The sequence below is a fragment of the Anastrepha obliqua genome, chromosome 3 (genome assembly GCF_027943255.1).
Source record: "Anastrepha obliqua isolate idAnaObli1 chromosome 3, idAnaObli1_1.0, whole genome shotgun sequence".
In the NCBI taxonomy this organism is placed as follows: Eukaryota; Metazoa; Arthropoda; class Insecta; order Diptera; family Tephritidae; genus Anastrepha; species Anastrepha obliqua.
The window spans coordinates 44,178,689-44,250,777 of NC_072894.1; the positions used below are offsets into that span (position 1 = coordinate 44,178,689).

At 37.0% G+C, this 72,089-nt stretch overlaps 1 protein-coding gene across 1 annotated transcript; it reads right to left on the minus strand.

Annotated features, from left to right (window-relative positions):
* Positions 1 to 21,483: 21,483 nt before the first annotated feature.
* Positions 21,484 to 22,724, minus strand: LOC129242382 (odorant receptor 59a-like). The gene is made up of 2 exons (XM_054878990.1): positions 21,979 to 22,724; positions 21,484 to 21,902 (listed from the first exon to the last, which is right to left on the minus strand). Exons 1-2 carry the CDS (start codon positions 22,722 to 22,724, stop codon positions 21,491 to 21,493), a joined length of 1,158 nt encoding a protein of 385 aa, XP_054734965.1. The 3' UTR covers positions 21,484 to 21,490.
* Between the last annotated feature and the right edge of the window lie 49,365 nt (positions 22,725 to 72,089).

Sequence of the window (72,089 nt, forward strand, 5' to 3'; positions counted from 1 at the left end):
CTTTTTGGGCCATTTTGCAGAGCAAGGTTTGAACTAAAAGATTCCCCAGTCTCGAGGCGCTGGAAAAAGCCATTGTCCGCGAGTGGGCAAAAATATCTGCAAGCCACATTCGGGCGATTCGTTTCTGGACTTTATCAAGGCTATGGTCAAGGCAAAAGGAGATGAATCTTGATTTTTTATTATTTTTACACATTTTTTACTGTGAATTAAATAAAAGTAATATTCTAAAATAAATTTATGGTGTTTGTAATTGGTTACACTTCGAGTGCCGTACCCTGTATATGAATGAATTTTTCAAAATTTATTAGCTGATTTCTAAGTTACTTAGTACTAAACTAAGAACTAAAGGGGATTGTTTGTACAATGCTAACCTTTAGGGTTTAGTACGACTGTAAATTATATATGTATATAAATGGATTAATACAATACTGACACAGTCCGAACGTGATGAGCTGCTTTATGGAAAATTAAATGAAATAAAATGCGTCGTTTTTAGGTCATTTACTCAAACAGCCATCACAAAGTGAATTGCGAGATTAAAAAAACCAACAAAAAACTACACACCCAGAATTCTGTTTATTGCAATACATCTCAAAAAATGGAATTTCTTTGCAGCGAATGTACAAAACCACTTCGTTTGTAATAAAATGTGCTCCAATTTTAACCGACTAACACGGCAAGGACGCCAAGTTAGAAATTAGTCAAATTACAGCATCATTTAAACAAATTGCAAAACCACAAAATTTCGGTTCATACTGGTATATAAGACCAACATCATCAGTTGCTGCAACAAATGTTGCAATAAATAATTTGGTAGAAAAGTGAACTTAGAACGACACTTTGATATTCTTGCAGCTGGTCCAGTTTATTTTAATAGCAACGGGATGTCCTTGCCAAAATATTATATGAAAGATGGTGTTGGGGGTCAAGAGAGGGCTTGGTTGCGCACTAATTAGAAGAAATAGTTTAGATGCACTGCTAATTGTCAGCTCACTTTTGCTGATGCAACAAAACTGATTTGCAAATGTGATGGAATTGTATGCTACCGTTGAAAGATTTTTTGCGCACAACTGCAGATTTGAAGAGCAATAAATTTTAATTATGATTTTGCGATATTTGAAACTTTGTACAAGGAAGTTTAAAGATTTCACTAAATTGGCATATTTGCGAATTGGGCAATAAAGTAAAAAATATGTATTGTACTATTAATTAAAATGTATTGCATAATCTTCTAAGTAAGCTACTGCCGAATTAAAACGCCAATATGGTGAGGAATAATTCAAGCATAATTTTTCTAACGAATTTTCCGCAATAGCCTTGAATATTTTTATGCCTTCTATTGACTAAATCTGAGTGTTTTGAAGTGGCAATTTGAATTTTCGCAAGAGAAAAATATAGTCAAAACCACAAAAGGTGGTGTTTTGATGACGTACAAGGTGAAGTCCAAAATAAACAAGACTGGCGTCATAAAAATATTTTTGATGGTGCCATTTTTTTAATGAGTTACTGCGTTGGAAGTTACATCCCTAACTGACTTCCAGTGAAAGCTTGGTGACATTCGGTTCAGTGCAAGCGAAGTTATTGCGTCTAAAGTGTCAGTATGTTTGTATCATCGGTTCAAAAATGAGTTTCGAAAAAAGAGCTAATAAAAATTTTGTTTTAAAGTCGGTAAAACGTTTACCGAAACATTTGAATTGATGAGAAAAGTTAATGGCGATCATTGTCTATCTCGTGCCAATGTTCATGAGTGGTTTACACGTTTCAGAGATGGTTGTGAGGACATAAATGACAATGAACAAACCGTCAAAAATGAACCGAAATTATCTTTGAAACTCATGAATTCGGAGTTGAATATCGCCAAAGCGTCAACTTATCGCATTTAATCTGATCATTTGAGCTTACGAAAGGTCTGTGCACGTTTCATTCCACACAAGTTAACGGAGGACCAAAAATTGCTCAGGATTCCACTTACAAAAGACATCATTAAAAAGGCGAGAGAATACGAGAACTTCCTTTACAGCATTGTAACTGGTGATGAAACGTGGTGTTTCCAACATGAACCTGAAAGTAAGCGTGAAAGTGCCGAAGGGAAGGCCCCAGAAGAGCAATCACCCAAACAATCGCGTTTGGAGAAGTAAAAATCAAGTCGATGCTCATTTGTTCTTACGATTCCAAGAGAATTGTCCACAAGGCTTTCGTGCCAATGGGCCAAACCGTCAATGCAATTTGACGCTTATTGTTTGATAATGCACCATCTCATTGATCCACTTTTTTGACTGATTTTTTGACTAGAAATCGCATTTTAACCATCAATCACTCATCGTATTCGTCTGATATGGCTCCCAGCGACTTTTATCTATTCGGAAATTTGCATTTGGCCATGAAAAGAAAATATACCGAATTCAAAAGGTTTCTATCGACATTCTGAATGACATTCCGGTCAATCACCTGAAGCACTCTTTCGAATAGCTCTTAGTGTATCGATGCCAGAAGAGACTATTTTGAATAAATAAACTCGAAGTTATCAGAACAAAGCTCCCGTCGTTTCTATTTCAGCTCAGTCTTGTTTATTTTGGACTTCACCTTGTATATCGAGTTCCAGCTGAAAATTCCTTCACAGTGACTGTCTTGAAGACTAGTACTATACTGTTTTCTGCGCAGAAGCAAGAGGTGCTTAATTTAATTAAGGAGAAAGGTGTGAAACAGCTGGGAAATATTGTCATTTGCACCTTTATAGCTACACCTGGTATATATGGGTACATTAATATGGTCCATTTGCGGAACAACAGCAAAACACATACCGTAAATTAGAGGAAAGGCTCGCCCAAATATCCAACAAAGGATGCACGAGCCATATATATCGGTTAACTTTTGCAAAGGTCTCATGATCCAAAAGCCAGAATACAATATTAAGAAAAATTGCTTCAAAGTTTTTAATATACTCTGCCGCAGCAAGTAAAAGTAAAAAAAATTTCATTGACGAGACGTTCTCAACTGATGTCGCTTGAAATTTGTTTACACGTGATAAAATAATAGGTTATGATAATTTCTGCATACTGATACTTTTTGAGTGTATGACAATCTTGCAGCCAATGAGCGATATAATGAGGTTTTTAATTGCATGCTATATTTCTAAACTTACTTCGTTGCTTTCGAAGTATGACGCAACCTCTCTCCAGTACGAGGTCGATCCCAAATATATTCACCATTAACTATATTAGGTTGTTCAATAAGAGAGGTTCGGTTCGATAAGAGAGGATGTTGCTACTAGCTTAAAGGACAAAGTGGTTTTTGGTGCATTCATTCATCACTATAAAAGAGGTGTGTGCCTTTTTCTTTCGCTCCGAAAAGCATAAACTGGAGAATAAACTGTTAAGCCTGACTCTGTCTTGGACGCTCTCTCTAGTGTCGTGTGAACTCTCTGTCTTCTCAGTATTTGGAAATCTATTTTTGTGTGCTTAGGTGGCCCCTTGGAGTTTTGAATTAGTGATCCGCATATTCGTTGACAGTCCGCATATTCGTTGCCATTATAAACTTCAATCCATGGTAATTTGCTCACATCGTATCGAGGGTAGTGAAGCATTCATCAACGAATCTGGATGTCACTGTGTGAGAACCAAGTGCAAATAAAGCTGCCTAGTCAGGCAAATTTGACAAAACACTGATGCGCTCCGAAGTTGTGCCTCTTTGAAGGCATTCTCTGAGACAGATTTCTATAACACGACTATCGATCATTTTAAGTAAGGCTCGACAACGCAGACTAGTTTTAACATCTGCAAGCTTCGACCCATCCGTATATCAGATTTAGGAGTCAGATTCAATATTCTTGCTACCTGTCTCCCAGAGTGTTCTATGTGTACAAAATAGTTAGTTCCTAGAGGTCTTTAGCACGGGAGTTATTGCATTCTTCAACTGCATTAAAGGATGGTTTATGAATTTCTTTGCAATTTCCATATGCGTTGTGAAACTTCCGACCCTTTCGTCGAAAAGATTATTAAATCTTAGGCTCCGAAAATAGCCTCCTTCACTATCTATTCCTAGAGGTGCCTGAGTGTATCATGCGACCTCTGATGTGGTATATTCTGCTGGACGGCAAGCATATAATTGAATGCTTCTAGTGAACTTGAGCTCATCTGATTTCAAAACCTAAAAGCCTACTAAGCTACGTGCGGGTTCGGACCGAATTTAACTCTTCCTTACTAGTCGTTGTATGGATATGTAGATAAGTATTTATGAGTTTAAAAACTTTCATGTGATTGGAGGTATCACATCTGCTTGCAAGAGCCTGTGCATACATTCATATGCATGTTCAAGGGTTCATGTTTGTGTGTATTGAGCTATCCTCTCAATGCAACTCGAACAGAGTATTCAAGTGTTGACAAGGCAAATAGTGCAAACTATCTGCATACCTATGTCCGTATATATGCACGGAAAATATGTACACTGCATGGAATTTGAGCGCACTCATGTGCATATAATATACTATATACAGACATGGGATATTGAAGGAGAAGATTTAAAAATTTAAATCGGAATAAGGCAGCTTAAGAAAAAATAATTTTTGACACACTGATAAAAAAATAAAATGGGTACAGATGTTCTTTTGTACTAAGAACCCGATTGGATTGAGGAAATAAGTATGTAAAAACAACTTTTACATCTGGTTACTGGATATTGTCTAATGGAACGAATGCCATTAGAATTGGTTTTTTCGGTAAATGGCTTCTGCCGAAGCTGTTGATACGAAGTTGAGAGCGTTAAACATTGGCTTACTCTAGCAAGGGCCGGGAGGATAATCTTGCATCACTACTTATTTGATTGTTTAGTGGACTTGAAATAAATGCTAAAAAACTAACAAACTGACTTTATTTCTGGAAAGATGCAATGGCATAGGGCGAGTGGAAACGAAGTTATCTTATAAATGGATTTTCAAGCTACAGGCCGTGCTGTAGATGTACAACGTAGTGATTCTGCCAATTTTAACGTATGGATGCCTGGTTTGGTGGGAAGCTCTTCGGAAGGGCTATAATGTCATTAAAATAGGGAGGGTGCAAAGGACTGTATTCATTGGCATTAGCAGAGTATACAAAACTTTCCACAGTGCTGCCCTGAATGTCGTTTTACACTTAATTCCCATCGACTTTTACGTTATTTCCTTCGCAGGTCAAACCTGATTAAAGGAGGCTGGCCTCTGGAGGCGATTTCTCAAGGGACATGGTAGCATTTTTGGGCAGTTAACACCGGATTTCTCTGAACTTCGAATAGATCTCTCTATACGCAAACTGGAGTCACTGACGGAATGGAATCGAGATGGAATATGGAGTGGTTTTCTCTAAATCAGCCACTTTATCTATCTCCTTTAAATTGCCGAATACTGCTAGTTGTTGGCATGCAGTATGCTTAGGCAAGCCGCGATCAAGTCTCTGACGACACCATGCTGCAGATCCAAACTAGTTAACCCCTGTAAGGAGGAGATCAAATCTCTTGGGTGTGCAAGTAACATTTCTCCGATCTGGGTTCTAGGACATAGGAACATTGAGCGAGGTGAAATTGCCGATGAGCTTGTCAGAGAGAGAACTCAATTGGTCTCAGAGACCTCCTACCCGGTCATCGGTATCCTCCTAGCAGTTTTTAAAAGGGGAATTACACAACTTATTTCTCAGAAAAGTGCCTAAAAGATGGAGCTAAATTTTTGCATGTGTTATTTTGAAAACCCCTTGACTCCATTACAATAGGCGCAGGACTCAGGACCCTGAGGACTCCACACCACTCATTTTTCAAACTCGTAGCTGTGTTTACCGGTAATTGGACGATCGGTACGCACGCGGAAAAGCTAGGTTTATAATTTAAACCCCACTCAAACCCCCAGCCTTCTTCGGCAGCCTGGGACAGTGCATCAACCTAAATTCCATCAGTTTTCTCCATTATATCAACAGCTCGGGCTGGCTGTAGATATCTTCCTGTTATGAGGGTGGTAATGTTATTAAAGCGGCGCTTTAGTGCTACTTGGGGAGTACCAGACTGGTACTTTAACCAGTCCACCTACCCACCTACCTACATGATCTAACTTAATCTAACTTCTATTTTATAAGAATAAACCTACTTTTTACTGGTGATTACCAACATGTGACTGCTATTTTTAAAAATACGGAGACCTAAAGGGCCTTTCCCAAAATATGGAAACCTATAAGCCTTTATTAACGTATTACACCTGAATGCTCAAGGCACAGTGCCTTTTAGTTAATAACATCCATTCCAGTCTCCCTTCCCTTCAGCTGAGAGCTGTGCCTTCTCTTATTTTCTATTGCCACTGCTTTGACACTCTGCTTCACTAACTCTAGCAGCCTAGCATAAACCACATCATAATTGTTATTGGTGGCTTGCCAACAAGCATCGCCCTCTTCTGTAAAGACTATGCGGTATGACATACATACTTGTATTCATTTTTTAAAACGGCTGGGAACATAAATTGAAACACTTGCGACAAAATTTATTAGCCGCAAAGTTGTCAGTAGAGGAGATAGTGATTTCGCTACTGTTTTAACCCTTAACAGACCAATGCCGTCATATAAGTGGCACGGCCACTTACTGATATGTAATTATATAATATACATTTATTATATTTATTTAACGCGTTAAACATCTTTCCACTTGTTACCTTTGTGACGCTATTTTTGTTATGTTAACTGTCTCAAGGACGAACAAAAGTTGAAGAAGGTTACTACTATAGATGAAGCCTTCCACATTATTCGCTTTGAAATTAAAAAATACTGCACAAAATGTTCATATCGAAAAGATTGGAGAAGACGAGAAACGGAAGTTTTTTCTACTCTCAAATCTGGGATACTTATTCGCTATTCGGCTTCTTCGTAGCGTACCATAACTTAGAAAAAGATAAAATATAAAATTTTAAATATTATAAATAGTTTCATTACTGTGTTTCACTAATATATACATACATTTTATATATTTTTATAGGAAATAGTTAGGATCTGGTGGCGAAATAAATTGGAAATACATCTGCACCGTTTAGGGTTAATGTATTTGTGCTGTGGCCACCGACAGTTCCCTAATATTCTTTGTATGTACAGTCTGTCTAATGGAAGCGTGGCCAGCAAAATTCATACTTAGAGCTCTGTTATAAACAAAATGTCAATGCTGCGTATCCTTTTCGCAATGCGAAGGCGTACGATGTTTTCTTAAAACTATTTGATACAGTGTTTCACACACCCCAAAGGTCCAAAAATATCAAGAGCATCTGCAGCAAATCATTTGAAAAATTCGAAAAAATTCATTAATATATATGTGCAATGGTAAATCGACGTGAAAACCGTTGACCGCTTCCCGGGATGAAGTCTAAAAAATACCTATCAAGAGCTAGCTCAGAAGATTGTTGATTTGCTTTTGACAAAGTCGAATTTATGTTGCGTGAAGCTGAAGCAGGTTTAAGGAAAAGTTGTGTTAATGTATTGAAAACGAGAACGTTTGGTTGCAGAAGACTGCAAATTCAGAACGAAATTCGGCAAACGTAATATTCACGGATGTATTTTCTTTTTGGGCGTCGGTTATGATTCTCTGCTAACAATCGAGAATTTGAACGAACTGTTAAGCATCCAATTAAGGCTCATATTAAGGGCTGCTTCTGCGAAAAAGGATTTGGCCGTTTACTTGTGTTTATGGCCTAATTGAATGAAGTTCTGATAAATAAAATTAACCAAAAAAGTATATTACCGCCAGCTGCGAAGATGTCTGGAAGAACTAGATAATCTTGGATTTTACAAGAAGACAACGATTCCAAGCAGCCAAGCCGAGGGTTTGTAGAGTGGAAACAGTAAAATAGGATTAAAATGTCAGATTGGTTTTCACAGTCGTCTGATGCCAACCTTAAATGTTAGAGCAATAGTTAAACAAAAATTCAAAGGAAATCACCGATTACCTCCACAACTTGGCAGCAATGAACACAAAGTAGGACTTGAATATATGCAGCCATTATATCTTATAGGGGTGACTATAAATTTGACGGAATATATTGCGTATAATAAATATTACAAGCCCATACAATGCAGTTTGTTAGAATGGAAGTCAAATAGTTTCAAAGTTATGGCGGGCCCACTTCTATTAGACAGACTGTATGTAAAATCAAATAGCTAGTGTTTCTATAATATTTATTGCATTAATACTGTGGGAGTATTGTTTTCTTTTAAAATGCCTAGATGGGGTTGTGTAATGGTAGCAATAGAACTCAACTCAGAAGGAACAACTAAGAGTTATTTTGGTTTTTTACTTTTAGACCTCCGAAAAGCAATAAGAGCAGCTCGTAAAATTGAGTATGCTCAGGATAGCAGTAATGCTTCTGAATGATAAGAAAACCATCAACCAAATCAGTTTCGAGAAACAAATATTTTTTTTTACTTTTACTTTATTTGCAAAAAAAAAAATATCTCTTAAAATTTGACTTATATTTTTTCAGTATTTTTTTCTGGCAAAAATAAAAGGCTTTAAAGTAATCTAAGTGAATCAGTTAATTTTCTCGCAAACATTTTTAATAGGTTGGGTAGGTTAGGTTAGCCTGGTTTGCAATAAGCCACGCATAGACCTTTTGGTCCCTAGCAATACCAGATGGAGATCGACCTCTATGAATACCGAAAGTAGACATCATGTAGGATGTCAGCGCTTTTGGCGAATCTAAGCAGAACTGGGAGATCCGCTTTTGAGACGTCCTCCAGACCCTCAAACAATGGGGCTCCCAGGCATTTTAGATGCGTTTTTAATAATGCCGGACAAACGCACAGAAGATGTCTAAAGATTCCTCAACATCCTCTCTGCATTTTCTGCATTTATCTGTTTTAGCAATCCCTATCTTGTACGCATGTGAAGCCAATTGATTATGACCAGTTAGCATACCTATGATAGTTCTGCAGTCCTTTCGCGATAGCGTAAGTACGAATTGAGTCAGTTTTTTGTCGTTATTTCTACACATAACTTTTGCTGTTTTGCATGCGGGCAAATTAGTCCACCTAGCTTCCACTTCCTTTTTCATGTAATCGTCCATTTCATTGTATATTGTATTTAGCGGTTTTGGTATGTCGTTCTTTTTTTCAAAAGGTAGTCTAACAGTACCTTTTGCTTCTCATCTACTATTTCGTTTCCCATAATGCCTTTGTGACCAAGAAATATTTTTAATTAAAAATAAAAACATTTTTAATAAAAATATAAGAAAAATTTTCCAAAAAAAAGAATATATTTTCTACTAATAGGAATATGAATAAGTTCGTGCGGTTTTTTTTTCGAAATTTGAAACTTTATTGACGTAAAATGGTTACAAATTTAATATTCAAAGTATTGTCCATCGCTTACTACTACTTTTTCCCATCTTTCTGGCAATTCACGGATTCCCTTTGTGAAAAATTCGGTCGGTTTTGCCGCAATCCACGAATCGATCCATTTTTTGACTTCATCGTAATTACGGAAGTGCTGGTCAGCCAGGCCATGTTGCATCGATCGGAAGAGATAGTAATCGGATGGCGCAAGGTCTGGACTATACGGCGGGTGGGGTAGGACATCCCATTTGAGCGTTTCTAAGTATGTTTTGACCACTTGTGCAACTTGTGGCCGAGCATTGTCATGTTGCAAAATAACTTTGTCGTGTCTATCGGCGTATTGCGGCCGTTTTTCTCGCAGTGCTCGGCTCAAACGCATCAATTGTCGTCGGTAGACATCCCCCGTAATCGTTTCATTCGGTTTCAGTAGCTCATAATACACAACATCCAGCTGGTCCCACCAGATACACAGCATAACCTTCAGGCCATGAATATTCTGCGCCGACGTCGATGTTGAAGCATGGCCAGGGTATCCATACGTTGCCCGACGTTTTGGATTGTCGTAATGGACCCACTTTTCATCGCCAGTCACAATTCGATGCAAAAAACCCTTTCTTTTGTGCCGTTGAAGCAGTTGTTCGCATGCCATAAAACGGCGTTCAACGTCTCTTGGCTTCAATTCATACGGCACCCAATGGCCTACCTTTCGGATCATTCCCATGGCTTTTAAACGTTTGGAAATGGTTGATTGATCAACTCCCAAAGTTTTTGCAACCTCTTCTTGCGTTTGAGCCGGATCTTGATCGAGCAATTCCTCCAATTCGGTATCCATGAACTTTGGCGGCGCACCCTCGCGTTCTTCGTCTTCCAAGCCAAAATCACCACTTTTAAAGCGTGCAAACCACTTCTGGCACGTTCGCTCAGCTAGAGCATGCTCACCATAAACTTCCACCAAGATACGATGACTTTCGGCTGCTTTTTTCTTCATATTAAAATAATGAAGAAGAATTCCCCGCAAAAGCACATTATTTGGCACGAAATTCGACATTTTCAAGTGTGGTAAAAATATTGTTGTTTACGCTTCAAATAAAAAACTTATACTGACGTTTGTGCCTTACGACAGTAGCTCACCAATGAATGTTTGGAAATGTGGATCGATGGAATAATAATCAAGTTACGCCATCTGTTGTAAAACCGCACGAACTTATTCATAGTCCTATTAAAAAATTAAACAAAATATATAAAGTGTTAAAAGAACAAGATATTATTTTCTACTCTCTTCCAAAAAGCTGGAAAAGTAAAAAGAATGCAGAATTTATTTGTTCTTCACTTTTTTATTTTTGATAAATGTGATATTTGTGGTTTTGGGTCCTGTTTACAGTTTTTATTGGGCGTGTCTTTCGGCTCTCGCTCCAAGCCCTCAAGTTGGTGTGTTTAAATCATCGGGAACCCATTTTTCAGAAACGATTTGATGACGAGATACTCAATTCATAACCTATTTTTGTATTGCTTAGCCTATGTGACTAAAGGCATATTGAGAGTGGGCCAAATTACCTGCAAGTCACATTCGTGCAGCTTGCGATTCGTTTCTGGACCGCTTTAAAGCCATAGTCAAGACAAAAGGTGGCCATATCGAGCAAAAGTAAACTCATTTTTAATTTTGTATTATTTTCACACATTTTTTACTTTGATTTGAATAAAAGTAATTTTAATTGGTAACACTTCGAGTACCTCGAGTCATATATCTGCTATTAGGAATTAATTAAAAACGGTAAAAAGTATTGGACCTACTCTAAAGACTCGACTTCCAAATATCTTTGATGAGATAAAAGCTTATTTATAACATTTTTTTAGCAATTTATGTTAGGGAGCCCTTTGAGAAGGAGCTTTTTTATGGCAGAAATATACTCGGAGGTTTACCATTCCATGTAGAGGGGCGATCGCTATTAGACTAACCTTTTTCTTTATTTAGATCTTTCATCGAAATTCTAACCTACGCTCTCCCGAATGCTAGTCACGCACCAATTCAATCGGCTACGGCGGCCATTTGGTGAACAACATCAAAAACGCACGCCACAAATAGGAGGGGGAGCTCAGCCAAACACCGTGCGCTCCAATTATATATTGAAAAACATAATATCAATTATCTAAGACATTTGCCTCTCTTTATCTTCACTTTCCCACGTATTTTATGCGATCAGGAAGATATGTACTTAAGTATATTCTCTACAAAACTTAGGTACCTCCTAAAACAATTTACGGCAATACGTATAAGTGTTGTTATATTTCGGCTACTCATTCACACTGTCGCACGAGCAGAGAAGGCAAAATGCTCACTTAAGCAACACAAGGCACCAAGTCAAAGCAAGAACCATAAAGTCAAACTGAAAAAAAGGAAATGTATATAAAGCAACAGTAAAAATTACACTTAACTATGATACATATTTACTAGGGTGCTTCTTATTTTTCTACTTTCGCAAAAAAAAACTTGGCATTCGCTTCTACCATCCAAACAGCGATGGAGTTTTAGCGGTCCCTACCAAGTTATAGACATCAGTTGTGATTGAAAACTCAAAGCGGTTCTTTTTTTTAAGGAAGTAAAATATTAAAAAATACAAACAAACCGATTGGAATGGGTACTTTTTTTTTAATTTGATATTCTATCATTGTATATTTTTTATGAAGATATTGGTCACTACAATGTGTCAAAGTTTAAGAAAATAATTATATGCTTGCCTATAAATTATCTTAGGCGATACACTTAAATTAGTTATAAAAACGTGATATCGTAGCGTGAAGTTGGCATAACCTTCCCCCATAAACAGTGACATACCTTTGTTGGCTTTGCTCTATCGCACTTAGACAAAGTAGAATGCCCAAGGAGAGACCTACTCGAAAGGCAGTTGAATTGCGCCCTGTTCGAGGCCGAAGAAGAGCTGGCTCGAAGGCGTTGAAGATGACCTTGCAAAGCTCAACGTGCGGCGGTGGAAGGAATTAGCAATGGTTCACCAAGGACTGTTATGCTAAGAAGAAGGGGACAAATAAAAATATAAAAAAAATGTGTTAAAATAAGAAACACCCTAATATGTATCTACATTTGATATCTGCTGCCATAAGTTACGAAGTGAAAATTCTATTGGTGAGGTTGGTTGCTCGGGTGTTGCAGTTAACTTTTTTTTGCTCGTGAGTAGACATTTTATACTGGTTTTATTGGCGGAAGGGAGTACTAGTTGTGTGTGTATGAAGCTGTACCCTATAGTTGCCGAAATCAACTGAGAAAAAAAAAAAACAATTTGGAACTGCTTTAAAGTTAAACAAAAATTAGAACTAACTGAGATATACCATACATATATATATATGAGTACGAGTATGTATGTAGATAAATGTATGCAATAGAAGACAGGTCACAGGGAGATCAAAAAGTTTACACTAACTCTTAATCGATATATTTATGTATTTACAATACTTTATAAATGAAATTTGCAAGTGGTAATAAAATAAATGAATTTTCAGTTTTTAAGATATCCCCAATATTATATAATTCAATACTATGTATATAATATTATATGTCATATATGTAAACGTCATATATGTAATTTATTCAAAGGGGTTTTTTTGTAATTTTTTATGCTTTAGATGTGGCGCTTTTAAAATAGCCTTCCCGAAAGTGGTTTTGCTGGCTGCAACATTTACCATTTCTTTTATTTTCTATTTCTAGGATTTTACGGGTTTCCTTCTGTGTTGAAGCCATCGCAGTTCTGTCTTGCCAATTTTTACTATAAGAGGCACCTGGTTTCACATAAACATGCACAACAATTGGGCTTCGATGTAAAAGTCTTTCTGAGGTTAAGATATCGATTTGCCTTTTTTCGCCATCTGTGAAACCTTTTTGCTTTCCCACTTTATTGGAATTAAGAATATTTGGACCAAAAATAATGAATGCTTACAAAAACTATCTCTTTTCGCAGCTTGAATGCACAAATAGTGTAGGCTAACCGAGCGATTCTAAACTTACCTTCGCTTAAAACCAATAAATCAAGCATAGTTTTAAAGCTGCTGAATTTTTACTGCTGCGAAATACAGTTAGATGGAATAATATTTTAGTTCATGTATTTGTTCGAGCAAAGTACATTCTTCACTTGAGTTATCAAGGACCCTTTGGTTACTAGATCAAATAGGGTTGATTTAATAATCATTTCATCCCATAAAAATTATTACCTCTAATCAAGTGAACCGGATGGTAAAGTACTCATATACAGACTCGTATAAAAATATATGAACTTCTAAAGTTAACTGTAATTTACTTTTTGAAGAACAAATCGTCAAAATGCTGTTTTTATTGTCTTGAAATGATTGCCTTTATTTGGTGGATATTCTTCGGATTTGAACAAAAATATGTAGCTCAATTGGTTTAGCTGCTTTCGGCATGCAAATAGACATAATTTGATTTTTATATATCATTATTATTATGAGGAGATTTAGCATTGCGATCTGTAAGATCTATTGTGGCCCTTTAAATCCAAGATTAAAGTATTTCTCTGAGCCCAACTTCCATCGAGGAATTTTAGTATTTGCGCTATTTTATTTCCTCCTCTGGTAAGGTAAGTTTACCCATGGTGTTTGTACTTAAATACGGCTATTTATACAAATTTGAAAACAACTGTACCTTGTAAATGAATTACATATTCACACACTCATTGATCTCCCCCTTGCATTTTGTAAAAACTATATGAAGCAGCAGTTGTGTGACGTTCTCAAATGTGCCAAAACCTTAGAACGACCACCACATGGATAGAGAATCGAAAACTGTGCTACTTATATGCCTAACACTTTTCTTCTTTATATCACCCTTTTTATACCCGTGCGCAGTTGTGCACAAGGGTATTGTAATTTATTTCACATAATAGTTGTATGTAACAGCGAGATGGATACAGACAAATGAGTATATACTCGTAGGTATAGAGTACATAGGTACTTATGAGCTTTTGTATCTCATTACACTAGAAACTGGCGATTAAAGCTTAAACTCAGGATGTATACCGGATTATATATATATGGATCATTACTACGATGGCCTACATTAAACTAACAGTATAACGTTAAGCGGCTAACAAACCTCCAACGAACAGCCTGCGCAGGAATAACAGGAGCTAAGAAATTGTATCCAGCGGAGGCTCTTAATTTCATGCTCTACCTGATATCAATAGACTTCTAGACTTAGATAGAGGGTGGTTTCTGAAATGCTAGGATGTTTGGTCACAGTGTTATTTTAGACTGCCAAAGGCTTACTAGCAACTCGTCAGATTTTAATTCCTTAGATTATAGATTAAGTTAAAGTTCCCCACGCGAAAGGAATGGGATTTGAATTCAGTAGTCAAACAAACGTGGCCCAGTTTCAACAAATCCAGAACTGACGAGCTATTAAGAAAGTCATCAGCAGATATATTCAGAATTGTGTGAAAAATAACAAGCCACTGGTCTTTGATAGACCATGCCAGGAAGATGTGGTGGCCATACAACGAGAGATGTAAAAGCTGCAATCAAGAAGAAGCACAGGAAACAATATTTCACTGTCTGTGAGAGTGCTCAAGTCTGGACGCTCTGCGACATAGCACGTTGGGGGAATTCTCGATGGCTAACTTGAAAGACATTGCAGAAAAGAAAATAAACGACCTATGCAGATTTATAAAAAAATTAAGATTGTTCGTCTAATACAAGAGAACAACTAAATATTATTGTGATCGGATAAAATCACATCCAGAAATACACTTGCTATTACCTGCCGAGAGGCGACCGCTATTAGAAAAAACGTTTTCTATTATTTGATGATCATGCACGGAGATTCGTACCTATGCACTCCCGAATGGTAGTCACGCACCAAGCCATTCGGCTACGGCGGTCGCCTTGGTCTCCCTTACTTGTTGTAAATAAAATGACATTATTTAAATCGTTGCTATTTTCTTTGCTATGGGAATGGCAAGCAGAGTATGTGATGGCTTGCGAGCTGTTATTTTAAATGTTGTGGTTATTTAATAAGCCTAACTTGGCAACCAAAAAGCGACGGCCAATTGTAGCTACTTAGTCCTCGCCCCTTCGATGGCTGCCTTAATGTTACGACACTATCGGCTTGAAAAAGTAGTCTCTTAAAAATGCCGAAAGTGCATAGTTAATTATTGCAAATGTTTTGGGTGTTGGACGCAAAGATGATAAGAACGTACACAGCTGCTTTGCAACGAACTGTTTGTTTGTTTATTTGGGAAATAATATAAGACAGATTTGGCACTGTTTGTTGCAAGCAGTACAAATGAAAATTTGGCATTGCCCAACAGCATTGGAGCTAGCCTGGTGAATTTTATTAAAATTCTCATGTTAATGTGACCATAAATTTAGTGGAAGGTTTAAAGTTTTCTTCTACCTTCTTTGTTTTGCTGATATGGAGGACGAGTGTATTAGTAAATGGTTTTTGGTATTTGTGCTTAATATGTTAGCAATTTGCCGGAAAGTTGTGGCAGTTGTGCTATCTATCAACTAAGTGGTGGAACTGACTAGCGGTAAAGAGTAGATTATGTGTTTAGTTGGTTCTTGGCTACTGTGCACCGTCATGCCAACATATTGGGGCACAGAAGCAATCGGTGTTGCAATCACAATTAAATACACGTTTTTGGCAAACTTCACTGAACTGAGTATTTGCCAATATTGCATAATACGAAAAGCATAAAAATGGGATTTTATCACAAATTAAAAGAGAAGCAATTCAGCAAAGTAATGTTTTTTGATACACTTCATCTTCATTTTGTGGCTTAGGGCAATCTCTGAGAAAAATTTTATCTAAAGAAGAAGTTTTACCAGTGTAAACTACCAAGCCTAATCAGTTTTCTTCGGAGCAAACACGTGAGAACCATCTCCAGACCGAGACCAGAACGAGCTTTGCATATAATTTTATTAAGAGTAATGCCCAACGGCGTTTTGCGACGATTGAGGAGAAAGAGAACGAATCGCTGTGAGAGCTCAAGGACATACCAAAAAGTGCATATCAGAACTGCTTTGAGAATTGACAAAATCCCTGGCCCAAGTGTATTATATCTGAGGGGGACTACTTTGAAAGAAGTAAAATAGAAATTGATTAATAAATAAATAGTTTTTGAGAAAAATGAAATTTCACCTTATTTTTTGAATACACCTCGTATATTTCCTTTTCATTGTGGTAGCGCTGTGAGTACAGAACAAGCATATTATATATTTGACGGAACAAGTATTACTTCTTGTAGCAATAAGTATCAGTCAGCACTGCTACGTTTAAGCCTTTCGTGGGTATCATCTTCTACTTCCTGTTTACAGTTGCGTTATATAGATCCTTCAAAGTACGAGCATATCGCAATGGGGATCCCGTTCGAAATAGAGTCGGTATAGGTGATCTTTAAAAATTCCATATATACATATAAAAGAACAGGGCCAGATGAAAATCCACTTCGCGTGCGCTCTTATCAGGCAACTTTTTATATTTTGAATGCAGTAGTGCTTCCAACTATCTTTTGCTATATTGTTTCAGATAGGATGGCAGTTTTGCATATTGGTTTTTCGTACCATGAAGCAAGCCTCGAGTGTTGCGGAAGGGCACAAAAAACTTTTAGGTACAGACATTTTCCGTAACGTGAAGCCTGTATGGGTATGCGAATTTCATGTAATGTTTTAAATAGTGCCAGAACTTCTAGCGAGTATGTATAGTAAGTTTTGTGAACTCAAAAATGTTATTTCTTACATGACTTGGTACCTAAAATATTGACTTTACTTAGAGGAGTAGAAAAAATAATGAAATAGGTGGCGAATAAGCTTTAACCTTATACATATATTGATTTAGAGCTCACTTTAGTTTAAACTCGTAGTTTTAAACTTAAGAAGAAAAACTTACTTTGCCACTAAATACTTTCTGATCTCTTCTCTGGATGGCACAAAGCACAAGAGAAGATGGGCGCAGCTTGTCAGTCGGGTATGTTAGGCAATGATCCGTTTATGGAATGATGATGAATTGTATGGTACACATTAGGGATGCCAATCTCGGGAGGTTGGTGTTTTGCCCCGATCCCGAAATTTTTTAAATATATAATTGGAAGAACTAAACAATTTTTTATGTTAATTATTAGTTCAAAAATTGTGTTCCTGAATCTCATGGGGTTTTAGAAATAATTTAAAAAATCTATTACTTTAAGATTTGTCTATATTGGAAAATATGTGATTTTAACAGGCAGTTTATTTTCAATTTTAAATGGTTTTATTTTATGGTATCTTTCATGTATTTAATTTTTGCTCATATTAAACAAGTTGCGCCTCAAGATGAGTCCCGAGAGCAAAATTTTCCACTAATATTGGCATCCTTAGTACACATACTCGAATAGTATGTATGTTTTATGCTGATGTGTATGTACTCGTATGTATGTAAGTCTATACAAAGTTATATTGAACGTGGCAACGATGATAGATGCATAATAATAAAAGTTTCAGCAATAACTTAATATCAATTTTATTCGTTGTGACTTCCCGTTATAGGCAGGATATGAAAAATTCACAAATGTACACACACACGCTGCTACATGCATGCACACCAAAGAACCGGAGGAAGAAGTCAGAGAAACATTGTCAGCAAACTGATGAGCAAACACGCACATATAAAAAGTAAAAAAGTAAATAACAAAAAAAATATGTAATAATAGGAAAAGTAGCAGAAGTACGGTAAAACGGTCCAAAAATGGTATGTGCATATAGAAAAAGTGCGAGGAAGAATAAAATCAAATGTACATAGGAAAATACCATTTAAGGCGACGGAAAAATCAAAGTAGCTGCAAGTATAAGAAAAATATAAAAAAAGGCAATATATGTAATAGTTGTGAAAGTGCAGTTGTAAGGCCGACATAGGAAAAACTTCAAGTTATGAGCAGCTGCCATTAGCCACATGGGGCGCGGTGCATAAGTAGCTATTTGGAAAGTAGAGTTGGAGAGGATATGCTGTTGCTAGCTGTAGCTGATTGCGACTGATGTCGCATTTGCTATATGAGCGTGTGTAGAATATTTTAAATTGACGCTTTTGCAATGGCTAGAGTGGCAAAAATAATACAAGTAAAACTACACTAGAAACCACAAGATCAAATGTGCAGTCAATATGTGAAGTAGTGAGGGCTCAAAATTTTTTTCAATGCGTCGATCCCGAAAACTGTTTTCGGAATGAGAGGGGCGGAGTGCAGGGTTGTGGCTGAAGAACATTTTTTTTTTTACTTTTCGTAAATACATACGTTAATATTTATTATTTATTTATATTTATGTACATACATACATATATACATTATATATTATGCATTATATACAAAAAAGTTAAATATTGAGGAGGATACTAGTGCGAGGCCTTTTCATGTAAAAATTATACAGTAATTTTATTTCCGACAATTCTCTCTCAAAGAGAAAAATAATAAAAAAAGTGCATGAACGCAGAACCAGTAACAATTTGCAAGTTTTACGACCAGCTGATTAAATTGTTGGCAGGAAAAATCACAAAAATTAACAATTTTTTCACTTGAGCTACCTCGTATGAAATTATTGTAAAAAGAAAAAAAAAAAAAATAAAGCAAATAAAATGCCAAACAACGAGCTTTAGAATCACATTTTTTCATTTTAACCATAATAATTTGTTCGATTTCCTCTTCGCCTTCAAATGAAGAGCATTCCATTAGCAGTTGCGATTCGCAAATTTTAATTAGCTTTTATTTTTACTTCGCGATTAGCTGTTTTTCTCAACTGCAAATTCTTAGAAGTAAAAATTTATCCAGTAAAACTTGCAACTTGTGAAAATGAAATGCCATTTTACTCTCTCCCTTCCCCCTACTTTGTACTTTGATAATTTTTACAATTGTTAATATAGAAACTATTTGCTTCATGAACAGACTTAGTATTACAAACTAACAAGCAGCTGTTCCGCGCCGTCCATACCCAATTCTGGATAAAAGCGAGTACCTCGACACCGAGTCAGTAAAACTCGCTAAAATTTGGCACTTGCACTGATGTGTAACTCCAATCTTTATAAATTGGGAAACTGCTGGATAGAGCTTTTTATCGCTCTGGCTTGAAACGTCAATATAATTTTCCCTCGCTCAAAATCTCCCTCTTTCAATCGTCGTACTGATATTTTCGACGAGATGATAAGATAGTCAATCACAAATACCGCGACTACAAATCAATCAATAACTTAAGAGAGAGAATGTTACGACTAATGGCAGTTAACTTCTTGCCGTTTAAGGGGAACTTAACCAGGAAACAATTTCAGGTTAAGTACTAGGGCCAAGGCATATCAATAAGGTAGCAACAGTAATTCAGCTGATATGACTTTTCTTTTAATTTTATGTATTTTCTAAATTGTCGATTCGGTTTACCTTTTACTTTGTTGTTGTTTAGAGAATTCAAGCAACAATAAAATACCGCCATTGTGATATTCACTGCTATTTTTATTGATGTTTCAACTCCTACTCTGTAGAGTGATGGCAAACATAAGGGGACCAACCCAAAAGAAACGGAAAATAATGACTGCGCTTTCCGTTCTCTTATATGGAGCTGAGCAGTGTGGAAATGCGCTAATGGCAAATCACCGGTGTAAGTGTCTAGCATCGGGACAACGAAAGGCAGCTCTCAGAGTTGTGTCTGCCTATCACAAAGTATCAGCTGTTCAAGTGATAAGCGGTTCAATATCGATCGGCTAAGGGCCCTTGAGAGGAAAAAGCTGTTGGCATTGAAAAACGAGGGGATAGAAGAAGAAGTTAGCAAACACGTAGCCGCGAAATAAAGTAAACAGTAATAGTAAGTAAATAAAATAAAAATAAAAAATAAAGAAATAAAGGACGAAACGCTAAGCCTATGGCAAGGCCGCTGGAGGAACGAAATACTTGGCAGACGGATGGCTGGGCTAACATGGTACAGCAGAGCAGGAACTTCAGTGAAGTCAATTTTTATACAATGCTTTCGGGGTACGGGTATTTCTAGAAATACCTGTTTAAGATGGGGAAATGCGAACACCATACATGTATGGTGATGCAACCAAAGATGACGGTGAACAAGCCTTTGCATTAGTAACAAGAACATCGAATGGTGGAGAATGCGGTCGGTCATAAAACCCATGAAAATCTAATCGCGGAAACGTGGAAAATCATCACTGGGTTCGTGGAAAAAATTCTAAAACGCGGGACCTGGACGCAGGCACGAAAGCGTAAACCTTGTAATGAAGAACATGGAACGTCACTCTGAAGTAATGCGAAAGCGACGCTTCCAAACGAGAGCGAGTTTTTAGTCTTCAGACATACCATTGCTGCCACGGCAGCTTTGATTATGCATTAGCCATTTCAAACCTCTTTATCCGCAAATAAAAAAATATATTTTTTCAATTACGAAATTCATTTCACAGCCTATGTATATGGCGACAGCATACTGCAGAGTGTGAAAATTTCAATGAAAAAAAAAACAATCCTAATTATTCTAATTTGTCAAACTCACTGTCATTTTCACCTCGGTACCGGTACTATCTACCGGTATAGAATAAACTTGCAGCACCAATCAAAAACTTGATGAAAAAAAATATATTTCTTTCAATATTATTACTGCGAACCACATCGTTTGTACGTAAATCCCAAAAGTTGTTTTGAATTTTCACTGGCCTTTTCTTTTTGTCAAAGCTGAACCGAAACCGAACTGAACTCTTGTGGCCGTACATAGCCGAATTCAAAGAAAGTCGAAGACGGTGTTCGATCATGAATATTATCCTTTAGCGAATTTGAATTAGTTCAGTAGAAATACTCAACCACTTCACCAGCAACAACAACATATTATCCTTTATTAGTTGTATCCTTCTTGATGTTTTTCCACAAATGGAGATACCTACAAATTGCGTATGATGAGCTTTTTCATGGCAAAAATGCCAGTGCTCGGTGGGGGGTGACCGTTATTAGAAAAGCATTTCTATCATTTGATGTTTTATCCCCGAGCAAAAAAACCAAAATTAAAAAATAAAACAATTTCACAATTAGCTAGTTTTTGTTTAATATATTTTTGAAAGCTTACTACAGAAAATTTCTAATGGTTCTAATTCAAAAATCTATTTTAAATAAGTTGAGCTTCTAATTATCTTCTTCTTCGCCATTTTATTTCATGCTTAATGCGACTGCCAAAAGCGAATAAGCCCCTTTGCAAGTTGCGAAGAAGATATTCAAACTAATACGAAACATGCCACCGACACGAAAAACACGCTTCTTCAACGATTGTTCTAGGCAAATGCCCAGATTCTTTTTAAACACACGACTCTGATCCATCCAGTTGCAGGAAAATAGCATATAGGTTAATTTGTCGAATTCGATTTCGAAGTAAGTACCAAAGTAGCAGGTGGGAAATATTTCCATTACACAGCCGAACAAATAGATGCCATAGTAGATGTACTCAAAGGCGTTACTCACATAAAAAACCATGTAGATGATGACCACACCCATAATAAGACTGGCTGAAATTATTTGAATAAACATACCGACACCAATAATTTCGCCAATTGAGCGATGACAGCTGAAAGAAAAAGTAAGTGCCATATATTTAAAATGCCTTTGTTTAAGAATTAATTCAGCTTTTTTTTTGTAATTACTCAAATAACATATTATGATCCGTGATAAAATCTAACAGCTCGCGATTATTCTCCTCTGACGTTTTATTCTTATCATAACCAATTCGTGCAACACGCTTCCCCAATAGATGGGCATGTCCAGCCAGCAGAGCCAGACACATGCCGCCATACGTGTCGCTGACAAGATTCTCTGCAAGCTGCAAAAACAAACCGAATATTTGAAACATATGTGCCGTCACATAGTTGCCGGTCGATGCGAATGGATCGAAGGGGAAATAGGCAGGATACATTAAGCGCCAATCATAAGTGAAACCCATTACCAAAAGCGTTAACTCTGAGGTTACAGCTGTTCCCAGGCAAATGAAATAGAACAAGTGCAAAACTTTTAATGCGTTCGGTATGGTGACTTCTCGATAATATTTCCATTCGTCAGGTGTATTTATGCGCGTATACAGTATATTGAACATTTTTTCCAAATGACGTATTTTATCTAAGTTTCGCCAAATATTTAAATATTTTAACGAGCAAACGGTAACTGGCACACTTATGGTCAGATTTAGGAATACGTCCTCCAACTTTAACAAGTTTAGCAGGCCAAGCTGCAAATGTAGCGGATAACCGATGCTGAAGCAAATATTCAAGAGTATCGCATAAACTCTATAGAGTTTCGGATACTTTGGATTGGGCACCTGGCCCAGCCATTTCCAAACTATCCAATGCGTGCGAAATAGTTCTTTAACATTTTTCGGTTTTTCTTCGAATGCCATTTTTCTAGTTTTTGTTGCGGCACTCCACGAAGTGACCCCCTTTATATACCCAGAAATGTTGCTAATCGGTTTCAAATGTAATTTTACTGCTTTATTGGCTTTGCCTCGCCCCTGGTTTTGAATGATGACTAATTGCTCACGCCCAGGCAATATTCGCATATTTAATACGACTTTAATGCCGCGCTGCTAATTACACATATCGATTAGTTTAGAGCAACACTTATAATTATGCCCATATATGCACTTGTTTGTGACGAGGGCGTGGTAATAGTCAAATGCACTTGTACAGGGTCCTATAAGTTCTAATTTCCTTTTAGCAGTGTTTCACCATTCCATGAAAATCTTTTATTATACTGATTTTGATTTTACAAACAAATTCAACATTAATGATTTTATTTAAGCAAATATAAACCGCCTTGACCAAAAAGTTGCCGAAACAGGTGACGCTCTAAGTCAATTGATTTGAGCTCTGTTTTTTTTGTTGGGCAGCCACATCTGTAATTAACATTCCTACCAAAATTGTTTCGCCATTACTTGACATTTGTAAGAGTTAGGCTGCCTTCAGTAAATCTAACAGTGCACTCGTTTTTGGTTTTTACAGTTTAAAAAATGGATTTGAATTTGCAACAATGAGCTTGTAATAAATTTTGTGTTAAAAATTGATTGTGTAAAATATTTATTTTCACTTCTGGCGTGTTACATATCCAACTTAATTCTGATTCTTACCATAAAAATAACCCCTACTTAGTAGTAGGTAGTACCGAAGCCACGCTACCGACGCCCGCTGCACTGCAGAAGCTCGCTGCGCTGCCCTACTGCTTGCGTTAGGTAAGAACTAACACAAGACTACGAATTGCTGACTCAGGCCACGTGCAAGTTTTTCGTGTGACTTTTGTGGCTGTTTGTAAGATGATCCTGTTTGTAAGACGAACGATCGCGCTGACTTAGGAAACGCGCAACACTTTGGTGAGAGTTTAGTGGGTAAGCATTTTGTGTTAACTTGTATGCCGAAAAATCTTATAAATGCTGTCAAATTCTTTCGGTAATGTAAATAGCCAACAAAACTTTATGAGTGTCATGAACGCCTCAGAAGAGATCGTGATTTCATCGAGGATGACTAACATAGTGGAAAGCTATTGACATTGAAAACTGATGAAAATATTAATCAAGTGAAAGAAAAGTTGATCAATAACGGCAAATTAACCATCTGAGAGCTGGTAGAGGTCTTGAACATTACTTACGGATCCATACAGGTAGTCCATAAGTAGTTAATTATTTGGGCGTGTTGCTGGTTGGTCCCAAAAGAGGGATAAAAGAGGGACATGAATTCCAAGGTTGAGTCCAACCCAACATTTATCAAACGCATCACTACTGGACTACTGGAGACGAGACGTGGATTAATGAGTACGACACGCATTCCAGACATCAAGCAAGTGAGCTCCAAATGATCCAAGACCAAAAAACCAGACTCCGTCATTTTCAGTCAAAAACAAAAGCGAAGCTCACGTTTTTATGGATTACAATGGTATTGTACACTACAACTTCTTGTACATCACCAGAAGGTCAGACATTTAATAAGGACTATTATTTGGGCGTTTTAAAATGTTTATGTGAAAGGAAGGATTTGTCGGAAAACAACTCGTTGATTTTGCACCGCTATATATAACGCACCGTCGCATGTGCCATCATTGTCCGTGAATTGCTGACCAAGAAAGAAACGAATACCATCCAACAGCCATCGAATTCATTTGGTATGGCTCTTCGAAATTTGATTCTATTTGATCGAGTCAAAATCCCATTACGGAGAATATGTTTTAACAGCTGAAGGAAAGTAATGGAAAAATCGAATATAATACGAGTAACTATCATACCGAAGTGTACAAGTTCGAAACCTCAGAGTATATTTCTGCCCCGAAAAAGCTTTTCATAAAAAAGCCTCCGAATGGCAGAATATTGTAGGTCGCTCCTGTTGTGAGAAAATATCAAGCGGCGCACCAGAAATAGGGGCAAACGCTAAGCCAAATACCCAACAAAGGGTCTAAGGAAATATTAGTTATTTATGTATAATATCTTTAAGTCGCTGGGTGACTTTCCCGCTTACCCTGTACATTTAATTTTAATAAAAAAGGTCGAATTTAAAATAGCCAGTGTACGTGCAAATATTGAGGCGTGACTGCTGATCGATTTGCAATGTGACGAAATTAGCACCGACTTGGATTATTCCCACGATTTACTTAAATGCGCACTTTCATAACTCAATTACTGTAGTTATGTTTAAAAAATACTCAGTATTTTTCATTTACAGGTCTATTTTAAATATTACCGACAAATTTTATTACCGAGATTTTTCAGTTTTATTGGCATTTGTCGCAAAGAATTTTTTTTATTTGACTGAATTAAATATATAAATAAATAAATGAAAATGTTAATACATAAATAAGAGATAGTTAAGTTTAATTTATTTCTTAAATTATTTAAATAATATCAGCTGTGTTACTCAAAGAAACGCAGTGAAATACTCAAAGTAGTTATGAAAATAAAGGGTGTTTTTTTAGAGGTTAGGTTTTCAAGATGAAATAAAACGTATATAATTTAATGTTATGGCCAAGAATTTAGCTTTATTATAAAGATAAGGGTTTGCCATTATATTTTAAAAATGATTTCGGGCAAGTGGCCGCCGCGGCTGGCTCGAATAAATTCCAGCCGAGAGGCCCAATTTTCGACCACTTTTTGCAGCAATTGGGGCCGTATGCCAGCAATAACGCGCCGAATATTCTCTTCCAAGACATCAATCGTCTCGGGCTTATCTGCGTAGACAAGCGACTTCACATAGCCCCACAAGAAATAGTCCAGCGGTGTTATATCGCACGATCTTGGAGGCCACGCCACAGGTCCACGGCGCGAGATAATGCGCTCACCAAAAGTTTCCTTCAATAAATCGATTGTTGCGTTGGCTGTATGGCATGTAGCGCCGTCTTGTTGGAACCAAAGGTCGTCCAAATCAATATCGTCCAATTCAGGCACGAAAAAGTCATTAATCATGGCTCTATAGCGCTCTCCATTGACTGTAACATTATGGCCGGCTTCATTTTTAAAGAAATATGGACCAATGATTCCCTCTGCCCATAGAGCAAACCAAACAGTGACTTTTTGAGGATGTAACGGCGTCTCAGCAATGGCTTGTGGATTATGTTCACTCCAAATGCGACAATTTTGCTTATTGACATACCCATTCAACCAAAAGTGAGCTTCATCGCTGAACAAAATTTTCTTCGATGCGTCGCGCGAACCGAACCATTATTTTCGTAATAAATTTGCACGATTTGCAAACGTTGTTCAGGTGTAAGTCTATTCATTATGAAATGGCAAACCAAACTGAGCATAAATCAAGTGACAGCTGTCAAAAAGACCATCTACGAAAAAAGTAGTGCCAACTTGAAAACCTAACCTCTAAAAAAACACCCTTTATCAACTAGGCGTGAATTTTCCTGTAGTAAAATGCAGACGCCGAATGGGTTGGTGCGCGACTACCATTCGGAATTCACAGAGAGAACGTCGGTTCGAATCTCGGTGAAACACCAAAATTAAGAAAAACATTTTTCTAATAGCCGTCGCCTCTCGGCAGACAATGGCAAACCTCCGAGTGTATTTCTACCATGGAAAAGCTCCTCATAAAAATATCTGCCGTTCGGAGTCGGCTTGAAACTGTAGGTCCCTCCATTTGTGGAACAACAACAAGGCGCACACCACAAATACGAGGAGGAGCTCGGCCAAACACCCAAAAAGGGTGTACGCGCCAATTATATATATATATATATAATGATTAGAAAATTTAACTAATTAGAGGAACAAAAGCGTAATGGAGCAACTTAAATCGCCCCTCTATGAAAACACATTGAAATAAATAAAAATTTCGAATTTGCTACTGAAATATGTTAGATTAACTGGAATTTTCAGTATCCAAATACAAAAAAGTTAACTTATGTGTAATTATAAAGGGTTTTCCGATAACAGGTGTTTGGTGTTAAACAGGAGAGATGATTAACGATTTTTATGGCCGGAGGTGGATGGTATTGATTTGGACAACGTTTATTTTTAACAAGACGCTACGTGCCACAAAAGCAACCAAACTATTGATCTTTTACGGGAAAACTTTCCGGACCGTGTTATCTCTCGAAGAGTTGGCCACCGAGATCTTGTGATTTAACACTTTGGGACTTTTGTTTTTGAGGCCACGTGAAAGAGAAGGTCTACGCCAACAGCCCAGGGTCGATCCAAGACCTCAAAGATGGAATTCGTGAGGCTATCAAGGACATAGGGCAGTCACTTTGCAATTCGGTTATAGAAAATTTCACGAAAAGAATATTGTCCTATAAGCGTGGTCGTGGTGGTCATTTGCCAGATGTTATTTCGATCCAAGACCTCAAAGATGGAATTCGTGAGGCTATCAAGGACATAGGGCAGTCACTTTGCAATTCGGTTATACATTAAGGAACTTCGCCTTCCAAACGATACACGAAAACGAATTATTTTGAAATTTCACTTGAATCTTGGAAGAACCGTTATTGAAACTGAAGTTGGAGGTTAACAAAATACTTCATCCTAATCGCCATACTTCGTGCGATCTCTATCCGAACATCTGGGATTTCCTTTAGTTTTCGGCTTCCCGATTATAGTGACACTATATACTACTATACCGAGAGCTGATATCTACAAGTACATTTTCAATGACAGCCATGCGGAGATAAAAAAAGAAAAATCGAGATCCTAGATTTATCATTTTAGACAGGCAATTTTTTATGAATTGCAAGACCTCAGTAGTGTGGAAATCAAGGATCTTCTAAATTTTTTGAAAAGTTTACACTTATTTATTTATTTAATTTTAGTCAAACTTGCAAGAGTTCTTACTCACTATTGACTTATTGGTAATATAAACCATTTATTAATAAAATAATAAAAGAGCTTAAATAAAAAACAAAAAAAAAACTGATCAACACAACAACAATTATATTAGCGAATTAAATGATGCATTCAACAAAGAAGAGAACTGATTTTTAGTAATTGCAAAATTTCGAGATCTCATTGAATTCACAAAGAGTCCGAGCAATAGTTGCATTGAACTCGAAATTGATTTCAAATATCTTGAGATAAAACGGGTAAGAGCTTTCGTAAAGTTGTCAACGGAATAAGAAAGTTAATTACATTGCAAAAGAAACGCATAATCAATGAGACCTTCAATTAAATTAAATACAAAAGGAAGCGATTGAATCCACTTTCTGCACTCAAGCGACTTGAATCCAATTATTAGCAAGCACGAGCTGTAAGAGGGAATTGGGACAGGAACATTTTAAGATCTTAGGGAAAATTCAAGAAACATATTTTGTACCCGTTCCAAATAAATGATACATATTCCAACCTAGGTCGACTATTTATGGTATTTTCATATACGAGTACATCAATAATATTATTTACATGAGCGCAATACCGTGAATCAGTACTACTAGGAGGAATGCATGGCGCACAAATGAAGAGGCTACCAAATGAGCCGCAAATGCAAACACAAATCTAATCAAGTAGTGAATCCCTGACAAGTAGTGAATAGCTGACAAAGCCCTATCTCTTGGGCATCTAGTTTTGATATGGTCTCTATCTTTATCTTTAGGCACTAAATAAATTTGTATCAAAAAATTCAGCATCACAAAAGTCCTAAACGATGACTCAATCTCAACAATGATATATGCAACATATTCATAAAAATATATCTTTGGCTTTGTCCGCATATTAGAAATATTGTGATAATATAAACTTAGGGTATTTTTTTTTACTTATGTTGAAGTAGAGAAGCCAATCTTAAAATTACGTCTAGATAAAGTGCTAGAATCTATGCCTTTCTCAATTAATTTAAATCAATCTATTAGTGCCGGAGCAACATTAGTATTTTTCGAGATATAGGTCACAATATCACTAGTCGAAACTGTGGGCTTAAACAATGACAGATGCAGCCATTTCCGTCGGACAGCTACATCGAGATTTGTATTTAAGTTGCTTCCAACAACAATTATAGGCGCTTTACGAGTGTTGCTTAGATTATTGTTGTTATTTGAGGCGAGCTTCAAACCAGCAGAGGCAGAGCATTCAAAATTGTAGCAATATCTATGCTCTTAGTTTTCATTAGCAATAGAGACAGCAATAGGGGGCGGAGAACGAATAGATGCCCGACGCTCAAGTGAATTACAATAATATAGTTTATTTGCTGAGATGCCTCCTCTCTACTGGAGATTACCAAAATTAAAGGATGAAAACTGGTCAGATTGTGAAACAGCAAACAGTCACCATTACCACGGACAAAGTTTGATTGAAAAAAATGGGCAAATAAATTGGTTCGCTCCCAGTTCATCCAGCAGTTGGTACCGTCGTGCAAGTCTTGTAGGACTTTATAAGGTGTCAAAACGCTTTCGCACATGACTTACTATTAATCATAATATGCAGAATATAATTACGATAAAGAAATTTATCTAGAAAATTGAATTCTTTTATTTATTTCGATTTAGGAGTGATAACAGCAACGCGGCATTACGATGGGCTATGAGCCTTAGTGTGTTTTATAGTGGACAGCCGCTTCAACCTAACCTTCATATCTGACAAGAGTGGATACTTCGACAAATCTAAAGGGTTTAAAGACAGCAATTCGAGGTGAAAGCAGACCTTCCACGGAAGAGTAATCAAATTGATATTTCCAATATATCCGGTCAACTCTTTACCTTGGGTAGAATACTCAAAATGTGTATGTTAGTGGGCATAAAAAATGTTCAAACTCTGGTTGATGTTATGTGTAGGTGTATACAAGCATACATGTATGTACATATATAAATGCCGTTGCTTTTCAATCCCACTTTTAATATTTTTGCTCACTTTGGCCTGGTTTAGTGAATAGATTGTTGTAACTTTGCAAACAAAACATACTTGAGCAAGGCCAAAATAAAGTACAAGAAAGAAAACCGAAGAATTGATAGCACTAATTGTCACCAACAATTATTTGAAAATACGAGGGTTCCCATATATATTTCTGGCTTAACACTTGGAAAAATTAATATTAGTAATTGAAATCGGTTTTACTGTTTTTAGAAATATTCTCCATGATTATCATTCGTTTGAACCAATTTTCGAAGTATTTTGCCCAACCTATTTTGACGATCTTGCGCAAGCATTTGGCGCGCATCATCGATATGTTCTAGCACAACAATTAATTTCGGACAATCTTAACTGTTTTCGTTGGTAAACGAGTAGGGACCACGTCGATGGTCTTAAAGGATTTGTCTTGTTCTCTGTAGATATAATGATTTTATTGGATATAGGAATAATAACTTTTCGTCCTTTCTTAGCCAAAGTTACGAATTATTTAAACAATTAAATAATATATAATACTATGTGAACCATGTGCAATTGGAAGCTACAACTTTCCTCCATCTTTCAGGCAGCATACGGATTCCTCTGACGAAAAATTCGAGTTCTTTTGACTTGATCCATTCTTTGAGCTAGTTTGCGATGCCTGATAAGAAGTAAACTGCTCTTTAATAATTATTGACTGCATTGATCGGTTCAGGTAGTAATCCGAAGGTGCAATGTCTGGGAAATATGGCGTATGGGGCAAGATTTCCCAATTCAGTTCTTCTAAATATTTCTGTACCGAATTAGCAACGTGTGGCCTGGCGTTGGCATGCAGTAAAATCAGTTTATCATGTCTACTGTCCCATTCTCACCGCTTTTCTTTCAGAGCTCGATTCAAACGTATTAGCTGCAGTCAGTAAAAATCCCAAGTGATAGATTCAGATGGTTTAAGGAGTTCATAATAGATGACACCCTTCTGATCCCATCAGATGCACAACATAACCTTTGAAGAGAGAATAATTTTTTTCGCTGTCGATGGACCAGGTTCACTTAGCAGGGTCCAACTTTTTCGACGCTTAGAACCATCTCACGCGCCACCAAACGACGATATTCTTCTCCTTCGATTGATATGGCACCCAGTTAACTGTTTTCTGGACCATTCCCATCGCATGCAAACGTTTACCGGCGGTTGATCTATCAACATCCAACTCTTTAGATATGTCATCAAAGGTTCGACATGCGTCTTCATCCAATAATTATTGCAGTTGAGTATCTTCAAAGTTTCGGAATTTCGAAGCCCTTTCGCTCTTCGTTATCACTCCCGTCGAAATTGCTACTTTGGAAGCGTCGAAACCACTCTTTACAATTTGTATTTGATAATATTGATGATATTGATGAAAATATGTACGACATGCTTCAGCTGCACTTTTCTTTAAAATGTAATAAGAAGCATGACTTCGCGCAAATGCTGTTTTTTCGAGACGAACGTAGACATTTTTGACGTCAGATAAAAAAGGATCTTTACGTTTCAAACGAATGTCAACTACTGATATCGAGACCTCACCTATACACCTTCAAATCAGCAGTATATTACTAGAGCGAACACAAAAATAGTATCAGCAGCGGCACCTATTTTACGAGCAAACTTATTCCCAAACCCAATAGTTAAACGATGCATTCATGTTTTGCAAATGTACGTTGAAAATGGTGAAAAGTAATCGCACTTTTATGGTTTAATTCCTTTTTTTGTTTTTAGAGCCACTGTAATTAACACCAATATGGCTAACACATCAAGACATTCTGAGTGCTTTCATGGTTAAATTTGTCAAACTTTCCAGTGGAAACGTCAGATGGCGCCTGACAATACAAGAAGTGCCCAAGGCCAGAAAAATTAATAGCAACCCTCGTAGCAACTAGAGTAATGGTATTAGCAATTAAGACCCGTCGCCATGCACACAAATTGCAGCAGGCTCAAAAATCAATCGAGTGCGCTCAGGATTTGTGTTGCATGGATTTCTAAGGACTTCATTCGGACATGCTTTCAAGTACACGCGCGCACATACGCATGCACACTTACATACATTACATATACTTAAGCACATCAATTCAAAATGAAATCCAGCATACCATGACTTAGATTTATACGATTAACTGCATATATGGTGCCTGTGTGTGCAGGCATGGAACCAAATTTTGCTGCAAAATTCAAACCGAATGAATATTTGATGTGTGGGAAATATTGCATTATTATTGGATATTGCTTGTTCATGTTAAAATGTGCGTATATATTTTATTTTTATTTATTTTGATTTGAATTTAACGCAACAGCCATTGCCTATATGTAGCGCTGGCACACGATTTTAGTAAAATTTTGGTTAAAATTTAGGGACGGGAATCAACAATCTGCAGGGCAGAAATACATGCTGTCGAGATATGTGTGAAGGAATGTATTCATAGGAAGACGAGACTAACCTATATTTACATACTTTCAGATAGTCAGGCGGCTTTGAAAACTCTTCAACAAGTACAATCACCTCAAAAATGCTATATGACGGCCCGAGCCTTCTTAACTAGTTAGGGAACTTCAGCGTAGTATTGTTAGGTTTGGTTCCTGGACATGAGGGATATGAGGGGAATGAAATGACTGATCATCTAGCAAAAAAAGTGGCAAACTTACCTCTAATTGGTAGCAGGAGAATAAATTCGTTGAATTCTGGCGAAATTCTATTGGTCAGCGACAAGCGAAACAATTCCTAACGTCGGGCAGAGGAATTTCTGATAAGCTATATACTTTCGCTCAGCAGAGTAGATGTAAGACTTTTAACTGCTTACTTTACAGGCCACTGTAGCCTGAGTTATCATTTCGTTTTGGTCTCAGTGTGCAATGGCATAATAAAAATAGATAACATTCAAGATTTCTGGTACAAAAAATTTACCTCTACACCCCATCTTCTAGCACAAACATTTAATAAATTACCAGATCGACCACAAACCCTACTTGAATTTCTTACACCAGGCAAAACATATAATACATCAAACCAAAACAAAGAAAATGAAACTACCAACCCTTCCAACTAAAGACCAATAACATGACTTTCTACACCTATAAAATAATGACCTCTACAAAACCTTCGAAAATAGAAACTCATCTAACAGAATACAACGCCATAACCAATGAACAAAAAGGATGAAAAAAAAAAACAGGCAGGGCTGCAAAGAGCTGCTTATAATCGACATAACACTTATGAAACAAGCCACGTTAAAACAATGAATCCTACATTCATACTACACATTCGTGCCACATAGCTTGCTAATCAAGGGCGATCAAATATACAAAATTACACCCAAAATTAATAAACTTTCTACAGAACAGAATGAATAAATGGAAAATACAAATAAATCTAATCTACAGAAACAATAACAACAAATAGATAAAAAAAGGAATATTTCTCCAAGTACTTTCACCCCAACTCATGTTCACAAAGACTTACAATACCAAGACTAAAAGGAGGAAAAGGACTCATTGATATCCGAAACCCTTATAATAACCAAGTCTCAAAATTAAGACAATTTTTCCACACTCACACATCCGATCAACAAAAAGCAATAGTCCTTGCAGATAAGCACTACACCCGACCAAACCTACAAAACACTGAAACAACAATCACAACAGTTGAAGAAAAGAAAACTGCTTGGGCTCAGAAATAGTTACATGGCACCTTATGGAAATATTGACAAAACGAGTAGCTGAAACGGAAAAGTTTATAATCGCCGTTCAAGATCAAATAATCCTCACCAAAAATAACCAAAAATACATAATCAAAGACTCGATTATAACTAACAATAAATGCTGAAGGTGTCAAATATACCAAGAAACAATGTACCACATTACCGCAGGGTGTCCAATTCTAGCCAACACTGGGTATACACATAGATAGTTGCCAAAATAATACATCAAGAAATACCCAATAAACAACATTTAACCGAATAATAATAATACAGGGTCCAGCACTCAAAGTGTAACCAATTAAAAAGGCCATAAATTTAGTTTGGAAAATTACTTTTATTCAATTCAAAGTAAAAAATGTGTGAAAATAATACAAAAGTAAGAATCAATTTAATTTTGCTCGATATGTCTTGACTATGGCCTTGAGACGGCCCAGAAACGAATCGCAACTTGACCGAATGTGACTTGTAGGCATTTGGGACCACTCGCGGACAACGGTCTTTTTCAGCGCCTCGAGACTGCTGAATTTTTTAGTTCGAACCTTGCTCTGCAAAAAGGCCCAAAAAGAATTATCTATCGAATTCACCTCTGGTGCCAAGTCCTTTTGAAACGTCCATGGCCTGCAACCGAAACCTTTGTTTGCCCACAGCTTCAAAGCAACCTCCAGAGTACTTCCCCGATAATATTTCGCATTTACCTTGACGTCAAGACGATGAGTACGATTGGAGAGCGCGCATTTACGGTTACAGCGGCCCCAAGCATTAACTGTGGCGGATGCTGCCTCCTGGTGGCCAATCGATGACTCAAATTCTCGTATGAACGGTCGGTTAAATAATCGTTTTGAGAGTTTACGAATTGCTCAATTTGAAAAATGGTCTCGTCAAAGAACATTGTGTTCGGAAATTTACCGCTTTCGGCCAAGCGAAGCAACTCCTTTGCTCTCTCAACTCTGACATGTTACTGCTTTAGTGTGAGATCATGCGCCTTTTGGATCTTGTAAGGCTTGACTTTTCTTGTTCAGTTCTTTCGCCATTTGATTGACATTTCGTCGGGGATTTCGCTCGAGACGCTTCTTCACTTTTTGAAACATTTCACGTGATGTTGCAGTCTTTTGATGACCACCTCCAGGACGTTTCGCGATGCTGCCAGTATCATTGTAACGAGTAATGGTGCCATAAACAAAAACTTTATTTACTTTAAGGTGCTCGAGCTCACGAACAACCGCTGGTTGTGATTTTTTAGCCAAATATAATGCAATCACACTATTACGTTTGAAATCAATTTTCTTTTTTCGCACTTACTCTCGACAAAATGCTTCCGCGCGCTTGTCAACAATACTCTGGACTGTCATTTAGCCAACTAACAGACAGCTAATGCCCGTGCAAAAATCTGGGGAATTTGGTGGACGAGGGGGCAATACATGCCCTCATTCTGTGCGTTGCACTGTTAAGAGGGAACCTTTTTCTGGATACAGTTTTTGTTTCAAATCGGGATGCATAATACATATGTGCGGGTCATCTCTTTACTCTTTACAACTTAATCGCTGCCGCTATGTGCTCCACGATTCATCACATCGATAGAAATAGTAAATAGGGTAAACCGTTTGGGGTTTGAATTGCCTCTAGTTTGTATAAGTTTTTGAAGTCATTTAAGGAGTCATTCAGGAAAATAAAATTTGTATGAGTAATTTTATTTTAATTATTCAATTAATTATTTTAATTCGACTAGGAAAGCAACCAAATCAAATAAATTGCGCCCAACAATTCGTATTCTTTTATTGCATCAGCTAAAAGAAAATATCTCAGATTTGAAAAAATAAAATTATATTCAACATACTCGTCCCCTTTTTAAACTCTAAATAACGATCAAGTATCAGAATTAATAACAGCATTCACACTGTGCAAGTCTAAACAATGCCAAAGGTGAAAGAAGAAGAAAAATTAAACGATTATTGTTGAAATCCATCAAAACATCGAAATCGATTAATTTTCATCAACTTTTTATGCCTGTTTGCCTTGTCTGTTTGTATACTTCCGTCTAGGTGAAGAGTTCTGCGAATAAATACCATGCAGAGAAAACTTTATTCACTGAGAAAAAAATTCTGCAATTGTGAGTTAAACTTGTTAAACACACAACGAACTTGTCCCGGTGTGATAACTGCGACTCCAGATGTCATGAGGATACATAACACCAAATCGAAAAACATCATTAACGTTGAGCTGACAACATTATTTTTAGAATATTATACCTTTCTAGAAAAATGGGAATATATGTAGACGAGAGGATATTATTAAAATAGACACGTACTGCCACCTGGGGGTGGTTCTTACACTCAAAATGGGTTTCCCGAAACATCTAGAAAAAAGAAGAACGCCGCAATGTCAAGTTTAAGCTTCACATGGAATAACTTTTTTGAAAAGAAGGAAATACAATTAGGTGTAAAATGGATAATGTTTAAGTCAATCTGTCGGGCTGTCCAAAGTTAGGCGGTGTTGGTATGAGGATACTATGCAAATGTGTTTGAGATTGGCAAGTGCAATTAATAAAGAAAATGATGAAGCTCTCACCTACTTATGCTATTTATTTAGAAACAGGTATCGAGTGTGGTCACATTTATACTTAAATTATATTATATATAGGGTGGGCCATGTAAAATTTGCTTTTTGAATCAGCTATAAAAAAAAAACTAATCAATATCTTTTCAAACTTTGTTTTTTATTTTAAAGACTGAACATTGCCATTTATGAATGGAAAATAATATCGTTCAAATGAGTGCCACGACTGGCTTTACAGTAGGCCATTCCATCAACAGAATTTTTAAGCACATTTTCGATTGTTTGGGCTCCAATTTCATGAATGGCAACTTCGATTTCGTGTTTTAAAGCATCAATCGTCTCTGGATGGTTCGCATAGCATTTGTCCTTAACGGCTCCCCAAAAACTAGTGCAATGGGCTTAAATCACAGCTCCCAGGCGGCCAATTGATATCGGAATTTCGGCTGATTATTCAGTTTTCAAAAACGGTAGCCAAAAGTTCGAGTGTAACTTTGGCAGTGTGACAAGTTGCACCGTCCTATTGAAACCAAATGTCGTCCATGTCATCCTCTTCAATTTTTGGAAACAACTCGTTGAGCATGTCTCGGTAACGCTCGCCATTTACTGTAACCGCGGCTCCTCGCTCATTTTCGAAAAAAGTGGCCCGATGATGTCGCCAGACCAAAAACCGTAACGTGTTGATTTTCTGAGCCCCAAATCCGGCAATTTTGCTTATTGACGTAGCCACCAATGTGAAAATCAGAAAAGAAAAAGAAGACTCACCACTTTGGAAATAGGTTTTCAATATTTCCCAATTTTGTTCAAGCGTATAGCGACCCATTTCGGAAATGTCAAACCTTTAAGTAAATTATGAGCACATTTGACATGTCGTTTGTGTTACCATTCTCAAAAAAATAGGTGGTTCAAAAAACAAACGCTATATGGCCCACCCTGTATAAAAAAACTTTGCATATGAAACCAGAGGCTCCCACGTCTTCTAAAATGAAATTTTTTTTGGGCTAAGATTTTAAGTCAAATTGTAGCCCAATCAATTCGAAATGGAACGAAAAGGTGCCAGCAAAAATCAAGTGGGCAGAAAAAGCAAAATATTTCTAGATTAGGCAGTACGAACAGAATTTATAAAGGAGACTATAATGTAGGTCAAAGTTAAAAGAGGAAGAAGAATGACATTGACCAGTAAAATCTCTCTCTCGTTACTGCAGTGTTGCCTGGCTTTGGATATAAGAACGCATTAAAATGCCCATTTAAAGAAAATAAAATACCAAATTTTTATTGAATTATTTAAAGAACTACATATGTATGCGTGAGTTTTTTTTTTATGGATTGAGAACCGGAAGGAACGATTGCGCCACTATGGTTTTAACTCACATTCAATAAATTCAAAAGCTTTTTAAAATATGTAAAGGGATTTTCAATGTTAGGAAGAGTAGAGAGAAGAGATTTAATATTCTTGCGTAACCTTAAATGGAACACTTTCAAAATATAAAATTTTATAAGAATCAAAAAATTTTCATTAACACTAACATCTTCTCAGAGTGACCTTTTTTAGCCTTCTTTTGTTTAATAAAACAGATTTTTTTAACTTACAGTTTCGGTAGCTTTAAATAAAAAAACCAAACTGAAAAGTTTTCGCATTTTGGGCTTAAAAAAGCACTAAATTTATTGCAAAGAGCAAATGGTTAGCAAAACTGCACATCTCAGCTAATGTGACGTAACGCACTTTCTAATGGGCGCAATCTGGTTTCTATCATTCTTGGGTCAGAATAACGACTCATTTTAACAGCGTAAGAATACTTGGGTTGAGTGTATTGTTCGCACAAGTAAGCTTTGCCGACCTCTGTTCTAAAATCAGAAAAAGTAAATCAGTTTGACACTAGTGAATTTACCTGCAGGGTTTGCCGTAAATGCATACACGCTCATGAATCATTTCAATTAAAATAAAAAGAACGAAAACAATTTTTTCGTTGTACCTTCACAAGTGCTCGCGACATATCTTCACATTTTGTGCGCTTGCTGCAGTTTCACCAGTGGAATTCGTACTAGTATTTACACGAGCATCAATCAAAAAGTTATATTTTCTTTCACTTTGATTTCGTATTTTTCTGCTTTTCAGTGGCATTCGGTGTACAATTTTCTTACTATCTGGAGCTTTTCTGATTCTTCAAAGTATGCACAAGGCAATTTTCTCATGATTCGCTTCTGCAATTTTTCTTGTTATTTGGTCTTATTAGTTTGGCTCTTATTGATATATGGAATTTTATTTTGAATTCTTTTTGTCTTCTCATACATACATGCCCATGTATTTGTGTGTGTGTAGCATTTATTGTTGCCTCAAGCATTTTATCGTTAGGTTGGCGTTTGGAAATACTTTCGAATGTGAGCTGCTAGGCTGGTTGCCTAACCGCCAGTTTAGTCGGATATCGACAAATGATAGTCAATTAAATCTTTTTTGTAAGATGTAAATAGGATGTAGGAAAAAAGGATATATTGTACTTAACTTATTTAAAAAGTGTAGAAATCAGCGCCATGGTTTCTGCAAAACTTTCATATTTTGTTTTGTTTTGACGTGATAACGTCTTATAATTCGATTTAACAGGCTGCACGCACGAAAAAATGTGTCGTTACCTTGCTCATTAGTGTTACCTTGCTCATTAGTGTTACCTTGCTCATATGTAGTTACCTTGCTCATTAGTGTTACCTTGCTCTTTAGTGTTACCTTGCTCTTTAGTGTTACCTTGCTCATTAGTGTTACCTTGCTCTTTAGTGTTACCTTGCTCATTAGTGTTACCTTGCTCATTAGTGTTACCTTGCTCATATGTAGTTACCTTGCTCATTGCCGTTACCTTGCTCATTGCATTGAATGAACTGCAAGCGAAAGCACGGAACGAACGACAAAGCAAACAAAGCAAACGAACGGCAAAGTTCGACATCTTGCTCTCTCCTACTTAAGTGAGCGTATATATGTATGTATATGCGCATATGTACATATATAAATTCACGTATTTGTATTTGCATATGCCTTCTTATTGATTATTATTAATTTGATTCACTTGAAGAATTTAAAATAAAACCAAGTTTGTTAATAATACCTGTTGTTTTAATGTTATTATTATTAATTTTTTTATTATATATGAAGGAAAAAATGTATGGTATATTAATATTTACCATATACTTTATAAGATATGTTGTCTATACTAATATTATAAAGAGGAAAACTTTGTTTGTTTGGAATGAATAGGCTCAAAAACTACTGGACCGATTTTAAAAATTCTTTCACCATTCGAAAGCTGCATCATCCACGAGTAACATGGATTTTATTTTATTTTGGAAATAGGGCTCGAGATATAGGTCAAAACGTGGACCCAGGTAACCTTCGAATGTGTATGTACAATATGGGTATCAAATGGAAGCTGTTGGTGAATGCTTTAGTCCAGAGTACTTTTCATGCTGCTCCGTGACTAGGGTCTCGAGATAGAGACCAAAACGTGGACCCTAGAATGTGTTTGTACAATATGGATATCAAATTGAAGCTGTTGGTGAATGCTTTAGTACAGAGTACTTTTCATGCTACTCCGTGACTAGGGTCTCGAGATAGAGACCAAAATGTGGACCCTAGAATGTGTTTGTACAATATGGATATCAAATTGAAGCTGTTGGTGAATGCTTTAGTACAGAGTATTTTTCATGCCGCTCCGTGACGGGGGTCTCGAGATATAGGTCAAAACGTGGACCCGGGTAACCTTTGGTTGTGTATGTACAATATGGGTATCAAATGAAAGCTGTTGATAAGTGCTTTAATACGGGGTAATTTGTTATGTTATGTTATGTTATGTTATGTTATGTTATGTTAAAGTATATGTTATGTTAATGTTAACTCATTCTCTATATCCATACAAAATATATATCAAACAAATAAAATTAAAATTTTCTTTTGAAAAATGCAACCATTCAATCAGTATTTTCTTATGACGTTATCACGTTAAACTATCGTCAGTAAACCGACTTTACAGACAACCTCTTTTTTTGTTGTGTCGAGCGCTTCACTGTCCGAAGCGCAAATAGTGAATTTTTAAAACAATTTAGTCATAATTAAGTGTATCCATAAGAAAGATTTATCGATTTACTTTTTATAAAGAAAACGTAAAGGAAATCGGGCAATTAAATAAAAAAAATAAGTAATTGGCGCGTACACTTCTGTTAGGTGTTTGGCCGAGCTCCTCCTGCTATTTGTGGTGTGCGTCTTGATGTTGTTCTACAAATGGAGGGACCTACAGTTTCAAGCCGACTCCGAACGGCAGATATTTTTATGAGGAGCTTTTTCATGGCAGAAATACACTCGGAGGTTTGCCATTGCCTGCCGAGGGGCGACCGCTATTAGAAAAATGTTTTTATTAATTTTGCTTTCAATTAAAATTAAAATACAAACAATTAAATACAAACATTTATTATTCATTCACACATATTGCATCACCTGCAAGAAAGGTCCTTTCCGAAATAATATAATTAGGCACTCGATTAGCCCAATCATCAAAAGAGAAAAACTCACGAATTTTCCAGAATTATCACAGAGATATATCTTTACTGTCTTCTACACTTGTCTGCAAAAAGTCCTCCAAGATGCTGATGTCTTATTTAGATGGTCGCGCGCAAACTGCAATCTCTTACTTCTATTTCTTGCACTTACAAAAACTTTACTACGGGCTGTTACAAAGTCTGGATGGAAGTCTTACCTAAATTCTTTTTGGCCATTTCAGTTAACTTTGAAGCGCTTGTTGCTGGATTTTTCTTCACTTGGCGCACTAACCACTGACGCATTTTCTCTTTGAAAGTTTTATTTTGGGCCTGACGTCCCTTATTTACAACACAATTTTCATACATCAAACGATCTATAATGTGCTGAACTGTTAACAAACTAAAGTGTACAATTTCAGCTATTTTACGATACGGTATTCCTTTTTTGAAATGCTCCAACACCAACTCACAATGTTCTATGGAAGTACGCGGTTCTATGGTGTACATAAAATTTGCGGCCGGCGTAGACTAATGGGTTGGTGCGTGACTATCATTCGGAATTCGGAGTACGTAGTTTCGAATCTCCGTAAAACACCAAAATGAAGAAAGAGTTTTTGCTAATAGCGGCCGTAGGCTATGGCAAACCTCCGAGTGTATTTCTGCCATGAAAAAGCTCTCCATAAAATGCATCTGCTGCACATAGGAGTAATTGTATGGAAAAGCCGGTCATAAGTCGAAAAAAAATATGTCGAATCTCATCACAGAACTATCTTCTTGAAGGCAGATAATGGGTGGACTGAAATACTCCTATGTGTGCCGTTCGGAGTTGACTTACAACTGTAGGTCCCTCCATTTGCTTTTGATTTATGTCAACCTCTCTTTAATTTAAGCTGCAGGATGAATTCTCTGCAGGTTCTTGTTTTTTTTTGCATGAAATTAGTGAATACTTTTTGTATTTTATGTTGAAAAATGAAATGAAACAAAATAATTGAAATATCTGCATACTCTGTTTTTCCATTTTCACAAAATATTGCGAAATATGTAACACTTTACAAAAAAATCGTGTATTCGAATTTTTTAATACAATTAGGTGTGGTTGACTGTATATCCCAAGTGCACTTTAACTGTTTATTTAATTTAGTTTGCGTATTTTATGTAATTTCGGAAAAATAGAAATAAGCAACAATAAAAACAGTAATACTGTTGATTCAATGCTGGTAAGGCTGATTCAATACTAGTTATTTAATAAACAAAGTATAATTTAGAAAAACCAAAAACCTTGTAATTTGTAATGAATTAACTAAGAAAGGTTCTTCTGGAGCTACTAGTTTCACTGAAGGAGGAACGCCACTATTTGGGGTAAAAAAATAGTCGAGTTTTGGGATTTTTTTTCTTGTAAGTAGGAATGATTATTCGATACATTATACATGTATTAAACTATGTTGTTGTAAATTTTTATTAAAAAATATTGAAAATTGACAAATTTATGTAAATAAACGTAACGAGTTAAAAAAAATGACGTCTTCTGGTGGCAGCGATACAGCAATGAATAATCATCTGATATCAAAAAACTAAAAATTTTATTAATCTACACAATAGTGACTATCGTTGTACGTATCCTTTTTTTTTTTTTGACAAAATGATGGCGATCTGAATTTCGATGTGTGTTTTTGACTATTGTTGTGACTTTCAATAGGCCCAAAAAAATAGTTATTTTCAAAATTTCGAAAATCAGCTTTGTAAAAAGATAGCCAATGCGATAACAAAAATTTTGAAAAAAAAAGAAAATTAAAATCGGTTCATTAGTCTTCGAGAAATCGTTGCCACCGTGTAAAAAAAGGCGTTTCGAGAAAAACGCGTTTTAAATTAAGCATCGTATCGTAAGCGCTACGGGGCCGAACCGACGGGCGCTCACTTAAGTGCACATAGAATCAGGAAGAAAGCGAATTTCGCTTTAAAATTTTTACCACACTTTCTTAAGAAGTTATACTAACAATTTATGCAAAAAAAAAATCAATTTTTTTGAATTTTTACAGTGATAACATATCTACACAAATCAGCGTTATACACTCTAGGTAATGAGCTACAGGAAATTAAGTTTTTAATAGTGAGATTTTATTTGCACTCCAAAGGGAGGAACATTTTGATGCCAACGCTTTCAGGTCAAGAGTGAATTAAAATATGCAGCGTTTTTTTTTAAGGAATCTTCTGTCTGATGAGTAGCCAGTTTATTATCATCTGAACTACTATTCTTTATAATTCATTAGCGTATCCGTTATTGCATACTTCACATTTCCACTTGCAACAATCTCCCAGTAAATTATCTCGAGAAAAAGCTTCAAGAAATCGCTTTAAATCAGTATCAGCTGGCAAGCATTAAAGGCAATGAGATTACTTTAAGTAACATTGTGATTATTTTCTACATACAATCAAAACGCACACCAGCCAAATTGGCAAACTAAACAACATCATTAAAGCTGCAAAGGGAAACTTGTTACAATATCTGTACATGTGTGTGTATTTGTAGATATACCTCTATATGTGTAACAAATAGCCATAACATAAACGGATGAGAGCTTCATTGTTATTGCGTAGTCCTTGTTATCAGATGTTTCACCTAGCTCTACTTTGCATATTTGTATTGTTGTTACTCTTGCCTTGGTAAGTTCGGATATTTATAAACATATGTATTGGGTGATTTTTTAGCTACATTAGAACTATCGATATCGATAACTATTAGGCCGGGTCGATATGTGGGGGGCCAAAAAAATCGACCATTGCTCTGTGAAAGTCATATTCTAGGAATCAAAATAAGAAACTTTGCCGAAGGAACCATACCTCTAAAACGAATTCTGATGTCCCCCAATTTGGGCCAGGGAAATGAAAGAAGGGCGAGTGTGCAAGAAAAGGCTGTGAGCTTGACTTTTAGCGAGTCGCAGAGGACTTAAGCATTCCTCCAAACGAACTATACACTGCGATTAACTTGAGCGTAATCGCGAAAACCAATAGAATTCGGTCTCTGACTACTAACTGTAGGATCTCCAAAGCACTATGGCCAAAACTGAATCTTAAAAGGACAAAATATCTACGGCAGATCAACTGCCAGTGTCCTCACAGGTGTTATAACGGGTCACTGCACTATTGGCCCATTAGCCAGTAGAATGGGTGTACCTCAGAGAAGCTGCGGAGATAAAGAAGAAATTGAGTCGGCACAACACCTCCTCTGTGAATGTCCTGTACTTTAAAGAAGCCGTCCCAAATATTTTGGCGATTATTTCTTTGAAGGCCTGGGAAATTCGCAAAATGTTACACTGAAGGTATTAGTTACCTTCGGAACCGACCGTATAAGATTTATCCATAAAATGCTTAGCGACAGAACTGTCGCGGCAGAGTGGGGCGGTATCACCATCCACCGGCAGGTGAGTAGAGGCACTACACAAGGTGGGGTTCTCTCACCATTCCTCTGGGTTGTTGTTTTAAATGACCTGTTGGAGGAGCTGGTGAAAGGGGGCTGCAGGGTAATTGCCTACGCGGATGACGTGGCACTGATTGTTAGAGGAAAATTTGTGGATACTCTGTACAACTTGATGCAGGGATATCTGAACGCAGTTGTTAGATGGGCAATGGATTGCGGCCTGTCGGTGAATCCTCTCAAGACGGAGCTCGTCCTATTTACGAGGAAACATAAAATACCCAGAGCTCAACTTCCCTCACTAGGGGGCGCTCCTCTGATGCTTTCTGACAAGGTGAAGTACCTAGGTATTATCCCTGACAGCAAGCTTACATGGAAGCCCAATATTGAGGAAAGAGTGAGGAAGGCAACAATCGCCTTGTATGGGTGCAAGGGCGCAATTGGCAAAAGATGGGGCCTTTCGCCTAGAGTTGTTTTTTGGCTATATAATACTATTGTAAAGCCTATCTTGTTATATGGAGTCATAATCTGGTGGAACTCGCTAGAGAAGACGACATTGGTGAAGAAGCTGGAGAGAGTTCAGAGGTCGGCACTTGTTGGAATCAGTGGGGCGATCCCTACTTCTACTCTGGCGCTCAACGCAATGTTAAATGTGGTAACCGCGGACATCGCAGGCAGAATTGCCGCTACACGTACCGCAATCTGACTGAGGGGCTGGAGCTATCAGCTCAACCTCACTCAACCTCTGTCAACAGATCAGTGTATACCCTCGTTTAGTCCAACCGGAAAATTCTTCACTCATATTCCGTCAAGGGAAGAGTGGACGGAGGGCTACACTTGGGGGCAGGGTCTGGTGAACTTGTTCACGGATAGAAGGACAGGTTGGCGGAGGAGTCTTTTACGAAGAGCTCCCCATCAGACTCAAATTCAGGTTGCCGGACCACTGCAGTGTGTTTCAGGCAGAGGTAGGCGCAATCAAGGAGGCTGCTCAAATGCGTGCTAACAGTCAAAAAAGTAAACATTTACTTCGACAGGCAATAAGGGGCCTCGGGGTGTTGACGGTGCATTCGAAATTGGTCAAGGAATGCTTGACCTCACTTTCGACTGCGTTCGAATTCTTTGACAACAGCCTCATCTGGGTTCCTGGTCACAGCGACATTGCGGGAAACTGTGAGGCGGATGAAGTGGCTAGACAAGGGACATGCGAGGTGATTTCCCCGCGAAGGGAGAGAATTGGGATCCCCTGACTACCTGTGGTTTGCTCCTGGAAAGATGGGCATCGCGCCAGCTCAGCGAGCGCTGGGCAAGTACACAAACGTGTAAGGTCGCGAAATCCTTCTGGCCGCGTGTGGACCGAAGGCGCACGGGCGAGCTTCTGAGGCTGACAAAATATCAGCTCTCGGCCGCCGTAGCCGAATTGGTTGGTGCGTGATTACCATTCGGAATTCACAGAGAGGTTGTTGGTTCGAATCTCGGTGAAAGCAAAATTAATAAAAACATTTTTCTAATAGCGGTCGCTCCTCGGCAGGTAATGGCAAACCTCCGAGTGTATTTCTGCCATGAAAAAGCTCCTCATAAAAATATCTGCCGTTCGGAGTCGGCTTGAAACTGTAGGTCCCTCCATTTGAGTAACAACATCAAGACGCACACCACAAATAGGAGGAGGAGCTCGGCCAAACACCTAACAGAAGTGTACGCGCCAATTATTTATTTATTTTTAATCTTGTGGGTTCTCTCACAGGACACAATACGCGAGGAATGCATGCTGTGAGATCTGGAATCACCGCGAGTTCTTTTTGCGCTGGATGTATGGAGGATGAGGTGGAATCATCTCAGCACCTTCTCCTTAGCTGCCCTGCTCTGGCGGGGCTAATATCCAGACATCTTGGCTCGTACTTCTTTGTCACGCCTGCTGATATAGCTGGCACCGACATTCAAAATCTGATGGATTTCATCAGCAGCACAAAGCGATTGACGCAAACATAGTCATCGTTCGTAATCCGCACGCTCCTAACCATCCCAGCACCACTTCTCCCCGCCCTCTCCCTGCATCGGTCTTTCCCTTTCACCTCGCCTCCTTCCTAATGGTATCACAAAGGACGAATCTTTCTACGTCCAAGTGTGCTCATTCCCTGGGCAACCATACCAACCTAACCTAACCTAACCTACCTTCTTAAAAAGATCTAAGTGGTTTAAGCTACTCAGTTAGGGAATGGAAATCAAATGCAGGCATCACAATGTCCTGTCTTAGACAAGCAATCTGTCTAACATAACCTAGCCTAACCTATTTACAAGATTAGAATAAAATAAATTCTTTCCTAACCCTTAAAAACCACCCGATACATATAATCATATATATGTATAAGCAATAACTTGCTTTCCCACAGCTGTTATTGTTATTATTGCTGGCATTTTGTTGTTGGTATGCATAATAATATTTATAATAGTCGGTGTAATGCTTTTCTTGCCTTCTACTTCAATTTGCATCAAAACTGGTAACACTTTATCAAAAATATTACGTATACGCCCCTACGCACGCTATGTGTAAGTATGCGCTCATTGGCCGTAAGTAGACATGGAGGCGCATACCTACATGCGTAGATATATTTGTGTTTGTTAATATTTATGTTTATACATATGCATAAATATATACATATATACTTAAGACGTAGCTGGCCACACTTCCTCACTTTTATAAGAAGTTAACTTACCACTGATATGCAAGAAATATTGCTGATGTTGATGATACAAAACTAATATAGCACGAAAAGAGTCTATGCAAAAAAGGAAAAACGAAAAGAAGTTCGGAATTGTTTGAATTTACATCAAAGCGTAAGTTAAAAAGGGCGTTGAAATGAAGCCAGCGTCGGGATATTGAAATATATTATTTTATTTCAAAATATTCCCAAAGATTTATTTCGACCATTTCTATCTAATAATAATTAAAAGTTAATTAACACATCATGTAATAGTTACACACTTATTAATTAATTAGGTAAAACTGGCTCATGAACATCGATGTAATGTAGACTGAAATGGTTGACTGATGTTGACTTTAGATCCTAGTTGCGATTCACTCTATCGCGAGTTTCAGTAGATTGCTAGCCTTGTCCGCAATGTCCTCAATGGGGATAAGAACGTAGAACCAAAAACAAAGCTAGTTCACATACTGTAGAATGCCTGGGCTGTTAAACAGGAGATGCATCAGTTGACTTTTGACTTACCTCTCTTATAAGCTTGCAAATACAAAGTCCATCTTTGCGTCTTGATTCTTAATGCCGCAAACAAAAATCGAATTGGTCCTCGTAGGCATTACTGCCTGTGGCTAAACTTGAAAGTTATTTCGAGATGGAGAAAATAATTATTTTACGGAGATATTTCTAGAAGCAAAAAGCCGATCAAATTAGCTAGGAGCCTTTGTACAATTATTATTCATTTTATTTTCTTTTAAGGCTTAAAATACCACAGTGTGACAAAGACTGAAACTTGCACCTGTCCTTAGTACCGCTGTGAATTTGAACATCCTTCAAGTGACAGTTTTGAAAGATATACGATTTTCTGCGAACGTCTAGCAGGAAAATCTTGTGACTGTAGCCTCTCTGTGGTGTGGGCAGATCTAACTAATTATGAGCGTCTAGCATGCGTATGCATCAGCCAAGTGGACCGTGCTGAATATTACCAGGGTAAGTTTCCGGAGAGGAAAATTGATGTCATATGAAAACATGGAATTGCTGAGGCTGAAACTTCTCATAAAATTCGAAAAGAAGGTTAGAATTAAAGGTAATTTAAACTGAAGTAGACCTACATTTGAGATGAAAATCCAGAAGTGTACTCTGCACTGGCACACAGATGGCTTGAAAGTCTCAGAAGGCATAGGCGCTGAAATTTACGGCCCCAGAACCAAGCTCTCTGTACCGATGGGTAGCTTTCTAAGCATCTTCAAAGCCGAGATGTGTAATTACGCCATGTGCAGAGATAAATTTAGACAGAAATTTTAGGAATGAACGAACTGCTACTCTGAGCAACAGTCAGGTGGCACTCAAGGCCCTATTGTCCTGTGAGTTCAAGCTCTCATTGTTCTTTGAATGTATGGAGAAACTGTATCTACTAAAAACGCACAATCGCATCCGGTTTATTTGGATTCTAGGCCACAGGCTATCATTAGGAACGAAATAGCAAACACATTGCTGAGAGAGGTTGGAGCCTCGCTTTTAATAGGACCCGAGCTCTTACTTGCTGTAGGACACCATCAAAAAGAAGTTTAGGAGTGAAGATCCAGGGCCAATGCTGGCACCAAAATATGGGGCTGCGCCAGGCGAAATCCTTACTGAGAGGGTACAACCAAAAGTGGTTCAAAAAACCCATAACCTTTGCCAAGCATAAACTGCGATTGTTCACGTGCATTCTCATAGACCACTGCAGACTGCGTAGTCGTAAGCACATGATCGAGATTTGCTTTACTGACTCCTGTACATTTCTGCGACCATTCTCACGAAACTCCAATGCACCTTCTCCTGAAATGTAGCGCTAAGAAGGTTGAGACATCTTGACAAATTTCAAGCGGAAGATAGGCACATACGCTCAATGCAATCCAGCTCTATCCTGAGTTTGGTAATGGAACTGGGTCTGGATGACATACTGTGATGAGTAGAGGTCATAAAAGACCATGCGGTCGAAGTGCAAATGTAAGAATCTGATCTAATTTAACAACATAACTAAGCCATTTAAATTCATCCACCAATTGAATAGTTGGTGTAATAAGCTTTCATCTGGATAATAATCAAATTTTACCTGTGGTGTCCCAATGACATGACTTGAACCTTGGAGTGATAGCAATGAATCATATTGATTCTGCTTAGAGTCTATTCAAATCAATTTCATGTACAGAGATTATCTACATCAGTACCATATAGTCAAGAGCTACAGTGCTCTGTTACGCTTTATACTGAATCTGAAGCAACTACGAAGAATGACAGGACCTTTCCCAGGGCGTTGCACCGGTGAATTAGACGATTTAGTCCTTGAAGAATGAGTAACGCCAACACCATCAAAGGAGTAAACATAAATTCTACGAGGTGTCTTCAAAAAGTATCGCGAGTTCTGAATTTTCGGCGATATGTTAGTACACATGTCTCTCACTCATGCCGATGAGTTCGGCCATTTTGAATGTTCAGTTAATTGTTGACAGCTGATTTGTTTGCACGTGTTTCGGCTCGTCTTCGATTTTTATCTATTCAAAAAGATTAATCAAAGAACCTGTATCAAATTTTGTGTGAAAAACGAAATTAAGTGTGCGGATGCATTCCGAATGTTGACAGTGTCATACGGAGAAGCTACTTTGGACCAAAGCAACGTTTCTCGGTGGTACAAAATGTTCTCAGAAGGCCGACGAAAGGCGTGCCAGACGCCCGAGCACTTCAACAACAGACGAAAAAATTGATAAAGTGAAGAAAATGGTATTGGCCAATCGTCGAATCACTGTTAGAGAAGTTGCTGAGGATCTAGACATATCAATTGGCTCGTGCCATTCGATTTTTTCAATGATTGGGGCATGAGACGGGTTGCCGCAAAATTTGAATCAAAACTGCTCAATTTCGACCAAAAGCAGCATTGCATGAACATTGCTAATGAGATGTTGGACTCTGTCCACGACGACCCAAATTTGCTCCAGAGGGTCATAACTAGTGACGAATCGTGGGTTTATAGTTATGACGTGGAAATCAAAGCTCAATCAGCACGAACCAAGACCGAAAAAAGTGCGCCAAGTTCGGTCAAATGTAAAAGTTTTGCTTACCGTTTTCTTCGATTGCAGGGGCGTTGTGCATCATGAGTTCTTGCCACAGGGTAAAACTGTCAATAAGGAATATGATCTGCAAGTTATGCGCGATTTGCGCTAAGCAATCCGCCAGAAACGCCAGGACGACGCTACGTAACGATTGACGAGATAAAGACAGCATCGAAAGAGGAGCTGAACAAGATAAAAAAAATGATTTTTTGAAGTGCTTCGAAGATTGGAAAAAACGTTGGGGATTACTTTGAAGGAGACAAAATAGATATTAATGAATAAATAAATAATTTTTGAAAAAACACAAAATTCGCGATACTTTTTAAATACACCTCGTATTTCTATGATCCATTCGCCATTTAACCTGTGTCGATCTAAAATAGTTTGGAGAAACCAGGAAAAATTATTCTGTATATTTTCTGGCCAGCTCATCCAGGGTGTAGTTTTTAAAGCCTAAATTTTGGACAGTTTCAAACATATCAAAGAGTAATTATCATTTCTAATAGAGTTTATGAGTATGAGTTATGAGTATTTATTTATTCTTTGTTATATGTCGATATAAAATTTAGATTCTCCATAGAATCGAAATACGATTCAGTGTGGGTAGTTTTCTTAAGTTTCATGAAATTTTCACTGTATATTCGTATTAATCTTTCTACAGAAGATTACATTTAAACGCAAGTCAACTGTCTGAATTCCTATTTACCTATTCGTTCACAAAACTTTTTCTTCTGCTTTGTACTGCATCTTGAAATATACCAGACGATTGCTGGCCCATATTTTTATTAAAATTGTGAAATTTTGCTATTTAAACGTACATTTGCAGAAAGTTTCACAACGCCTATTAACTTTTACAATATTAAAGTTTTATACTAAAAATTATAAAAATAACTTTATAATCCATTTGCTGTACTACCTATACCATCACAGATATGAGCCATATAAAGCGTTAATTGCCGAGCTTTTGCTTCCAACATTTAACTATCGCGGAAAACTGCCTGCATTTTTTTCTCGCAAATACAAAAAGGAAAATTCTCAATACAACCATGTACGCATACATAAATGCATAAATGTGTATGTAGGTGCACGTATAGATACATATGTATATTACGGTGGGCCACTAAAAGTTGAAGTACTGAAAATTTATTACCACATCCCCAGATATGTTCCATATTGTAAAATAAGATATACGCATTTTTTATGTTAAATTGAAATGGTGTCGCAATGCCGATGAATATTGGCATTGGGGTAAAATCGTGATTTTGGAAAATTCATTATAAAATCACTAATAATGAATTACAGAGATTTACTAAGTTTGTGCGCTGAGCATGGTTTTGGGATTCAAAATTGCCCATAACTACGTGCTTTTGTGAAAAGGGGAGGTTTATAAATAACTCCATTTTATTCCAAACAGTTTTTTGGTATTTAAACTTTGAATTTAAGTTGAAGTCTTTAGCATATCGGGGTTTAAAAAATATTGGATGTAATTTCGCTGAAAACTTCTCTGTCTCTTGCCACATTCCTTAACTCTCTGATATTGCCGATTCCCGCCCTGTGCCTAATATTTCGCAGCCATGATATCTGCTTCTTCTCATTCTCACGTTTTCCTCCGATTTTCACTTCTAGGATAGGATCGTAGAAGAAGTTCGTTTCGTAGAATATACCCTTGATAAGTTGTCTTTCTTCGTTTCACCGTCATAAGAAGCTGCCTACATCGGTTCAATTGGCGAAGAACTTCCCTGTTGGAAGCTTTTGTGCATCCACGTTATAAAGGCTATCCCGTTCATATCTGCTATTTTAAGGATCCATACCTTCTTTGCATGAAATAGTACTGACCATACATAGCATCTGATAAAGCGAGTTTTTAATTACATGTTAATTTTATGGCTGCCCCTTTATTACAGTTGTGAAATGATAACCTTCCCATTTATATTATTGTTTTAGTTTCCTCCAGCATCTAAGGTATCTTAATTTGGAAGCTCTTTCTTCAGTTTCACATTGGATTGATAAAATTAAATTATTATGAGTATATTTTTGCATTTTTCCTTGTTCACTCCTCTCGGGAGCCTAAGACCTCGACAAGACTCTTGTCTTGCGTTGTTTTCGTTAATCTATTTGATTCCTGAGAGGGTAGGTGATTAGCCTGCTGCTACCAGTCCCAAATAAAGGGAATGCCCGCCTGTCGTCACATTCTTCTGCCAGAAGGATCGCACAGATGGTTGATGACTTCGCTAAATTTGGTGTATCTGCGCTATTACCGCGGTAGCCCACTTCCTCTTGCAGACTGCACTGGCACAATGTAAATAATGCGCTGACTATTGTGCGGGAGTAAGGATGGCAAGGATTTTGTTTTGGGTTTGAGGAATGATGTTTTTTTTGAAAACAATATGGTAACACTGGAAAATGAAATGAATACCAAAGTGAACATTTACAGTGTGTTTATATAAAGTGTACTATATTCTCTACGAATAAGGAAATACACGCTTAGTGGATCACCCTAATATGTATGCGTATGCAGGGTGATTTGAGGGGGATGCAGTATTTTTATAGCAATTTTTTGGATCAGTTTGTATAACGCGTAAAAGTGCTCCAAACACATATTCGAATTCAGAATATTTTTTCCACATGAAAGGATATATGCAGCACCCCAGTGAAACAAATTTTGAATTCGGAAACACGATGAACTGGAACAACGCATATTACCAAACTGAATGAGCTAGAAAACGACATACAGGTGCGGTTTGAAATTTTAGTGTAAGATTACTGAATCTTTTGAGTGTCTGGAGCTATGCGAAAATTGTAGTCTTAGCGAATAAGTCCATTATAAATGATAATGTGCGCCTCCTGTATTGCCAGGGGAGACGTGGTGGGCACTTAGCAGATATTGTGTCTCACAGATAAATGCCATAGACCAAAAACAATGGAAAAAAATTATTACGACAAATTTTGCTATGTTTCATTTACATAAATAAATAATCTGTGGTTTTCTGGAACCACCCTGTATATGATCTGATACGCACAAAGCAGCGAACAAAATTAAAAAATATAAAGGTCAAAGCTTTGCTGAAAAATGAAATTGCAATTTTTTACGTACTTACGCAAAAAAGGCACAGAGGCTTGCGCATAGAGTTGAAGCAAGGCATAGAATATTACGATATAAATATAAGCCATGTAGTAAGGATTGGATCGGTCTCATAAATGCACTGGCTGCATACTACCTCTTCCGCGACTAATTTTTTCGAAGATACCCACGAATTAGCAGAGGAAACGAACAGCGATGACCGCGAACAGCAGCAGTTGTAACGAATGAATAATAAGAAGATAATAGCACTGACTATTTAAAGGAAATAAAATAGTTTGCTTAATTTGAAATCATCAATGCGTGATAGGTAAAATATTTCAATGAAAGGAGTTTAACATGTTATAAAAATCAAAAGGAATCGCCGAGCTCGTAACTTAAGCTCTAAGTTAAAATCTGCTAAAGGAATAACGAGCTCAAACCTTGACAGCTATCGAAACAAAAAACCTGCTAAAAACGAAACTCGAACTTAAAAGGTCTTATAGTACCAGCAATTACTGGTAGTTAGAAGCAGTTGCTAATCTAGTAGCTCCCTAGCGGCTAGACTAGTAGCTCCCTAAAAGGATTAGTGCCACTCTGGAGTTATTTCAATTTTCAGCAGAGTGACGACTGTGGTAGCCGAATGGTTGATGTGTGATCACCTTTCGGTAATGCACTGGTTCAAGTCTCTGGACATGGAATGTGAAATAACAGAAAAAGTTTTTTTTATAATCCTCTCCTTTATTTGCTTTAGAGCTACGCTACACTTGTCGACGCTAGAAAGTTAACCATTTCGGAAGAGCTCAGAGCTTCACGCTATTATAGCGCTGCATATATTGAAAATTGGTTCAAATGCTTGAGTCATAGCCAGTTAAGCCGAGGCGGTCATATTATATTTCATATATAATGGCTTGAATGTATCTTCAAAATAAAGCCAGCATCAATATGACAGCACACAACGTTTCTATTTTATTTAAATTTACTTTCATATTGGTCTTAACTGGTCACCTTATGTATATTACTGCAGCCGAAAGAAATTAAAACATTTATGCTCACTAGGATCTTAAGTAATGTTGCAGCAAGAATAGAGCAAAAAGTATAGAAATTTCTTCGCAAATAGTAAATGGCAATTTGATAAAATAAGCAACCCCGCTTAGAGGGACGCGTATTTTGTCAAATAACATCCTTAATTCTGTATTGCGCTGATTTCGAGCCTTAACCATCCGAACCACATCTGCCACAGATGAAATTATTTAGCCGAGCCCCATTTTTGTTATGACAAACGTTGGTCCAGTACATGACATTTGATATGACAGTTTTTTCACATTCAGCAGAAGATAGTTATTTACATAAATATGGAAGAATGATAGAAACCAGATTTCGCCCATCAGAAAGGGCAGGCCGCCTCACTAGTCTAATTGTGCAGTTTTTCCAGCCCTTTGCTCTTCGTAATAAATTTAGTACTTTTTTATTCACAAAATGCGAAAAGTTTTGAGTTTGGTGCTTATTTCTTTTTCTAATTTGAAGCTACCAAAATTTTAAGTAAAAAAAAATTATAATTCAATGTGCTAATGAAAATTTGTCGATTTTTATAAAATTTGTTTTGAAAGTTCAAAACTGATTTGTTGCTTCTTTTTATAAATTTGAAACCTCCTTTGAATTTACTGAGTACGAATTAGAGCCATCGAAGTGTAGTAAAAAACACAATGAAAAAATATCAGATAATAGTAAAAAAACTATAACGACCTGTTTGAAAAAGGATTACCTTATCTTTTAATATAACCTCAAGTACAGCAAAATACTATTTTTCGGCCCTTTTTTAAAAGGATGGATTTTTAAAGCACTGTTTTTCCATACAGTCTATTGCACATAACCAAAACACACATTTATTTAAAAAAAAGCACACAGAGATCGAGACAGGAATTTTGTCTCACATACAAAGTTCTTTAAGTATCTACTTTCATAAAAATTTGGTATTTTCTTTTCTTTAAAAGGGTAATTTAGTGATTTTTTATATCCAAAACTAGGCAACACTGCAGTTGCGAGAGAGAGACTCGAAATATTTTTTGAAAAAAAAAGTTAAATTTAAATCATTTGTATCACGCGTTATATGGAGTCCAACAGGTGAGTTACACGACTACACTCCTTTTTCTACAACGCGGAACCCATCCATCGTGATATAGAGGGATTAGGTTATATAGATGTGAATTTAGTAAATTATGTGCTTGTAATGGAGCTATGTAATCTTCAATTCCTAAAACATTTGGCTTGTGCAATTGAATTCTAAACACATGTGGCATTCGCGCAAGTATCGAATATTGCTGATAAGGCAGCAATTCTCAGTGATATATATATGTATGTACCTGCCTTGCCTGTGATGATAACGGAAATATTTATCAAAAATATTCAAAGCTGCATGCACACTCGAAGGAACTGCACATAGTCGTCAAAAGGAGAAGTCAAAATAACAGCTTTTTATTTTGTTTAAAATTGAAGCAACGCACATCCACAAAGTGAAGCAAAACTGCAAATGATAACTTACCAACGAAATGTATAAATGAAAGGACGAAGCCAATGAAGAAGCTGCTTGCTCCGTGCTTGGTTACAAATTTATGGGTGATGCATTTAATATTCAACACAGCAAATGTTCCCTTCTCTCGCACGTATGTATGTATGTCATGCCCTGCCATTGCATACTTGATTAACTGAGTATGTGTATGTATAATATTTGCTTGAACTGTATCTGTGTATGATTACTTATTGTGCCATTCACAGCTACAGCTCCCATTCATATGATTCCATTCTAGCTATTCTTCTCCCATTCCGCTAATAATTATATTCTGTCCCCAATTATTGGCCAGTCGAAAACCTTTTTCATTGAAAAGGAATTTTGAAATTCATAGCAAAAGACGAGTAGTTGGAAAATATTATAAATTATGCACTTCTCCAATACCAAACGCAGTTGCACATGGACGCTTCTGCAATTACGTGTCAAAATTTCAAGCCAATCACAGCAAAGCTGAGTGAGTTATATCAATTTTACTGAATGTCAAAGTTTCAGGCTAATCAGAGCGAAATTGAGGGAGTTACAGCACTTTTTCGGAAAAAATTTGACAGTTTTGGTATTTGACAAGCGATTTTCATGATTTTTGCATATTTAAAAAGGCTGACGCTTCTGCAATTACGTGTCGAAATTTCAAGCCAATCAGAGTCAAGCTGAGCGTGTTATAGCAATTATACTGAAAGGTTATATGTCAAAGTTTCAGACCAAGCAGAGCAAAATTGAGGGAGTTACAGCATTTTTTCATAGGAGATGTGCCAGTTTTGGTATTTGGCAACCGATTTTCATGATTTTTGCATATTTAGAAAGGTTGACGCTTCTAAATAGTTCCGAAGATCTTCCGCAGAATCTTTCCATCAAGAACTCGATTTGTCGTCTTATCGGGTGTTGTCAGAGTCTAAGGCTCTGCGTCATATAATAGGATGGGCATGATGAGAGGCTGATAAGATGTTGGTATAGATAGCTTGAGTTAGACAATTTACTACTGCTTCCAGTTTTGACTGTAATTCCGAGACATTCTCGCACTAAATCAACAGCGCTAGGAAATAATGTAACTCTCGTGCTGCTATTTTATGCCGTGGTATGCAGCGAATAGCCTTAAAACACCAGAATTGTTTCTAGAAAATAAATCAAGACAAAGTTTCAAATCGTGAGTTTCAAATCACCAATCGTGTATTTTCATTAATGATTGTTATGAAAATGGTTAGCTTTTCAAAAAACAAAAAAAAAAAAGAACTATCTCATTAGGGCCCCATAGGGTAGGGTTAAGGTAGTAGTATACGCCGATGACTTGGTCCTGATGGTATTGGATATCCCTCACTCGTGGCTGAGATTTTGGAAAGGTCACTGGCTATATTCAGTCGCTGGGCTGCCACTTGCGGCCTCCGATTCAACTCTGACAAAACGGGCCTGGTGCTATTTATCAGAAAATATAAACCTCCACCCTTTCGACTTCCCACATTAATCAACCACATTCTCCCGCTCTCATCATACATTAAAAATCGAGTAAGGAAGGCCAGTAAAGCCTTGTACTCCTGCAAATCTTTGTTCGGTAAAAAATGAGGACTCAAGCCATAGGTCGTGCTGTGGATGTACAACGCAGTGGTTTTGCCAATTTTAAAGTATGGATGCCTGGTTTGGTGGTAAGCTCTTCGGAAGGGTTATAATAGCACTGAACTGGGGAGGGTGCAAAGGAATGCATGCATTGGCATTACCGGAGCATGTAAAACTTGCCCAAGTGCTGCCCTGAATGTCCTTTTGCACTTGCTTCCCATCGACTTTTTCGTTATTGCGATGGAAATGCAAAGTGCAATCAGGTTAAAGGAGATTGGCCTCTGGAGGTAATCTCTCAAGGGACATGTAGCGTTATCGGGCAGTTAACAGCGTATTTCTCCGAACTTCGAACAGATCTCTCTATCCGCCAACTAGAGTTTGAGAGTCGTTTTTGGGCAATTTTCCCAAATAGGCAGGATTGGATCGAGGGAAAATCTGCACCGAAGCCTGCACCTCTGCCTTCATGAACGTTTCGAAGATGGAATAGGGAGTCGGAGCAGGGGTTTTCTTTAAATCAGCCAATTTATCTATCTCCTTTAAACTGCCGAGAACTGCTAGTGTTTTTCAAGCAGAAGTCTTTGCGATCCTGCAGGCATGCAAAATGCTTAGGGAAAGCTTAGGAAATTGCTGATGAGCTTGCCAGGAAGGGCACTGAATAGGCCTTAGAGTCCTCCTACGTCATCCCCCTGACAGTTGTTATAGGGGAACTACATAAATTATTTCTCAGAATACGCAGAAAATATGGAGCTCCATTTCTTCATGTGCCATTTCGAAAACCCTTTGGCCCCAATTCAATATACGAAGGACTCAGAAAGTTTTTTGGACTGCTCGCCATTCAACTCCGAAACTCGTTGCTGTCTTTGCCGGTCACTGGACGATCGTCACACACACGGAAAAGCTAGGGTCACCATTTAACCCCTATTGCAGAAGATGCGGGGATCTTTCAGAGAAGAAGACCGGGTTTGGCAGCTAGACGACTAAGGTCACTGGGCGCTCCTTTCCTCGACAGCCTGCGGCAGTGCGCCAACCTAAATCCAATCAGTCTCCTCCATTATATCAACAGCTCTGGTTGGCTATAGATATCTGCCTGTTGGAGGTCTCATAATGGTATCAAAACGGCGCTTTAGTGCTACTTGAGGAGCGTCAGGTGCACTTCAACCATTTCATTTGGGTACTTATAATATAAGTTATATAATAAGAGACCTCGCAACTAATAGGACCTAATCCACTAATGACCCGTAGCTCAAAGAAGAGTTCAGAAGAGAAGAGCTACGAGACCCAAGCTAGCTCATGTCATAAACCTGTCTAAGCACAAATTGAGAATGCTTACTGGCTTCCTTACTATTTACTGCTAACTGCGCAACCATCTGCACTTGCAGGATATGGTTCAATAGCTCTTGTCATTTACTCGATCGATATTCAGAAACCCAACTCCGGTTTCTTATCGAATGCGATGGCATAGCGTAGATAAAAAGTAAGCATCTCGTTCTGGTACGGTGAGAAGAAAGGGACTTATGGTCCGCCCTAGGTTTACTGAGCTAACTTGGTCCTTCGATGTGGTAGTGTGGTGAGTAGAGGGCACAAAAGATCTTATGATCGAAGTACAAAACTCAATTTTTTTCTATTCTATTCTAATTTAAATATTTTCGCATATACAGAACGTTAAATGATATACACACCAACAGTAGCGCCTTATGAAGAGCACTTAAGAAAAGCGGAAAGTACTTCTTATACTTTAGACCATGAGTGTGAAATACTTGCTGGTATGGTGCAATGAGGCTGGTAGGAGGCTGGTCTGATTACTGGCCACTTTCTATGGGCGAAGCACATGTAAAAGGTATGTATCTCAGACAGTGCACTCTGCCCAGCATGTGTAGAGGAGGATGAGAGGGCGGACCACTTTCTGTGCGCCTGCCCAGCCTTCGCTCGAATCAGGCTTGAGGTCTTTGGCACTGATGTGTTCAGAAGCGGCCTCCTTGGCACTACAAGATCTACTCAGATTTCTTCGGGGGTCGGGTAGATTTAAAGAAAATTAAAAAGGGAACTCTAGTGGAGTACAATAGACTTAATTGTATCTGAGGGCTGTATTTGCTCTAGTCTGTTCCGACAAAAAAAAAAAGGTGCAACGAAATATAATATTTCATCTGACTCTATAAATGCAATTGTTTGTAATTGTCCTATGACATCATTGTTCTTCCACCAACTGTACTTAACTAATCACTTACATATGCACATACGTACGCGTACGTGCATTTGCTTGAATATGAATTTATCTTAAATTTAAATTAGTTTCATGAATGGTCAGACATATACGTTTGATTGAAATACGAATTTGAATTTGAATGCAACTCATGAATTTATGAGTGAAATTAAATGATGCATACGACCAATAAGTCAATCATAGCAACACAATGGCAGTCTCAATTTCGAAAAGTATTTCGGACAAGTGCAAATGACAAAAGGCCATTTGAAAGTGTGATGCTATTCGATAAAAAACACAAACACACACGTACTCATATGTATGTAGATAGATTTATGTGTGCAGTGTAGAATAGTAGTCATACACATTCACGCTCACTTCACTGAATTTGCCATATATACCGATATTCATAGTTAAATTTACTCATAGTTAATTTGGTATGGCAAAATAGCTTAATATTACTTAGGTGCATATATAAATATGTATATATACAAGTATACATGTAGATTAATAAGCAGACAGTTTGAAAATTTTATATTATAGTTTTCTTTAAAATACAATTCTTCTCAAATTGCTTCAGTTTATTTAATTACAGATTGTATTGCAATGCTGGATAAATCAATTGGAAGAATTTAATTGCTAAGTCCATAGGAGTGGCAAAGGTACAAGGTGAGGCAAAATTATTCATTAAATTTTGTTATTGAAAAACTTTTGTATTAAATAAAAAAAAAAAAAGATTTTGAGCTATGAAAATCTTTTCCGATAGAGTGATAAATTTTGTGCCACCCTGTGTAACCACTTATATTTGCCTATGTGATTACATAGTGAAGACAAGCGTAGGTTGCCATGGCTGTGTGTTATTAATATGGCTCGGCATTTTTGGCTTTTTTCTTATTCCAAGAGTTGGAGGGCAATTCGCGTTCTGTGTAAATGTGAAATTAAAAGTTTTTTCCGTTCTTATTACACTTTCGATTTCAAGAAACGTCAACATGTTTTCACATGTTAATAATAAAGGGGAATGGCACGAGATTTTTTCACACAAAATATTTTCATATACAAATTTTATTTTCAATGACAATTTCTGTCTGAAAAAATGGAGAAAGAGGTTCGTGGCAAATGTGTAAGTGCGAGTATAGTTGCGTGGCTACAAAACTACTCACATATATCCGAAAAGTTTCAAAAAAATTTGAATAAAAAATTTATTAACTTGATGAAAATTTCAGATATATTTTTAACTTGTACAAAGTTCTAAACTAGGATTTATATGGTCTTTGTTGTAGAATGAACTCCACCTTTATAAAAAATTAAAGAAAAAAAAAGTGTACAAGAGATACGAGGTGTGTTCAAAAAATATCGCGAATTTTGAATTTTCGCAGGGTACGTATATTCGAATTTCGTTTTTTTTGTGGCGATATGCCTCTCACTTATGCCGACGAGTTCGGCCATTTTGAATGTTCAGTTAATTGTTGTTTGCTGCTTCGCTTGCACGTTTTTCGGCTCGTCTTCGATTTTTACCTATTCAAAAAGACGGATCAAAGAACCTGCACCAAATTTTGTGTGAAAAACGAAATTAACTGCACGGATGCATTCCGAATGTTGACTGTGCCATGAGACGGGTTGCCGCAAAATTCGTATCAAAACTGCTCAATTTCGACCAAAAGCACCATCGCATGAACATTACTAATGAGATGTTGGACTCTGTCCGTGACGACCCGAATTTGCTCCAGAGGGTCATAACTGGTGACGAATCGTGGGTTTATGGTTATGACGTGGAAACTAAAGCTCAATTAGCACGAACCAAGACCGAAAAAAGCACGCCAAGTTCGCTCGAATGTAAAAGTTTTGCTTACCGTTTTCTTCGATTGCAGGGGCGTTGTGCATCATGAGTTCTTGCCACAGGGTAAAACTGTCAATAAGGAATATTACCTGCAAGTTATGCGCAATTTGGGCAAAGCAATCCGCTAGAAACGCCCGGATTTGTGGAAGAACAAAAATTGATAACGCCCCTGCGCCACACTCCTAATGATGCCACAGCCACCGTATTCCCCAGATCTGGCCCCCTGTGACTTTTTCTTGTTCCCGAAACTGAAGAGGCCCATGAAAGGACGACGCTAAGCTACGATTGACGAGATAAAGACGGCGTCGAAGGAGGAGCTGAACAAGAAAAAAAAAAAAATGTTTTTTTGAAGTGTTTCGAAGATTGGAAAAAATGTTGGCACAAGTGAATAATATCTTTGAAGGGGACAAAATAGATAGTAATGAATAAATAAGTAATTTTTCAAAAACACAAAATTCGTGATACTTTTTGAACACACTTTGTATTTAGTAAATATTGTAAAAGGTAACACTGGACCATTTTGAGTAGGAACCTCTGTTCGCATCTATGTATAATTAATATTTTTTACCTAAGAAAAAGAACTTATTTGAAGTATTTTTAAGTTTTAAGTTTAAATATTTTGCCACAACATTACAGTTGGAGCATATGAATTAAAGTTTTGTTAAAAATAAATGGAAAAAATAAATAAATATAAATAAATTTTATAAATTTTGTTCGTAAAAACATCTTATAATACGTTTACATATGCATTAACCACCTATAAATCCACCAAATTAATCTACCCGTTCACATATGGCAGATTACCTGCAAAATTGACAATCAGCTGGCAATACTGCTTTGAGAGGTTTTTCTTCATAGAAATTATTTTGGTGGAATATTTCGGTGTTTTTGGTTTCTTTAATTTATTTTTATTTATATAAAATTAGCTTACAACATAAATCTTATAAGCTATTTTAAGTTAGGAGCTATAGCAGCGAGGCCTTAAGCTCGATAATTTTATATACATATGCATACTTCCGTTCTTAAACTTAGTAGATACAATTTTATTTTAAATCTTATGGTAAAGATTGGTTCTTTTGAGGAATTTTGTTATTAGGGATATTGACTCAGGAGAAGGGACTGAGAGGTGTGAAATTGGGTTTGTGTTAGTGAATATTTGTTCCCTACAGGTAGCATACAGGGGGCAACTCAGTAGAAGATGAGTTACTGTGACTAAGATATCTGTGTTGCAAGTACAATATAATGGGTTTGTGTTATTCATAAGATGGCCATGTGTTATTTTCGTGTGTCCTAACCTAAGGCGTTCGAATTTTATAATGTCTAGTCGTGAAGGTTTTTTATTAGTTTTTTGTAGAAAATCTGTTATATTGGTCTTTGTGTAGTTAACGTTTTTGTACCAGTCATTGGTTAGATTCCATTCAAGGAGTTGTTTGTTGTAGAAGTGTTGTTTAATATGATTTTTAATATCGAGTAAGTTGAAATTGTCTGTGCTAGTTACTGGGCTTCGATGAGCTTGTTTCGCGGATTGGTCAGCGAGGCTGTTCCCAACAATATTATTGTGCCCAGGCACCCATATTAAAATAATTTTTGGGTAGTGTTGTGTGATGGTTTCTTTAATTATTACTAACGATATGAAGAAAATACAAAGATAAGGAATAGCTAATTCAATTGCGCAATTGGCTGCTAATAATAAACAGTTAGAGGAAATCCGTATCCGACGTTTACTGAGGTTGCAAAAAATTAGGGCAGTAATGCGCATGGGATATTGTATATTACATTTTATAATGAGTAATAAGAGGACAAAACGCTTATGGACTCACGCTTTTGTAAAATGAATCCAGAACTAAAAGTTTTATTAGAATTATGCTTACAGACCTGGTTTCTTTGCCGGCATCCATTTCATTATTTTCAAACTATGATACATAGGTTTAAATTTACTAAAAATCATTACCTTACGTTTACTCATCACGAACTCTTTTTCTTAGCTTGACATTGCTTTTGAAATTTGAATAACAAACTTGCATAAGTTGCATGGCTACATCGGAAACGGAACACTTTTATCATGGCTCAAACGAGATTCACAAAATAATCGTTTATGAAAAGATAGAGTGAAAAAAGTGTTTGAAACTTCCCTTATAGGAAGAGCGATTGCGAAGCTTTGTACTTTCTGTATTTCGAAGAAAAGGAATTATAAATGGAGTCAGCGAATACTTGGATATGTACATATAAACACACCTATTTTTTTGGTAATAAAATTTAATTTTTTTATTATTCAATATATTCGAATTCTGTTTCGACAAAAAAATTGTTCACCCATCTGTAAGTTATCAAATGAGTGTACACGCATTCCGGGTACAGTTGGCGATTAGATAACAGATGACAGGGTGCCACGATGTAATGAAATAATTTGCGTTTTATTCAGTCACAAGTCTTGACAGATGTACGCTTGTGTTAATTGAGCATTGAGTGTTTTGAACAGCGACTTTCAGAATGAAAACATATTTCGTTTTAGAAAGATTTTACTTATCTTATAGTTAACTTAAGGGGTAACACCACTGTAGAAATTTCAAAAAATAGATTTTTTTTTATAAGCTTAAAAAATTCTTTGAACCTTTTAAAATACAGAACAAAAAGTTTTATAAGTTACCGAAGTTTATTTCATAAATATTTGAAGCTTCTAACCAAGCGTTAGTGACTGCTACCTAACGACTTCTCCAAATTTCCAAACTTTAAACGCATTTTTCTCAAAACACGTTTTCTGAAATTGGCACGCAGCATAACTCAAACAATTTTAAATATTTTTAATCAGGTTTTTCACTACGTCTGTATAATAACCTTCTTAAGAGAAGAGCGTAGGGGATTTTCGATAGATTAATTTAAACGATTGTTATAATTATTTAAGTTCCGTTATTTTAGTCCAAAATAGAGTTTTTTCCTTCAAATGCTTGCTAATTCCACAAAAATAAATATTTTTTAAATCCCCTACGTGTTTCTCTAGCTATTCTTATCAAGATTAAGAAAAAAAATGTTTCTTTGTTCCAGATTAAAATTTGCACCCTCTGTGCTGCGTGCCGCGGAGCTCCTTCAAGAGAAACCACTTTACAAAAATGTCTCCAATGCCGCCATTTTGTAAAATTTTTCGATCAAACTTTGTAGTTTTGTATTTTAGTATATAAGTAATAACTTCCCAAATCAGAGTGATTGTTTTCCCTTCCCTTCTATACAAAAAAATTCCTTAAAAATCGTGTTTATTTTACGCGTGTACAGTGGTGTTACCCCTTAACTTGTTTATGAAAATAATCAAAATAGCTTAATTGTTTTTCAAGATATTCCCCTTTGGGAGTTAATACTCTTCTGCATACGCTTCAACCAAATTTCGTAGCATTTTTATTAGCAGTGGGCACCTCCAAAACGAGCTTTTTAAGGACTTCTTAAAGCGCTGAAAAAAGTTAACCTTGCATTTTATTTTTGATGTTCACGCACGAAAAACAAACATCATTAGGATGCCAAATTAAGGCGATAAGGCGGATAAATAATTAGTTCGATTTTTTGAGTACTCAAAAGCTCTCTTGTGTGAGCCGATACGTCTTAGTGAAGGATGATTTGTCTTCGGTGGTTGGCTTTCCTTAATTTTGAGAAAACTTTAGGCAAACAAATGAGTGTGTGCCTCTCAGAATTAAAGGTTTAGGTTTTTTCAATGGAAGAGTCACAACAAGACTAGATTTTCCGGAATAAACAGGCGACCATTTGCTCTGAGGTGATTTTTCTGCGAACAACTTTTGTGAGATTAAACTCGTCTTTTAACAGACATACTGTCAATTGCTGTGTTGTTTCCGTCTGATATTCATGTATCTAAGATTCATCACTTGTTACGATACCATAGGGTTGCTTTCAACCAACATGGCTGAATTTCTTCACAAAACTTCTTGAAGACCAAATTTCCCAGTAATGCCAAAGGATGGCTTTACCTCACGATGTGTCACATGACGATCTTGCGTTATCTATTAAAGCACAGCCCCCAAAAGTTAATTTGTTGCAGGCACAAGAACTGTTTTTTTTTGGAGGAAAATCCTGTTAAGATTGATGACCAGTTGAATGTTGGAATTATTGTGCCAGCATTTCACAGTGGCTAAGTGTGACGGTTCAATGGTAAAAGTCGAAGTAAGTTGATTAATAAACACCTGTCTCGATAATCTACGTCCAAAATCGTACCAATTGATCTCACGAAAATTTTCACGAGTTAATTTCAACATCTGTGTGAGATGAGTTTTCTACTCAATGAAAAGAACAAATGATGCTCGTAAGTGAAAATGTTATATCTAAGTTTATGCTACATATAACAATCAAAATATAAAAGTAACTCTCATAACTCATTAAATTTTTGTATAATACTCAATGGCTCAAAAACTGCGTTGATTTTTAATCATTTTTCCTATAGGTTTTATTTCGGAAACATTTTGAGCTATTTCGAACTCGCACTAAAATTTAAGGGGCTATGAAACTGGGCCGCCGTAACCGAGTGTGTTGGTGCGTCATTACTATCGGAAGTGCGCAGATTCGAAACTCCTTGCAGGAAACATCAAATGATAGAAAAAGAGTTTTCTCTCATAGCAGCCGCGCATCGGCAGGCAAAGACAAACCTCCGATTGTATTCCTGCCATGGAAAAGTTCCTCATACACAAGGAGGAGCTCGATCAAACACGAAAAAAGCGTGTAAGCGCCAGTATATATGTATATCTAGTACAACAGTCTAACCCAAACGTATAAGAATGATATATGATACTTAAAAATTTTATTAATGGACTTTGCTATGCCCACTTTTCGGTAAATGCGTGTATCGAACTTAAAACTCGGATAGAACCACGTAAACTTTTTATTGTCCAGATAATATTTGCATCCATCTATCTGTTGTTATAAGCTATAACTCGCCTTGTCTTTGAGTTTGTTTGAATAAAAAAATTAACAGCCAGCCCAAATTAAGTTCTACCAGAAATAGCTACACAATCTGCATCAAGCTAAAGCTTACAATTACTAAAATTGGGTATTGCTTCGTCGATGCCCGAAATAACTTTAATTCGCCTTAAATTGAATTTTGCAGGAATTTTATATTTGGATATAAACATACAGAGCAGGAATTTCACAGAATTGATTAGCATTTCCAAAGACTTTTAAATGGCACCTGATTTTGCATTTAAGAGTACAAAGTGAGAAGTATCCGACTACTGGTGCACTTACCCTTCACAGTGCAATATTTTGGTTAATGCTATAAAATATCGCAAATTTTACTACGCAGTTGAAAAAAGCGCAATTTTTTGTTGGTGTGACACCTTAATATATATTTGCATGTGGATATACATTCATAAATATACATATGTATCTATTTGAACAAAGAAAAAAAAATCAATCTCCACACCTTCATGTGCTCTGGGTCTATTTATCATTATTCGTGTATTGCCTTTTTCCATGTGACAACCAATTAAAAATAAATATCGACAACAATTTAATTTAAGCAATTAATTTTCCATAAATTAAAAACTGTGGTTTCAGTGGTCAAGCAATTTTTTGTGAAGGTGAAAAATAACAAAAAACGAAAAAGCGGAAACAGAAACAGAAATACATTAATAAATACTACAACGTGAGGACTTTAAACATTTGAAAATAAAAATGTTTGTTTAATATTATTAAAATTGACAGCGGAATCTCGGGTAGCTTTCGCTTTCGTTGTATTTTATGCGAATACGTAGATATAAAATTTGTGTGCATTTGTACTTATGCTGATAATTATCGTAGTGTATGAACACGATTTTTAAGAGCTTAATGCAACATAAAGTGGCTTATGGTTGATTCCATGGCTTTGCCAGTTGTAAAAAGGACTTAAAAAATTTCCCAAATTTATTGGGAACGTGAAATTGCAATACGTTTTTGAAATGGTTTTATGACTTTACAGGGTCGACAAAGGTTTGTGCACACGTACAATTAAGAAAAAATGAAAATAGAGATACAATGAATTGTACTTCACCGCTGTCCTCCAAAGGCCAAAGAACTGAAAAATTGATTAAAATTTGTTGCACTTTACTTACTATAGCAAGTGTGTACAGTACCTCTTCAGCGATAATTGCAGATTTCAGACATATCGGTATCGATTTCCAAGAATATTGGATCCACTACTTAAAATTTTTGAATCGCAATAAGTGACCCCAAAACCCAGAGTGATGAGTATCATATGCATCTCTTAGATTTTTTTAATTGAGCGCCATTTTGATTTTTTTTACATTAAATTTAAATGTAAAACCAAGGACTTTTAAAACCTTATATATACATATACAATTTTTGGTTTCATAATATGCTTTAGGTATATACATATATTGTAAATAATTCGCCCTTACACCCGTTTTGCATGTTTGGCCTAGCTCCTCCTCCTATTTGTGGCGTTCCTCTTGAAGTTTTTATAGAAATGGAGTCACCTACAGTTTTAAGCCACCTCCGAATAGCAGATATTTTTTTTTTGTTTTTTATGAGGAGCTTTTCATGGCAGAAATGCACTCGGAGGATTGCCATTGCCACCTCCGAATAGCAGATATTTTTTTTTGTTTTTTATGAGGAGCTTTTCATGGCAGAAATGCATTATCAATTGGTGTTTCGTTTCTGCCGCCTTGTTTTACACTTGCAGGTACATAATTTCGATTTCGGAAGGGTGGTTTTAACACCTCAATATCGTTTTCGAGCGATAGGAAGAAAAACATGTGAAATATTTTTTGATATAAAGATTATTTCGATATCTAGGGTTTGGAACTCGAAGTATCGATATTGTTTTGACTTTAACAAATAAAATAGCATCAGAAATATTTTTCATGGTTTAATGGGTTCCTATCTCTTGAGCAAAGTTTGTCGAATAAACTGAAGAACGCTTGATTGAATATGAAGATTAAATTTTAATGTTAAGTAATGGTGGGTTTATAAAGGGTGGCTAAGTTTGAAGGGCTGGTGTTGATTCTGAATAAAATACAATTTTTTTTAAGAAATTATTATCACATCTCTTTATTATGATAATATTGATACAACTCAATTACGTATGGAACAAAATATCGGCCAAATGACCGCCGCGGCCTCGGCGCCACACCTCTATCCGATGGTCCAAATTTTCGATGACGCTGAGGCATAATTGAGGTTCTATGCCGTTAATGTGCCGAATTATTTCATCCTTTAGCATTTGAATTGTTGCTGGATTATCGACGTACATCTTTTTTTTTCAAATAACCTCAAAGAAAGAAGTCCAACGGTGTCAAATCACATGATCTTGGCGGCCAATTGACATCGCCGCAACGTGAGATTATTCGGCCATCAAATTTATCGCGCAAAGGACCCATTGTTTCGTTAGCTATGTGGCAAATGGTACCGTCCTGTTGAAACCACATATCGTCCACATCCATTTCTTCCAATTCGGGCCATAAAAAGTTCATTATCATTTCACGATAGCGAACACTATTCACAGTAACTGCCTGACCGGCCTCATTTTGGAAAAAATACAGCCCAATGATGCCGCCGGCCCATAAACCGCACCAAACAGTCACTTTTTGTGGGTGCATTGGTTTTTCGGCAATCACTCTTGGATACCACTCTGACCATTGACGACGCTTGAAATGGTCAAGAGGCTTTAGTTCTTGAGTCAATTGCACCTTGTAAGCGTGTAAATGCAAGTCTTTATGGTATGCATAATGCTCATCAACGACGAGCGTGAGAGGTGCAGTTGTTGGGCACGACGACGAGTTGAGGTGGACGGCTCTTCAACCGCACTATCGCGAGCCGCAGCAATATTTTCTGCAGTACGAGCTGTACGAGCATGCACTGGAGTTTTCACATCGCCTACAGACCCAGTTTGCTCAAACTTTTACACAATTTTTCCGATTCTGCGCACATTTCGACGATTAAATTGACCGAAAAAATCACGAAGTGCGCGATATGCATTTTGATTTGAACGCCCGTTTTCATAATAAGCCTGAATAACTTTAACGCATTGCTTGATTGTGTATCTTTTCATGCTTCAAATTGAATTAGTCTGAAATTGAAATTGTCGAATAAAATGCAGAAAAAACTTGACGTTTAGATGTGGTTTATATTCAACATCAGCCCTTAAAATTTAAACACCCTTTATAATGAAAAATGTGTATACAATAAAATCTATTGCTTCTCTATCAAACAGAATTTCACATGAATACCATAACCAAGTATGGAGAAAAGTTCCAGAGCACTTGAATTTCCCAAAATTGTTGCTGTGCTCTGATCTTGGTTTTTGAGAGCATTTTTGACACACAAATCAAAATCTGAGAACTCTACTCCCAAACCGGTGTAGCGTCTTCCAAGCCGAGATCTACGCTATAGACAAAGCAGCAAAAACGATAAGACTAATGGACCAACATTACCATTTTTGTTGATAGTCAAGCCGCGATCAAAGCATTGACCGCAACGCACATTAACTCAGGATGTGTGAAAGAAAGAAGGAAGTCACTCGCCTCATTTTGTTTGGTTCTCGGCCACTTGGTAGTGGAGGGAAATGAAAGAACGGATGGGTGTGTACGGAAAGGCTCTGATCTTGACCTTCAACGAGTGGTAGAGGACATAAAGGAATGCTTATAACTAACTAAATGAACTAGAGGGTGATTTTTTAGACATTCTTTTTTTAAACAGTTGGTTTAAACAGCTGACGCACGTTTCGTGTTTTGTTTCACTGTCAAACATCTTCAGTTTGGTCTATAGTTTGAATCGTCTTACAAACGAACAACGCTTGCAAATCATTGAATTTTATTATAAAAATGCGTGTTCTGTTTATATAAAGTGCTAGACTTGAGCGTAATCGCCAAACCAATTACTAACTGTAGGGTATCTAAAGCGCTCTGGCCGAAACTGAATCTTATCTGGCCGAAAGATTCAGCAGTTTCTTGCTTCAGCTTATACTCAACAGATCCAGCGACCTGCGACGTTTTAACGGGTCACTGCGTTACTGTCACGCACGCTATATGACAATAATTGAGTAAAGCTGCTTTCTGCATGTCGAAAATTAGATATTCTGGGAGTTGAAGAGTTTTAACCTTGTCTGCTAAATTTTTATGCACGAGTTCATGTTCTGAGATGATAATTGGTAGTATGTACACCTTCCTTCGCTTCCTCTGGCGTTTGACATCGATGCTTAGGTCAGAATATTTTGATATCTTCTCTGCATGTTCTTGTTAAGGGGAACCGCAACGTCAATTATAGAAGCAATCTTATTAGATTTATCAATCTGGCCTTTTATACAAATTACTTGTATGGTGAAAATAACACCTTCCGTTTCAGCGAATATCGACCTTTTGGTAAGCTATAAGTGCGAACATTTTTGATCGATATGCGGGCTCAACGAGTCTTTTCGATAAACGCAGTCAACAGTCATTTTAGACAATCTTTGAGTCTTCTTATCTGTGGATGTGGTACTCCTGATTTCGTAGGATTGATTCATTCGAAGCGGGGTGTAATTATCATCCGCACCTATAACAGCCCTGTGCAGTTCGGATTGGGAACACTTTTGTGGAAAATATCCCCTGATGTTAAAGATTAATTTATCATGGAGGGATCCAACATCAATCTGTCCTCTGCCGCCCACCTTCTTTGGTAGCATTATTCGAATGACCGAGCTCTTCGGATGACGTGCATTGTGTTTAGACTTAATTGTACGTACTATTCGCTGCAGATTTTCAATTTCAGTAGATGACAATTTTATAATTCAAAAGCTATACGATACCACCGGGATGACTAATGAATTTACAGCGTGCATTAGGTTTTTCCCATTTAGTTGGGTTTTACATACAGCATGAAAACGCTTCTTAAACTCTTCCACTAAGTTTTTCCTCATTTGTATTGTATCAGTACTGTTGCTTTGCATAACTCCAAGATACTTGTATATCTCTGTTGGCTCCATTTCTCTTTTGTTGAGTCCAACAATTTCCCCAAGGATATATCAAGGAACCACTTTTCCTTTAAGTACTGTGAGCTTTCGGCACTTGTCAAGTCCGATGGGCATTTATATAACTTTAGAGAAAATTTCAACACATTTCAAGAGGTTTTCTGACGGTTTGGTGTGCTGGCATAAAGCTTCAAATCGTCTACGTAGAAAAGGTTTATTTTTAGTATTAATGTTATTATTATTAGTGATATGTTCAAAAAATATAAACATAAACATATTAAGGAACTTTTTAAAAGTCCCAAAAGATTGCTACTATTTCTATCGCGTGCTAAAGCTCGTAGTTTGCTCGCTTCTCTGTTAATTGTCTTTGTCCATGTTGTTTTTCGTTGACCTCTATTTCTTCTTCCTTGTGTGTTTCATTCCAAGGCGGCATGTGTTATTTCGCTCAAAGGTTTGCGTAAAGTGTGGCCCATCCAGCCATAATTTCTTTTCTAAATTTGTTTGTCAATTGGTAGTTGTTGTGTTAAAGCCCATAGCTGTTCGTTGCTTATTGTTCTCGGCCACCACATTTTCAAAATTTGTCCGAAGCATCTATGTATTAATAAAGGTTTACAACTTATGGGTGAGAGAAATCGTCTCAAATCAAGTTTCTGAGTCATAAAGCAGCAAAGTTTTGATGCAAGCACTACCACTTAGTTTAGTAATTAAGAGCCAGCCCCTAGTTCTTCGTAACTTATTTATATTGGTAAAAGCACATCTGCCTTTTTTAGCCCTTTGGTAATGTCAATGATTAACGTCTTCTACTAGATTGCTACTAATATTAAACTCAGCATCATTGTTGGCGTTGGTTCACACAGATCTAGTTTTATCGATGTTGTTGCTGAGACCAACTTTCTCACGTTCTTGGCTACCCGTGATATCTGGCGATTTGATATAAAAACTAAATCATTGGCATACTTGAGGTGGCTTAACTTGCAGCGCAGCTCCCAACCCCAGCCCCTTAACTTAGCCAAAGACGTTTATCAAGCGAAGCAAGTGGTCGGTTTTTATATGTTTAGTGAGCTCATTTCTAAAGCCTGAGGCCAAATACACCGAACGTTAACACTTTCTCAGTAGCTTATGAATATTGAAATTGTTACATTTTTTTAAACCTTTACTTATATTTTAACCCATTACACAAATCTTTATAAATGGTGATTTTTTAAGAGCTATAGGAAAGTTTTCCAAAAAAACACACGTAAAATTCAGAAAAGTGCATGAAATTTTTATTTAAATCAATAGTACAGTCCATATAATTTAATGTTTGAAGATTATTTCATGCAAATGTTGACCGCGACTGCGCT

Coding starts and splice junctions, on each gene's coding strand:
- LOC129242382 (XM_054878990.1), bottom strand. CDS start 22,724: ATGGCATTCGAAGAAAAACCGAAAAATGTTAAAGAACTATTTCGCACG. Junction 21,903..21,978: donor GATCATAATATGTTATTTGA/GTAATTACAAAA, acceptor TTTTTCTTTCAG/CTGTCATCGCTCAATTGGCG.